This window comes from Zalophus californianus, chromosome 14, assembly GCF_009762305.2.
Source record: "Zalophus californianus isolate mZalCal1 chromosome 14, mZalCal1.pri.v2, whole genome shotgun sequence".
In the NCBI taxonomy this organism is placed as follows: domain Eukaryota; kingdom Metazoa; phylum Chordata; class Mammalia; order Carnivora; family Otariidae; genus Zalophus; species Zalophus californianus.
In genome coordinates, this window is record NC_045608.1 from 83940919 (window position 1) to 84013007 (window position 72089).

The following is a 72089-nucleotide window of genomic DNA, read 5'->3' on the forward strand; positions in this document are numbered from 1 at the left end:
TCTGATCCTTTCGGGTTATTTTTAACCCTGCAATCTCCAGTTTTCTCAGAGATCTCGGAGTCTGAACGAACATGCACCACTGGTCGTTGTGGCGTTCTGTTTCCCACAGTCACAGACCCAATAGGAAATAAATCACACATACAAATTTGTAAAATTTGAGGAGGGCTTACTTGAAAAAGAAGTGACTACGAAGGTGAATGGACCATAGGGAGATAAGGGATAGTGTAGGAACTCAGCTAACAAAACTGGATTACTCTACAGTTGTGATAAGTCAGTATCTGAAGATAATATAAATAACACTAAAGATTTGCTATTACAGTTCTTAAATAGATAAAAATGAGTTTTTCTGAGGAACTTAATACAATTATTTAAAATTTTATATGCAAGAATGAAGAGCCATTGAGGACTAAAACTCCTCTAATGAAAAGAGCTTGAGGTAAGGCGGAAGAGAGGTTTTCTGGAAAGATATCCAGGAATTATGACTCAAGAGTCATAAAGACATGCAGCATATCTCAGGACAGTGACCGCAGGATGGGCATAAATTTAAGTGCCATGAGAATGCTCACAAGGGACAGCAGCTGTAAAGAACAATCTAAATAGGTAGATCAGTTTGGTTTATGAACATCAGCCAGCTTTGCCCACTACCTGGTCAAGTTACACGAGCTAACGAAGAAAGAAGTTCCGGTTGCGGGATGGTAGTTATGTACGTGCTCAAGAACATGAATTTAACCACACTGACACTGACCGTGTCCTGCCACCTGCTGAGCTCCCCGCTTGACAACAGTGGTAACAAATGCTGTTTTCCAAATGGCACTATTCCCAGAGGAATAGCAAAGCACCTGGTCGCATGTTTACTCTAATAAATCCCTTCAGGCAGGAGCAGTGATTTTCTTCTTCACTGAAACAGGCGCTTACACTTTATATTAATTTCTTTCTGCCAGTGCCACCTGTGAACATGTAAAATATATTAGCCACTTTTACGATATTCCACACCACATTGCTTCCGACTAGGTACTGTTTTCACAGCAAAACACGTGAGGAATGAATGACCTTACACCGATGGGATTCGCTGAACTTATAATGTATTCCATTATCCTGAGGTATCCTGATAGAAGACAGGATGGCTTATTCAAAATCCAATTAATGCACTAGCTGTGTAACAACACCTTGTGGGACCGACGTGCTTCCCTATATGTTGCAATATATACTCAGAACAGATGATCAGCATACGGCTAGATTACATATGTCTGGGAGCTCAGCACTCGATGTGAGTGGTTTTTCTTGCAATTTCTCCTTATGTACTTACACAATTTTGGTTTTCCATTCCAGCAACTTTGGTTTTGCTGGCTTAGATGTCTTAGTGCCCAAAAAACCACTGAGGGGTATAATGACCTTCCACCGAGTTGGAAGTTGAGATAGTTACCATGCAACACCGGGCTCATTGTACCAATGAAGGACTAGGCAAGAAAGTCGTACTGAATTTGTTGAATAATCCAGTTTATCAAGAGAAAATAGAGTACTAATATACAGTGAGGGCAAAGGGAAATATATCTAAAATCAGATAATTATTTGAGTGCTTCTGTGTATTCCCATGTCCAGTAGCAGAAGTTAATATTAATCTATAACAACTCAATAGGGATGGGGCACACTAATTGCACAGATATTTCGTGAATAAATAATGATCATATGTCCAGGTAAATAATCAAAGCAAATTGAAAAGCTGTGGAGTTATTGTTAGAAAATGTATTGTAAACCCTAAGGAGTGACTGTGGAAGCAGCTGAAACGTCATCAGTGTTCCTGTTCTTGGGCTGTTGGAAACCATGGCATGGTAAGAAGAGGATCCCATCATCCCCCGGGGCAGGGTATAGATAAGGAGCCATGAAAGAAAGTGACCCTCAACTCCCCTTCCTGCCTCAGGCGATTGCTAGCTCAGACATCCCGTTCCTCCTTTATCCCATGAGTGCCTCCCTGTGTGCCCCCGAGAAGGGGAGGGTGCAGGCCAGCTTTCTGGCTTCAAGATAATTGCCGTCTCTTTGTATTCCTTCCCCACGCTTTGATACATGTGTCCTTGCTTTGAGGATAAAAAAAACAAAATAAAAGCTATGTGCAGAATTCAGCTGCCCAGGTGGTGTCAGAGAGCTTTATTTTGGTGCGAGACAACAAAAGGCTGGGTGAGGACAAATAGAGCATGGTATGGTTTGTGGAGAAGTGAGTTGTAAATACCAAATATCACCATGTGAGTAGCCACAGAAATAAGAAATGAGAAGATTTGCCTATTGGTCATGTTTAGACATATATGATAATATATAGAATCATATCTTCCTTTTTCTATACCATTCTAGCTAATGCAAGATGTGTTAAACATGATATTATTATATAAACATGTTATACATGATATTATTATGTAAACATTTTATAATTATGATTGTATAAATATAATTAAATACTAAATGTTATGTAATAATTTTATACAATTTAGTATTTAATTTCAGGATGTCAAAGGGAAATTGTGATTGAACTATAAAAAATGAATAAGACCCACATAATTACACACTTATGTGATTCTTCCTGCTGTTTGAGGGAAGAATAAGAGCAAGTTTAGTTAAATGAGTATTGCATTCAGTTAGGCTGAGGAAGGTCATTATTGCTGCTGTTCAGATGATGAAATATAGGTTATAGGCAAATTTACAAAATAGTAGACTGTGCTAAGATTGTCAACTCCGTGTTGTAAGTACTCCAAAGTCTAATGTTACCTCTGTACCAGAGGGGAAGCTGGGGACTACTTTTTCTTGAATCAATTATGGAAACAATTCTACATTTACAAATAGGTTTCCATAACAGGGATAAATTAATGGTAGAAAAGTACCTCCCCCCACTGCCCACAAAATAAGTAAAATTCACCAATGATCAGGAGAGTGTCAATTTGGTAACTCTTTGAAGAATGTTTTAGGAGAATCAAAATTATGCAGATTCTATGAGGAAAGTATACACAGTCATCTGGCATCATTTAAAATTTTTCAATTGAAATTGTATCTTTTGTAGATAATGTAGCTGAAAATTAAAAACCGTAAATCAGCTAATCCAAAATCCACTGCTTAGAAAGCTCTTGTCAGATCAAAATTCTAAGCTGAACTCGTTTTCTTTCAAATGAGCTTTTCTCATTAATCTAAGTAAATGTGATGGGATGTTTAAGAGCTGAGAATTGACAGAATATTTCAGGGATGTTAGAAACTATTGTGACATATACTGTTTTTCCTTCTTAGAAATTCAGGACAATTTAGGTCATTTAGCAAAGATTTACCCAAATGAGGTAAAACGCTTGGATTTCTGAGGCTGGTTGAAATTTATTTTGATTAAGAATAATAACTTTGCTTTTAATTAAAAGCTTAAAAATTACAAACCTTGGTAGATTTAAATATTTACTTGTGATGTGAAAATTAGAATGCAAAAATCTGGAGCGGTTCCTTATTTCAAGTTATACATTAATGTTTGTTCTGGTTTATAAAAATAATGTAAGTTTCTCTTGATTATATAAGATCATGATTTTCTTATATTTGAATTGACTGGTCTTAAGAGTTTAATTTGTACAGAGTAATAGTTTAATCTTTTTTATCCCCATTCCTAATATATCTTGCATACTTCCCACAAAATGAAATTAATAGGATGCAAATCTACTTAGAACTTTTCAGTGGCTTGTAAGATTGAGTACAAGCTTTATGCTTGTCAAACACAGCTCTTCAGATATGACTCAACTTCATTCTCTAATCTCTCTTGCTACTACTTCACTATTTTTTTGGATTTCATCCTTGAGTGCTGCTTAACTACTTGATTCCCTTGTAGTTTATTCGCATTTGCTATCTCTATTGGTGATTATTAGAAGCAGAGGATATTGAGAAGAGAGACATACTAAAGTCAAAAGCTGATCTGAAATAGATAGATAGATAGATAGACCGACCTATCTATCAATCTATCAATTTATATTATTGACATATAGATATAGCAATTTGATCTTGAACAAATAAAGGAAACCAAGGCAAAGTATACCTGCACCTGACATCTGCATTTCTCCCTACTTGGGCAAAAGGCTGAATTAATGCAGAGGCCTGTAAACAGAAGTAGAGAGTAGTGTTCTGCCTTCTAAATTTTGGTAGTCCGCAACTTTGGGATATCAGAGAAATAGTTAATGTCATAGATAAAGCTGGGTAGCACAAGGTGTAGACAGCCCAGATTGCCTACCCAGAATTTCTCCTTTTAGCTTTGCAGGGAAAGTACATTAACACAAGTTAACCAAAGATTTCCCAGTCTCAAATATCCAAGAGAGTTTCATCTCCAGATTGTAGTAAATCCTGCAAGCAGGAATCAAGAGTCATTTCTACCTAGAATGCTTTTATTTTCTAAATTCCAAATATATTCAACATCTGCAGATAAGACTGTAGCACTACCAAAACTAGCACAAATCTTATCTCTATTGGGAAGGCTTTCCTAAATTTTTACACCACCACCTCATTGATTCTCCACTTCAAGAAAAAAAACTGCACATTAAAAACTTCGTGTTTTCTCTATAATGTATAACATTTGTTACTGGCCTTCTCTATATAATGTAAGACCAAAGACTCAACTAGATATCTAGACACTCTTAAATTTGGATTTTCATGGCCCTAATAAATACTTTAGTGAAAAGCAGTGTTATTATTTACAGGGTCCCCTTGCTTTTTAAAATGTGAGTACCTTGATGGTAGGAGTTTAGCCATTATTTTGTTCCCAGAGCCCACATTGCTTACACCATCTCAATATAATTTGTTGACCTGAATGGATACTGTGTGTAACAATATATTGAAAATAGTTTAGAATTCTATTGACTCATTTTCTGCTTATTTCCAAGTTGAGTTATAGGTACCAGCATCTGGCCTAGTGTCAGACCCTAAGAAATACTCACTTATAAGAATCATAATTTAAAAACCAAAATCCTCTCATCAAAATGTACTTCAGTGTGTACTTTATGAGGTCCAAATATAAACTGCAGATAGATAGATAGATAGATAGATAGAAAATATATATTTATAAATGGAAGAAAGAAGCAAAATAGAAAAAATATTTTTTACAAGATTTATTCGTTAGAGAGAGAGAGAGAGAGGACAAGCAGGAGATGCAGAGGGCGAGGGAGAGAGAACGTCAAACAGACTCTGCACTGAGAGCATGAGCCCATCGCAGAGCTCAATCTCATGATCCCCAGGATCACAACCTGAGCTGAAAAAAGAGTTGGTCGCTCAACCTACTGTGCCACCCAGGCGCCCTGAAAAATTAAATGTAATTATAGTTTCAAAAAGTAAGATGTAAGCTAGTTCAAAATAAAAATAAAGCAAATGATTTTTATTCAGAATATACATTTTTATTTGAAATGTGCAAAATTTATTTAAAGTAACTATAGAGGCTGAGAAAGATGCGGACAAAATAAATATCAAAAGAAGAAACAAATCACTTATCAATGTGTGGAACTGTATGCTGATACATTATGGAGGAAATTTTAGGAGACAAAGAATTATATATTTATCGTGCTCAAAATTAAATAAATTACCGTTAAGCAATGAGCACTTACATAGTATGGTTTGCATTTTCTCCCTGGCCCTCCTTTCTTCTAGTTCCACAAACTTTTCCTGAATGAATTAATCAAACCCCTAAATTTTAATTATGATCTAAGAAATCATGAGCCTTTTACATTTATTTTCAGCCTACCCCTTTCTCAACATCCACACATGAATTCAACTCCTTAATATTTCTTCCTAGATGAAACCCAGTTACCTTTAACTAATACATATAAAGCTAGTTGTACCACCATGCACTAAGTTACCTATATCAGAGGGGGCTTTTAAAAAATTCTTCACTTATTATGAGTATTTTTATAATTTTTAGTCAACTTTACTTCTTAAATATCTGTCCCCTTCTTTTGATACCAAATCCATTTCATTATTTGGCTTTGAACCCAATCATCTATGGTATACAGTAGTGGCAGATTCCTAGTTGGTTTTATTTTTTTTTTTAAGTAAACACTTTCCTATTTAATATTTTAGTATATATACTTATATATCTCTTCTCATGTCAGATTTTTTAATTATTATGTTATGTTAATCACCACACATTGCATCATTAGTTTTTTTTAAAAAAGATTTTATTTATTTGAGAGAGAGAGAATGAGAGACAGAGCACAAGAGGGAAGATGGTCAGAGGGAGAAGCAGACTCCCCGCTGAGCCCGGAGCCCGATGTGGGACTCGATCCCGGGACTCCAGGATCATGACCTGAGCCTAAGGCAGTCACCTAACCAACTGAGCCACCCAGGCGCCCGCCATCATTAGTTTTTGATGTAATGTTCCATGATTCATTGTTTGCGTATAACACCCAGTGAGTGCTCCATGCAGAACGTGCCCTCTTTAATACCCATCACCAGGCTAACCCATCCCCCCACCCCTCTCCCCTCTAGAACCCTCAGTTTGTTTCTCAGAGTCCATCGTCTCTCATGGTTCGTCTCCCCCTCCAATTCCCCCCCTTCATTCTTCCCCTCCTGCTATCTTCCTCATTTTTTTAAACATATACTTGGTTTTAAATCTCAACTCTTTCTTTACCACTTTCTGCCAAGCAGCAACTCAGAATTTTCTCATTAAAATTATCTTCCTACTTCCCTACTTCAGATGCTTAATATGTAGTGAATGTATGAAACATTCTGAAGCTGTGAGATGCATACATAATTTTTCTTCCTCAAATAACAGTCTTCAAACAAACCACTACAAATTTCTCTTTCATGGCTCATGTATAGAATCTACTTCAGGCATAGTCTATAAAATTTTAATAATATTTAAGCACTAAAAATAATAGCTCAGTCAACTCTAGCTTACTATTTCAATAACTCTCTTAACCTTCCTCCAGCTGAAGTTTAATCTATAACTGGAAAGATTTGCCACTGAGGATTAGAAGACATGGATTCCTCTCCCACTCCTCCCTCATTCTCCATTCAGGTGCTCCTGGCTGGAGTAGAAGGAGGTGGGTATTGCAGGAAAGGCAAAAGCTTTTTAATTTAATTGGAACTCTTGTGGTCATATCTTGGCTGCACGTGGACTTAATTTGGCAAGATTCCAGGAATTGGATCTCATGTGGGGCATATATCTCTATTCTCTGAATAATTTATAGGGTCTTGATAAGAATGTGCATTCTCTGTTATAAGGTATAGAGTTTCATATACAATAAGTCAATACGATCGATCTTACTGATTGTGTTTTGGGATCTTCTTTTTATCATTGCCCACTTGATCTGTCTTGTACTGAGAATGCTGTATTAAAATGTCTTGTTACTGATCAGTTTCTATATATTCCTTCTTGCATTTTTTGTGGCTTTTTATTCCTAAAGGTGGTTGCTCTGTTAATTGGTATATGAACGTTGAGAATTATTTTTTCATTGTGGATTCTGGCTGTCCACTTTAAAATTCTTCATCATGCTTAAAGCTTTGGGGCTTGAATTTTACTTTTACTGGTATCAGGACCTCTGTTCCCTCTTTGTTTCCATGTGCCTGGTAGAATTTGTTTATCCTTTTACTCTTTAATCAGTTTGTTGTAGATTTTGTTTTGTAAGCCGCATAGGAAACTTGGTCTTTTAATAGATAAGTTAAGTCCTTTAACATTTATTCTTATGATTTATATGTTTGTTTTCAACCTTGTCATATTAGTACATGACTATAATATTTAATATGCTATATAACACATATTATACATCTTATGTATTGTATAAGATATATAAAATCCTATATGGTAATTATAGTATTTTATAATTATGTGTATTGTGTGATAATTTTCGTGATTCATTTGTGATATTTTCTATGATTCTTGATAAGATGTGCCTTCTCTTTCATTTATTTATTTTCCACTTACGAAGCGTGTATCTGTATTCTGTGGTTATCTTTATACTTATAGCTTTTTACTGCTTTTAGTTCCCTGTTTACTTATTGAACATTTTGATATATGGCTCAGATGTTATTTAGTGTCGTTTAACTCATCTATTACTTAGCCATACACCAATAAATTGTTTGCTAATTTATGCTTTGCCTATTTTCCTCTCATTTTTAGTTCCATCATTTGTACTATATTTTAACATATAGCGTTTGTATATTAGCCACCCACCCTACCCTACTTACTCTTTAGTCATATGTGACCATTTATATGTCTAGAAGTGGCAACCAGTCTTCTTCTGCTCAATTTGTCCTGGTCATCATTTGGGTGGATGAAGCTCGCTGATGGATAGAGAATTCCCTCAGTATTTACATATCAAATCCTGTTTTTCTGTAAGGCTGATATTTGAAGGAAATATTGACTAGATGTAAAATACTTGGTTCACACTTCCTTTCATTGATTTTGTTTGCATGTTACTCTTGTTGCTTTGCTTGGTATGTTGGTTTTCAAAAGTCTGATGCTAGTCTGATTCCTTTTGTATTCACTTTATTTGATCTTTTCCCTGGATGTTTTGAGAATTTTACCTTATATTTGACACCTTGCAGCTTTAATAGGATGTACCTGGGTTTAAATTATTAATTTGAAATTTTACTTCCTTTCTATTATTAGCACCTAAAACTAAGGATTTTTCTCAGCTGCTGTAACTGCATCACAGAAGTTCAAATACATTGAATTTAATCATGATATTTTCTAATTTTCCTTGTCATTTTTTAGCCCATAGGTTATTGGAATATATATTTTACATTTATTTTCCAAATACTTGGAGATTTTCTAAATGTTTTTCTGTTACTGACACGTAATTAAATCCCCCTGTGATTAGGTAACACATTTTGTATGATTTCAATCTTCTTAACATTCACTGGGATTTGTTTTATGGCCCAGCATATGCTCTCTCTTACAGACTGCTCTATGCATATTGAAAAGAATGTGCATTTAGCTGTGGTTGGATGGAATGTTACATAAGTGCTGTTTCAAGTTGAATGATAGTGTTATTCAAGTCTTGTATAAAATTACTGATTTTCTATATATTATTTATTAGTGAGATCGGCATGCTGAAATGTCTGAGTGTAATTGTAGAATTGTGTAAGTCTCCTTTCAATTTTATCAGTTTTAGCTTCATATATTTTGAAGATCTGTTATAAGATGCATATACATTTATAATTTATGTGTTTGTCTAGCACTTAGGCTCTTTTATCACTATGAAATATACCTTTTGTTTCAAGTCATATTTCTTGTCTTATAGCTTGTTTTGCCTGATATTAATTTAGCCCTTCCAGCTGTAAGATTCCTGTTTGCATGGTGTATTTTGTTCCATTTCTTTTCCTCCAGACTATTTGTGTCTTTACATTTAAAGTGTTTCTAAGGTAAACAGTATATAGTGGGGATTTGCTGTTTTATCCTGACTGAATTATGTGTGGGGAAATGATTAGGGAATAAATTAATATAATCCTGAACTCTGAGGAAAACATGAGAGAAAGAGAGTATTAGAAACCCAATAAGAAAAGGAAGAAGTAAGATGCTGAGCAGCTATAACATACTGAGGAACATAGGAAAGATTGAGGAACAATGGAGAGAGATACCATATGTCCAAAAATGGCAACTAAATTGTAGAGGTCACATTAAATTTGAAATTGCTTCTTGGATGAAATGAGATAATATTCCAATTATGCCCATAAATTTCAATAAAGATTTCCCACACAATTAAATATTGGGGGACTTAGGGAAATGGCTGGCATGAGTGGGCAAAAGATGGGTGAGGAGAGACTGTCAGGACCAAAAATTCAAACCAGCAATTAAGGGCAGTAAAACAGAAGGAATCACTCGGCGGCCTGCTGATTATGAGAAAACTAAATCCTAAACTTACTTCCTATCTATTCTTCCCCAAAAACCCTGGTTATCAGAAATCTCTGCAGCACATCAAGTAGTGGTTCAAACCAGTGTCTCAGGATACTATTGTAAAAGGTGACTCCGGAACACTGGCGTCCATCCAGGAATGTCACAATGGACAGACTCTACTAAGATGTCATGCCTTGTTTTGTGTAATAATTGCATTTCTGATTATAAGTCATATACTGATTATATAATCGCTTTTGGTGGGGTGGGGGGCATTACCTCCAACAGACCTAGAAGTTTATTTTAAAGATGTATTCAAATTTCAGAAGTTTTAAAATGTTACAGGTATGGTTTGAGGGATTAAAAAATGTGGTAGTTTTCCCTTACTGCTACCTCTGGTTTTGGGCTTGCAATATTTTATTAAAGTACATTTGTCACGGAGCACCTGTGTGGCTCAGGTGGTTGGACGTCCAACTCTTGATTTCGCTTTGGGTCATGATGTCAGGATTGTGAGATGGAACCCCCATGTCAGGCTCTGCACTGAGCATGAAGCCTGCTTAAGATTCTTCTTCTTCCTCTGCCCTTCCCTGCTACCTCTCTCTCTCTTTCCTTTATATATATATATATATATATATAGTTTATATATATATAAACATATTTATATGTTCATATAATATATGTATATATTATATATGATATATATATAAACTATATAGTTTATATATATAAATATATATAAACTATATATAAATATGCATATATATGTTTGTGTTTGTATTTTGTGTTGTGAAAATTATTTTGTATATTCAGTACAAATAATTTGATGGTGTTGTTTGAAAATTCTGAATTATTATATGGCATAAGTTTAAACTTATTTCATAATACATATATATATATATGGAACAATATTTTCAAACAGCTGTGGGAATGCTACAATGGAAATAAAGCTGAAACAAGCATAGGATTATTGATTTTTGAAATGAAAACAAAGTTAATGACAGAAAATTGGCACAGTCATCAAAGAAATTAAGTCAAATGTCCCATACCAAAAGCTCTCCTGGTCTTTTAGGACATCAGCCTATAACAGATTGCCTAATTAAATTTAGCTAATGAGAACTCTTATATTGTCTTCCTAAGGCACCAAGTAATTTTCACTTGTTTGTATTTTCATTTGAAGCACAAAGTTTTGCCATAAGTCATGAAACTTTCAGCAACTGATTTCTCAGTTTGTCTGCAGCCAATCTGACAGATGGGACTAACACAAGAATGAGTTCAAGTTTATCAGAATGTTGAAGTCTGGGTATATCATATCGAAATCTCAGTTGTCTAGTAGTTTTGCTGTAAATAATAGCTTAGTGTTAAGAGGTTTAGAAGTTTAACCATGTTTTACAATTTCTTTAAATTTCTTTCATCTATAATTTTCTCAGAAACTAAATAACTGTACTGATCAAAAAAGTCTTTTATTGTAGTAATATTACAAACTTTTTTTTTAATTTCCGTAAATTCTTTATGTTTTAGTTGTCACGGAAATGAAATAATTGATACTTGGAGGTTTGTGGACTCATGGAAAGCAATTTACATGTTCCATATGACTGCTTATATACATATTTACTATGTGCATTTGTAAACATTTCTTTATCGTAAACTGAATTTAAAAGTCAAAAATCTGCTATTTCTATGATATTTTGTATATTTTTTCTTTCTCAGGAATGCAGGTTCCTAAGCACAAAGGGGCACTAAATGGTGAGACAAATTAGTCTCTCTCTCACAGGTCAATAAAAATGGCAGAAAAAGGAGAATTAATTTCATATGCTTTAATATTTGCTAGGCTCTTACTATAAATTTTACTTACATTGTTTCATACTGCTTAGTAAGAATTTTGCATTCTTTTAATTTTTCACTTAATTTTTATGACAACCATGCAAGATATTTCCTAATGTTGCATTTTTACTGATATGATAACAAAATGAAGAATATTATGTTGTTTGTTCAGGTGCTAAGTATCAGAATTCAATAAGCGTATATGGCTCTGTATGTCTATGTTGTGTGTGTGTGTGCGTGTGTGTGTGTGTGTGTGTGTGTGTGTGTGTGTGTACCTGATGGATCTGACACATTAGTAAAGAGGCTGCATGTTCCTATAAAGGAATTTGTCACTTATATTCTTTACAGAGGCCTTATCCATTCTTATAAAAAACTTTTCTTCAAATGCAGGAAAACAATTTTTCATCTATTCAAAGTATTCAATTATTGGTTATTTTTAATCTTAAGAATTCCTTTTGGCCTCTCACCTGTTTCCCTTGCCCAAAACAATTTCCTCAGCTTAATGCAGCTCAGGGGTCTCCTGGGAAACATTATTAAGTGGATGGAGAAGATTTATGGTTCTGGTTTAACATCATGTTATCTTTTTCATTGATCTAGTGTAACAGAGGGTAACTCTTTACAATTTGCATGGCCTTTAAAACCATCCTACTAAAATAAAGTTTATCTCAAACTACGCTTCAGAGTTTTAATTAGCAATTAAGAAGCAGTTGTGTTCACTTTACAAAACTTTTCCCATCCAATATATATATTAGTACCCATTCCATTGATCATGTGGGCTCACTAACAGCCTCTATTGTCAAGAGCAAATACTGATATATTATCATATGCCTACTTTGTTCTTCTTTTAGCATCATCTATACTGGTCCATATATGTTCTGTGATTTCTGTTTCTGATTCTCCCTCCATTTCCATCTTTGGCAATGCTTCGTTTTACTCATTTTACTCTTTTTTCATCAAATGTTTGATTTCTGAGGTTTTTTTTTTTTTTTTTTTTGGTCATTCCTATTTTGTCTAGTTTATCTTTATTGTCCTTTGTTGGTTTCATTGATTTTATTTTCATTTGTGTCAACTTAGTGATTAATGCCCTTTCTCTATTCTTCTACTCATACATTCCCTAAATATTAACTCATTCTATATTTGGTGCTGAATATGCAAAGCTAAAAAAATATATCAATCCTTGAGAGATTCACTGGGGAGGAGACATGGATAAAAATGAGATACAAAGTTACAGAAGGTTCAATCAATGGCTTATTAGCTACACTTATAGGTGTTACAGAATCATGGAAGATGGAGCATCCAACTTTACCTGAACGATTCAGGAAGAGCTTTGTCAAGGTCAGGAAGCTTTTGCAATTGTGAAATGTCTAGCGTATAAACCTAGGAGATAATAGTAAAGCACATTTCGGGCAGAAGGAATTTAACCTCCAAAGTTCATTTGGCTACAGTGAAGGCACAAAGAAGCAAGGAAACCTCTGGAAAGTGGAGGTGAACAGAAGTTCATGCCCAAGCATGGCAGTAGAAAAGCTGGAGGGTGGTTGAGGGACTCAGAACTCCGTCCAGAGCGGCCCTCTGTGGTGTGCCCCACCCCCCAACCATGAAGATAAAAGATGAGGCCTGCCCAGTTTGAATTTGTATCATCACAAAGTGATGGTTAATTTTATGTGTCAACTTGACTGGCCATTGGATGCTGAAATTAACCATTCTCTCTTGGCATGTCTCTGAGAGTGTTTTGGACGGGATTAGCATTTGCATTGGTGAACTCAGTGACAAAGATTGCCTTCCCCAATATGGACCTCATCCAATCAGTTGAAAGCCTGAATAGAACAAAAGGCAGAGGAAGGAAACTTACCCCCTTTTAATTCTTGCCTGATTACTTGAGGTCATACATTGATTTTCTACTCTCCTTGGTGCTCCCGATTTGCAGGACTTAAGACGAGCTCAGTTACACCATTGGCTTTCCTGGGTGTCTAGCTTGCAGATGCCCAATCCTAGGACTTCTCAGCCTCCATAATTATGTGAGCAAATTCCTTATGATAAATCTCTTCCTATATATTCAACCTCTTTGCTCTGTTTACCTGGAGAACACTAATACACAAAATTTGGTCGATTTGTTCTTTAAAATCCTATGTCTTTATTGTTGGTGTATAGGAATGCCACAGATTTCTGTGCATTGATTTTATATCCTGCTACTTTACTGAATTCCTGTATGAGTTCTAGCAGTTTTGGGGTGGAGTCTTTTGGGTTTTCCACATACAGTATCATATCATCTGCAAAGAGTGAGAGTTTGACTTCCTCTTTGCCGATTTGGATGCCTTTGATTTGAGACGATGGACTCTGAAAAACAAACTGAGGGTTCTAGAGGGGAGGGGGGTGGGGGGATGGGTTAGCCTGGTGATGGGTATTAAAGAGGGCACATTCTGCGTGGAGCACTGGGTGTTTATGCACAAACAATGAATCATGGAACACTACATCAAAAACTAATGATGTAATGTATGGTGATTAACATAACAATAAAAATTATTTAAAAAATCCTATGTCTTTGCTCAATTGCTAGAGCATTGTAAGGACGAGAAAAACATTAAAGTAATTGTCTCCCATGCAATACATTTTACAAATACTGTTCAGTACCTAAACAGGGAAACATTTTCTTTAGACAATGGTAATAGAAACACATAATCTGTAACAGACAACTAAGCCATTCAAAAATGTCCCATAAATTTCAATTTAATTATCTCGAATGAAGAGATAGCCTTCTGCATAACTTGAAAAAAAAATCCCTACAATATCACTGCTCATTGGCATTAGATGTTCAAAGAAACCCATACTAAACTAGAAAAACATCTAAGAGTTTAGGGGGGAGAATATTGAAGGTCAATGATTTTAGACCATTTTCCCAACTCATAAAGGACCAATTCCTAAAAGATATTTTAACTAATACATTTTGTTCAATCACCATTTAAATTGTTTTTATACATCATTTAATGTATTCACAAATGGCTTTCAGATATTTAGCCCTTGCACAGACATTTTAACTTTTGCACCAAATAAATAGAGATGTAGCAACATTGTGTAGAACACTTATTGGAAATTTTTATTTTTGTATCCGTTAACCCATCATGACCTCTCAACCCCCATTCTGTTGTGATTGCACAATTAACCCAAAAAAGGAACACAGAAGCACTTTGTTTGATTTACTCTGTTGTTAGAATCCAATATGATCCTTAAATATGGTATCTAGTTTTATGAAATCCAAATTTAAAAAAAAGGTCTGGAAAGGAGCCATTAATTTATTTTTAACCAGATGGGATTTTATCCTAGCAATTTCTAGTAATTTTAGGTTAACAATTTCTTTAGACATGGTAATCCCACATTTTTTTTTATGTTACGTGTGGAATTTGCTGCTATTTTTAGGTAAGAAAATATCATCTACCTACTGTGTGTGATCTCATGGGAGGTCACATGATTTCTAGGGAGGCATTATCATTTTTAATTCCAGGGAGTGCTGCTTTGCTTCCCTGGTGAAAGGCAAAAAACACCTTGGTCTTGTCCTTGAAGTTGTAGGGCAAACTTAACTGCTCAGTAATACTACAGGCTACTCAGTGTAAGAAGTTTGGCCCCTGAGCCTGTGTCCCTTTGTAGATGGCAACATGGAGTCTCTCGTGTCCAGCAGGAGCCTGTGTCGAGCAACGATGCAAGTAGTTAAGGCACTGCAGCCAGGAGACATCTCTGGACCAGCCTCAGCTGACACCCCAGAACTGATAAGGAGAAGAACCAGAGGTCTGCAGAGACCCAAAACTGATCGAATCCGTTTAAAAAGGGAAGGACTAGGCAGCAAATGGTCAGACTCTCCAGACTTGACACCTCTATGTCTGACCACTTAAAAAAGGCAACCGCCACCGAAGGCTCTGCTGATTGATCTCCGAACAGAACCGAGATCCCTCACCGCTTGAACATCAGAAGCAGTAAGTGCTGAGAGCTGACCCTGACCGGACCAGGCCTTATCTCAACCACACGCCCACAGACTGACTCCGCGTTTGGTTCATTAATATCCTGCACACTTCTGTTACCCTGTTTGTTGTGTGGTTTGTCTTCTATCCTGCTTTGTGTGCCGTATAAGAAGCCAACTTTAATCACATGGTGAATTGTCATTGAGTTTGGAATCCTGAACCTGCTTTATAATTGTGATTAACTTTGCTTTATGATTGAATAAAGCTGACATTGTGGAAAGACACAACTCGTGTGTGTGCCTTCATAGCGTGCTCATGATACCCATCCTCTTGAGGTCACAACTTTTATTTCACTTAGACCCTTTCTGAAGCCCTCTCTGTTTCTTTAATTGCCTATTTCAGAAGGGAGTTCACCAGATTTTGTCAGATTTTCTCTCAAATCTGATTCCCTTTGTGGCTTGGCTGGGTTTGGGCCTCAAATGTCCAGAAACAGGAGACACATGCCTCCTTGTGGGATTCAGCCCCTCACTTTTCCACTGCATCTACTGGGGCCCCACTCTCTTCTGTGTCTCTTCTAGATTCCTTATATCCTTTGGAGAAATTTGTTTAATATTATCTTTCTGAGTATGCATATATATTACTAGTCTATTTTACCGAGACAGAAGGGGCAGGATATTGCCGTCCTCTGCACCTGCTCTGTATCGCAGTTCGGAAACCACAGAACACACAGCGACAAGCAGGATAGCAAACTAACATCAACTATTTTCCTATAAATCCTTAAATGTTGATGACTCTGAGAAGAAGGCTGGATTTGCTCTTTTCAGTAAAGATCATTTTTACTTAAACAATAACTGTACATGAAATGGAAAAGTAGTTCACTTGTTAAATTACCACAGATGAATTTTAAATTATTATATTAAGGATACAAGATCATTCTGAAATAGACATTTTAGTATGAATTTCTCTTACACTTGTAATTCAGAGTGACCTGACTTACATAGTCCAGATAACAGAAAAAAATTATGGGGGATTTTTTTTCTTAAGAAATTACTTTCTTGGGGTGCCTGGGTGGTTCAGTCATTAAGCGTCTGCCTTTGGCTCAGGTCATGATCCCGGGGTCCTGGGATCGAGCCCCGCATCTGGCTCCCTGCTCGGCGGGAAGCCTGCTTCTCCCTCTCCCACTCTGCCTGCTTGTGTTCCCTCTCTCGCTGTGTCTCTCTCTGTCAAATAAATAAATAAATAAAAATCTTTAAAAAAAAATAAATTATTTTCTTTACTCTTTGTCAGTAAAAGTTTCAGATCTCATTTTAATACTACTGATTTTCTACTTGAAGGAATATTACCTTAAGCAAAGAAACTAGGTCTCTATTTTTTTAATTATCTTAACTTTATTTATTATCCAAAGATAACATTCCTAGGAATGATTTGCTTATGAAACAAATACTTACGTAGTTTAAAGAAAATATATGTATGTAGTTTATGAATGTAGTATGTAGTTTAAAGAAAATATACTCAGTTAAAAGTGATAATATAGGAGCCAGCGTAGGTATTTTACTTTAATATAGCTTAAAATACGTTCTCAGTACTTCCATTACCTACATATAAACTATTGATCATTAGAATTATGAGAACTTGGGTGATCTTTTTCTTAGTAAGCTGGCCCTAGATACAGGTCCTGTCTTCTTGTTTTGATATAATTATATTTAATGCATAGTCAGCCATTCACCAGCTGTACACACCTAGGGGAGCCACCCAACACTGCTATGCTTTGTTTAATGATCCACAAAATGGAGGAAATAACAGCACTCAATTTACAAGGTTGTTCCAAGGATAAAATATGAGTCATATGCAGAGATCTCAGCATAGTGTCATCACTCAGCACATGCCAAGAAACATCATCATCACCATCATCATCATCATCATCATGAGTATCCATATGCTTCCAACCAGCTAATTTTTCCTCACTCTAAGTACATAGATAGCATTTTTCTGAATCCAAATCAGAGCTCAGTTATTTTTTTCCTTTGTGAAATTAATATATAAAGGAGCCAAGTAACTGATGAAACATAGCTTTATTTATTTATTTTTTTTTGCTGGTTTTCAAAGGCTGGGGATTATAAAATAAACATTTCCAATTACAACAGCTCTTGCCCAAGAGATATAAAAACTGACATCATGTTTCTGCACAACAGGTTCTAATAAACTGAAGCTTATAAAGACCATGGACTTAAGGTAACCTCAGGGTATCAAACTCTTACTGCACTTAATTAAGACACTTTCCTACCTAGTGAACAAAGGGACTCGTTTTAACCAACTGTGTAGACACAGGACTAATTCTGTCTTATCCCAAGTGCTATTTTTCAATGCTTAATTAGCTTAGTATTATGAATTTCCCCTTTCTAGCACTTAGAAACTCCTAAATTCCCCCCACTTGGTAATTACCCAATGAGTTTCTTCTCTTTTTTAAAGAAAAAAGTTTTGATTTTCAAAAATATTATTATTTGAAAGAGTAATTTCAAAAGTACTTTTCAGACAATTCCCCTTTTTTCCTTTTTTCCTTTTGAGGAAAAATTCCTTTACCTAAACATGGTAAAAGAATAGCCCACTGTAAGGGGTGGAGTTTATGGTAATAGAGTGTCAAAGAATGATGGAGACAAGCAGGAGTTTCAGATGTCCTAAAAATCTTACCACCCTGTGCCTGCAAGAATATTCTTATATGGCAATACAAAGTAAAAGGAGTGCTATAATCAATGGAACTTCAATCAGGGTCCAGAATCAGAAGCTTTAATGGGAAAAATATGTCTTCTGAAAAAGTTTAACAAATAGACAGAAATATTTCCTTCTTAAAAAATAATTTAGCTTGGGGGTGACTGTGTGGCTCACTCGGTTAGGCAGTCCACTCAGTTTCAGCTCATGTCATGATCTCACGGTTTGTGGGATCCAGTGGTCCAGCTCCTCGCTCAGCAGGGAGTCTGCGTGAAAGATTCTCTCCTCAGCCCCTCTCGCCCACACACTCTCTCTCTCAATAAATAGATAAATCTTAAAAAACGTAATTTGCCTAACGTTAAAATTATTACTATTTAGACATAACCTCTTAATAGTTAAATAATACTTATATAATCTAACAAATACAAAATGTATGTCTATGACCAATTCTATTTTCCAAAGCATTTAACACTGATTGCACACTTAATAAACTAAGCTTTTTGCAAGTCCAGTTCTTTATATGTAGCAAATACTGGATTTTCTTAAACATTTTAAATCCTCTTAAAGTTAGGCAGAAACACAATGATTATACTTAGCCCCCTCCAGAATGCAACGATAACAATGTTTGTTAAATACAGAATTAGCACCATGATTTTCCTTTTTCTTTAATAGTGTAGTTTAATTTTTTTTCATTCTCATCTCCAATTCCAACACCTCTGACTTTGTAATCTTCAGCATCTATCCAGTTTATTTTGTTATATCGGGAGTCCATGCTTTCAGATACTTTCTGTTCTCAGTTGAGATGACTTTGTTCTCTTATATTATTCATAAATAATCTGTCCAGTTTTTAGGAAAAAATCTCAAACTTATGTCTTTAGTACAACTGAGTGATAAACTGTTAACATAAATCTAAAGGTGCAGTTAGAAGAATAATCCTTTTTCTTTAATAATTAATTTATTTTAAAGAGAGGGGTGGAGAGAGTGGTGGGGAGGAGCAAAGGGAGAGGGAGAGACAGAATCTCAAGCAGACTCCCCACTGAGCCTAGAACCCAAGGCGGCGCTCGACTTAGGGCTTGATCTCAGGACCCCGAGATCATGACCTGAACCGAAATCAAGAGTCTGATGCTTAACCGACTAAGTCACCCAGGCGCCCAGAAGAATTATCCTTCTTAAATAAGTTAAATGAACTAAGTTTCCTGAATGTATAATTGCACTGGTAAATCTTATTTTCTTTCTTTATATTGAATGTCCTATCTGCCTTTCCTTTGTTTTTGTTTTAGTGCATTAGCAGAATCATTATTATCCTGGAACAGGCAGATGGAGGATGAGTCTAGATATAGCGTCCTTACATCACTAAAAGGATGGCATTGCCATGTCCATTGACAGTTCCCCTGCAGTGTGTCCCTCGGTATTTTTTATCTAGTGGGGGACAGAAGAATGAAGACAGAGAGATGATGTGGATCTCTTTTCTCAAGTAATTGGCAGGGCTGGAACAGCACAGTTTTCTGCTACTAAAATTGTCTTTACTCTTGTGGGGCATCCTAATTGAAGTGAGATATATCCAGAGGTGCCATGACCCGAATGGCCTAGTAGAAACTACTGATACTATTAGAAATTATCCAAAGTTAACACAATTCAAAACTAGTACCTTATAAAAAAAAAAAAAGCAATGTGTGAATAAGCAAATAAATAAATACATAAATAAAATGTATGGCTACATATCCAAAGAGTGCTTCTTCACCCACCATCCCTCCCAGATACCTAGAACATATGCCTAAGATGTATACCACCTCATGTTCATATTGCATGGTATTGTGTGTTAGAGTGTGACTATCTCAACCCAGAAATAGAGAATGACCATGATTGTAGCAGTTGGCTGTATACATTTCACGGCGATATTATCTAAATACCAATGAGTTAAAAACACACACACACACACACAGATGGACATTTCCATGGCAACCATTACATAGGGGATCCCCCAGCTTGCCAAGGATGTAGCTCATGGAAGATAAGGAAAGAGAAAGAAAAAGAAAGTAACCCTGGGGTCTCCCAGCTTGTGGTTGCATGGCATGCAGCTGGACCAAGTTGTTTAGTGTGGAAAACAGATAATTTCATAAATCACTAACATCAGAGATCATCCTCGGACCACACTAGAATAAAAATGAAACCATTTCACCATAACAGAATCACATGCATAAGAAAAAAAGAAAAAAGATCCATATCCTATAATTATCAAATACTAAACGTCCCCCCATCATTTCAGATCAAGGCTCATTATAGATCACTGCATAGGTGAATGTAGACGCAAAATAATTGTAGAACTATAGAGAACACAAACCATGTACCATGCAAGAAACAAAAGGATAGAGGGGCGTCTGGGTGGCTCAGTTGGTTGAGCGACTGCCTTCGGCTCAGGTCATGATCCTGGAGTCCTGGGATTGAGTTCCGCATCGGGCTCCCTGCTCGGCGGGGAGTCTGCTTCTCCCTCTGACCCTCATAGAGGGACATCCTAGTCTCAGTTTCTTAAATTTGAGAATGAAAAGATAGCATTAAAAAAAAATTTTAATATATTACCAGAGCCATAATTATATAGAGAGTAAAGAAAATTCTATACTAAAAAAAATAAAAATAAATAAAGCAGAAATAGTACAATAAATAAAAACATGTCTATATATTCATTTGTATTCTATAAACTGGATCATGTACATAACTTTCTTGGATATTTTGGGGTAAGTTAGTTGATCAAATCATTTAAATTAAAGTGGATTTTAAAATATTAGAATAGGAAAATAATGAAAATGTGCACCTAGCACTGTCAGTTTCTGAATTATAGCTAAGACAAAAAGACATTTAAAATATATGAATTATTCATAATAATGTGAAATAACACTTCTTACAGATTACTAGAATGCTAAATTTTTACAGTGTGAAGCATGATTTTTCTCTCTAATGCAATAATCTTTTAAAATCATAGCTATTGTTAAATAAAAATCTTAATATATATGACATTTCTGCAGATTACTGTGTTTATTTTAATACTGAGCTGCTGCCAAAGGAAATATTTCAGCTCAATTTACATTTCCATTGTGGATGCTTTCACCACTCACCCATGGCTTTCAGATGGCAAACATAATTCTCAATGTGAAAAAAGGCTCTCACTTGTGTTTTCCCTAAACGGCAAGAAAACTCATTATGTGTTTTATTTTGAGAAGTGTATCATACTTTTGAGGCACACATTATTTGTACGGCCTCAAGTTTTGAGAGATAAAAAGTGAACACATATATATAATAATTATATATATTAATTATATATAAATATATACTATATATTTTATATAAAAGTAAATACTATTTTACTCAAGAAATATTATTTTGGAAACTTGTTCAAAACCATTGAGTTCTCCTCAGTTCTTGGTTGTAGATGACTGAAATAGATTTTAGTTAACCTAAACCAGATAATAGATTATATTGGGTGACACACAATTAAAGGAAAGGTTGAAGAAACAGGCTTGGGGTGAGGATGGTGACCATGGAGACAAGGGCCCAGAAGGCAGTGAAATCGTATTTCATGGTCAGTCTGGTGAGAGTAATGGTGCTGCAACCACTCAGACCCAGGGTGGTACCTGGTGCTGCGGGACCGCTCATGAATGAATGCTTCCTTGTTTCTGGCCTTTTTGCCACTTGCTCTTGTTTCAAATTCCTCAGTGAAGCCATCTGTATTAATTTCCTAGGGCTGTCATAACAAATTACTCCAAACTGATGGCTAAAACAACAGCTATTCATTTTCTCACGGTTCTAGAAACCAGAAATCCAAAATCAAGGTGCAGGTAGTGCCACAATTCCCTCCATTGCAATAGCCATATTTCTTTCTGTTTTAAATTCAGGTATAATTGACATGTAACATTATATTAGTTTCAGGTATACAACAATAATTCAGTATTTGTGTATACTATGGAATGATCACAACAATATATACAAAAACTGTCACCATACCAGTTACAATTTTTTTTTAAATTTTTAATTTGAGAACTTTTAGGGTTTACTCTCTTATGTCAAGAGCTCATAAGCCACATGCGGCTCCTGGCTACTGCACACAGTCCTACGGACTATGCAGGCCTGTCGTCACACAAAGGTCTCTTAGACAGCCCTGCTCTGAATATTCATTGGCGGCGGGGAGGTTTCACCCTGCTGGGCATCAAACAATAAAAAGCCCTACAAGTGCCTATTACTTGTAGAGTAAATTCAAAATTTATTTTTCAACATCAGCAGGATAGTTGTTTATTTCACAGTTAGATATGACTTCCCTACCAGCTGTGCCTCGGTCAGCTCCACCCTTCATGGGCTCACCTGTGGCCTTCTCCACCCTCATGGCTGGCTATGTGTGAAAAATTAAAGAATTTACACCACAGACAAATAATTAGGCAGTAGCTGTTCAGATGTTTCTCATCTTAATATGCATGCTACAATATAAAACCAGGCCACCTTCTCTAAGGAGAAATCAACTATGAAAATCTCAGTTATAATCAATATGTATGCTGACCTCCAGGCTGCTATGCCTTGTTTGAACTCGCCGCTCCTTTATGCTTCTATCTTTCCCAAAGTCAACGAACATGGTTCCTGCAAGTCAGGCGAGGTGTTGCGCTTCAGATAATCATACCCAGTTACCTTCTTGCAAAATACGTGCTTCCCAAGCTTGTGGCTCTGCACTACTAGCCTAGCAATTGCAGTGCATAAAAATTTCATTGGAAAAATAATGAAATTTATTCTAAATTAGAAGCTGAAATAGCCCTCAGGTAAAAAAAGCTTCCTCCAGACATTACAATAATGATTTTTTTTCTTTTTTACTTTTTTTCTCATTTTTATTAATTATTTTTATTTTTAATTTCCAAGAATACAACAATATAAGTATTGGTTTTTCACAGCAGGCTACACTTCTCCAATTAGGCATGTTCTCAAATGTCAGATGAGACTATTTATACTTAAAATATCCCTTCTGTTTTCTGTGTCAACTATTTTTTTTCATATGCATGGTTAGGGTTTGTAGATTTATTTCCTAAATCTATCCTTTATTGTTCTCTAATATTTGGTAAAATTTTAAATTTACTGGTCAAATTTGAGAATAAATGACTAGATTAATAATATTTGGTAATTAAATATCCTCATCCCATGTAAAAAATTATTTCTACCCCTGGGTCATCATTTAATGCAGAATTCTGATGATTAAACCCTGATCCTGATAATGTGGGGAACATGGATTTGTTGGATGGCTTTCCCTTCTACATGCACCAGTGTTTTTTCTATCCTGTGGAAAACTCCATTACTTCGGATCCAGTGAAGTCTAACTTTTTTTAAAAATTTTCTACACCAGGGAGTGAGTGGTATTTATGATATCTTGAGACAAACTGCAGAAGCCCTTTGTTCTGCATTAAGTAACATGTGAAGACATTCTGTTGCCTTGTTTTCCTAAATGAATCACCAGGTAGATATCTCATAGCACTCTCCTTTGCAACCCTAGTGAATTCCATGGTTGATATTAGAATTAAAAAATATTTGATATTTCAACAATGCTCTCTTCCCATTTAGCATCAATAAATGTATCTTAGGAAATACATATGCTGTGGTAGATAATTTTCTAATGTGAAGTTTCAAAGAAGTAATTCAATACTGCATCAGGGTTCAGTTATTACATGTGAACATAAAAGTAAATTTAAATGGTTGTGAATATTTTCTTTCACAATTATTAAGAGGATTGCCTGGAAATATTTTTTATTTTATTTTTTATTTTTTTTAAGTGGGCTCCATGCCCAACATAGAACTTGAACTCACAACCCTGAGATCAAGAGCCGTGTGCTCTACTGACTGAGCTAGTCAGCTGAAATGCCTGGAAATATTTTTAAGGAAAAACAATACTAACATGTCTACTATTCCCAGACTTGGAAAGCCACCTACCATAATGAGAACTCTGTTTCACCCAACATACATTTCTCCTCAGTTCACTCAAATTGTATAACTTTAAAGTCCAGACATTTCAGAGTGGAGAGGGAATACTCCCAGGTAAGCAGTAGTGGGCTTGTTTTTAAGGGTATCTAATTTCTCTAATTAAAAACTAGAGGATTCAGCCACTCTAATGTACTTCCAGTATGTGCTCAATGATTAAGAGCTGCATGTAGTTTACACATAGGCCAAAACAATGAAAATGGAATTTCTATGAAAGACACACTAACGACATATATTATGATGTAAATTGGTAGATAAATAGGTTTTTGTCCTTTTATGTTGTAGAATAGATTTAGGTGAAACATAAATATACATGCATTTTTGCAAGGTGGGGAAGATGGATCATGAAATGAAAATAAACAAACAAATAAATAAATGTAGTCATGTAATTTAGATGGCTTAATATGACTAAGTGATCAATTTTGCTGTAAATGTGATGGGTATTTTAATATTAAATGAAATGATGCACATCTACATCTTACAAAATATCTAAAAAAAGGAGTAATAGAAAGGTAATGTGTCTTTTCATGATAAATGTGTAACAGTATTTTTTCCTGATAGTAATGTGTAGTGTCCTTGTCTATTAAATCCTTAAGAGAGAGAGAAGAATTTATAAACCATGACTAAAACATTTACTGACAAAATATGCCCTTTCATTGCTCAATTTGGTTAAGAACAAACAAAAATATGAAGGAGATATTTTGTCAGAGCATTTGTTAGGTCATATTTAACATTGTCTAAAAATAATTTCCGCTTAACTTGAAGTGTTGGTTGAATGATTGCTTAAAAAGAATCTTAAAGGAGCAAACATTTTAAATAATGGAAGATTAAATGAGATAACTACTAATCCATTTCCAAATTAAAGTTTTGTGATTGCACATGGTGGATCATATACCAATATACATACACCATCTGATTCATACCAAGCAGAACTCACTGATAAACATTATCTAAGGAGGACATGGAAAATATCTGCTAGAAGAAAAATTGCAAATTTCATTATACTAAAGTGTTTATATATTTTTCCATTAAATGAAACAAGAAAGCAAATAAAAATAACCTCAATTTATAAGTAAGGAATGAGTGTTTGGAAATGAATTCCACAAAAAAAAGTTACAAATTAAATTCATCTCCTTTTTTGCTGCTGTTTTAAAGGAGTATGAGGGAAATATCTTTGTTTTTTCTCAACTGAAAGAGTTTTTTCTAGTTTGACTTAAATAAATTTATTGTGTCACATCAAGTGGCCATCTATGTTCAGATACCTTAGTGGGTACAAATAAAGGAATATTGCTCCTTAATAAGAAACTTTCTCTGAAATACAATGAGACACACTGACAGTAACATTGATATCCCCTAGTGATAGATAAAAGCCAGATCTCATTTTAATAAAAAATGATTAGAAAATATTGGCACAAATGAATTTGCCCTGAAATAAGTCCAACAATGCCCAACAACCTAAAATATTCAAAAATTATTTACTGCGAATAACTATAGGAGAAGTCTGAGATATTTCTCAAAAAGAGATATTTTAAGCCTCTATGGCAACAAACATTATAAAAAAAAAGTTTCAGAGACATGAAATAACACCTCAGTGTTCTCTGTCAGCTTTCAGTCTTGTTTCATTTGAATTAGGTGTAGACTTAGATAAAGTTGGAGTTTTCAATATGCAATGCCATCCACATTATTTATTTAAAATGCCAACAATTAGAATATTTTTGGTGGGTTGTAGATTTGGTGTATCAAGGGAAATATTAATTATCACCAGTAAACATGTAAAACTATCAGATGTTGTTGCCTGTATATTTAATATTTCATGTAAAATTAATAATTTTTTTCTGTGTAAACAAAAACCTCCATAAAGTATGTATATGACAGTATTAATAGAAAGAGATGTGCTCCCTTACTCACTCATTCATTTATTTATTCAGCCCAAATAATGTATTAAACCCTTATATGTATCAGGATCTATGCCTTTTACTGGGGTTCAAAACACTTGAAAAGCACAATCACAACCACAACAAAGGCAGAATTTTGTAGCTGAATACTGATTCTGAGAGAATGGAAAACTTAGAAATCTAAAATATTCTCCTGTTCCCCCATCTACGGGTGGATAAATTATGTTAAAGATTATTTTCTGTGATTTTTGAAATTCAAAGAAATGAAAGAGAAATCTTGAAAGGAACTGCTTCCTATGCACATACACACACAGATACACACACACAAGAGAAGTGTAAACAAATAGTAGGTGAAAGAAAAATCCATGGCTATTGGTAAAAGAAAGCAATCGATTTGGAGAATTACCATGGGGCAAAAATCTAAAGACCAGCCCTGAGGCCACAGTTGAGGAACTGATCTTGAGACACTTCTTACAGATATAACTCCCATAGAGGAAACTCCCAGAATCAAAAGGTAGGCAAGCAACAAAAGTCTAATGTGCAAATTTAAAAATGAATTTAAGGAGAAAGAGATTAAAAAGAACTGAAGAGAGACAGTATGCGAGAAAGAAATGGATAACAATTTTTAGAATCAAAGAAGACATTATTCCACAGATCCAGAAGGCACAAAATTTTTAATTAAAATAGACTAAATGTACAACTAGATACATTTTATTAATAGGGCAAACATTGAAGGCAAAACTTTAAAGTCTAAAAAGCCACCAGAGGAAAAGAAAACAGTTACAAATCAAGACATTTCGAAAGATAGTTTTCTCAACAAGAAACATTAAAGCCAGAAGATGGCAATATAATATCTTAATGTGCTTTGATAGATACCTTCTCTGAATTGCATACCCAGAAAAACTATCTCTCTACCCAAACGTAAAATTATACACAGAAACAAAAACTGTCTTTAACCCCAGTATACCCATACTAATGCAATAAGAAGTACAATGCAGGAAAAACGGGGAAATGATTGCAAAAGGAAAGTCTGGACAGTAAGTAGGAAAATAATTCTAAAGCAAATAATTAAGAGTATAATTTTAAAGAGACTCATGATATAAATTTTTTAATTAAATAAAGAGTCATCCAGATGACTAGAGGCTTGCATTCTAAAGGCTTTTTAAAAAGATCTTTGGTTCTCTGCTTCTTCCAGTTTGACAGAGAGCTGCATCTTCTGGTACAGTGCATTACAGAGACATAATGGTGAAGGTCAGAGTAAATGGATTTGGCCATATTGGGCTCCTGCTCACCAGGGCTGCTTTTAACTCTGGCAAAGTGGATATTGTCCCCATCAAGGACCCCTTCATTGACCTCAACTGCATGGTCTACATGTTTCAATATGATTCCACCCACAACAAATTCAACAGCAGTCAAGAGTGAGAACGAGAAACTTGTCATCAATGGAAAGCCTATCTCCATCTTCCAGGAGCAAGATATTGCCAGCATCAAATGGGGTGATGCTGGTGCTGAGTATCTTGTGGAGTCCAGTGGGGTCTTTAACATCATGAAGAAGGCTGGGGCTCACTTGAAGAGTGGGGCCATGAGGGTCATCATCTCTGCCCCTTCTTCTGATGACCCCATGTTTCTGATGGGTGTGAATCATGAGAAGTATGACAACTCCCTCAAGATTACCAGCAATGCCTCCTGCACCACCAACTGCTTGGGCCCTCTGGCTAAGGTCATCCATGACAACTTTGGCATGGTGGAGGGACTGAGGACCACAGTCCATGCTATCACTACCACCCAGAAGACCGTGGACGTCCCCCTTGGGAAGCTGTGGTGTGATGGCCGAGGGGCTGCCCAGAACATCATCCCTGCTTCTACTGATACTGCCAATGCTGTAGGCAAGATTATCCCTGAGCTGAATGGGAAGCTCACTGGCATGGCCTTCCATGTTCCCACCCCCAGTGTGTCAGTTATGGATCTGAACTGCTGCCTAGAGAAAGCTGCCAAATATGATGATATTAAGAAGGTGATGAAACAGGCATTGGAAGGTCCCCTCGAAGGCATGCTGGGCTACACTGATGACCAGGTTGTCTCCTGCTACTTCAACAGTGACACCCATTCTTCCACCTTCCGTGCTGGGGCTGGCATTGCACTTAATGACCATTGTGTCAAGTTCATATCCTGGTATGACAATGAATTTGGCTAGAGCAACCAGGTGGTTTACCTTATGGTCCACATGACCTCCAAGGAGTAAGAGCCTCTGGACCACCAGCCCTAGTGAGAGCAAGAGGAAGGGAGAGGCCCTCAGTTGCTGGGGAGTCCTCACCCCAACTCATCCCCCAACATGCTGAGAATCTCCTGACCTCTACAGAGTTTTCATCCCAGACGCCATGAAGAAGAGGAGGGGCTTGAGGAGGCCTACCTTGTCATGTACCTTCAATAAAGTATACTGTACCCAGATGAAAAAAAAATAAAAATAAAAAACAAATAAAAAGATCTTTTGACTTAATCTAGAATTGGTGAAAATTACTAAATTGCTTGTATGAAATGATACTTATTTTCTTTTGGAGTCTGGAAACATGACCACACAATAGAAGAGTGTAAAGATTTTGTCAAGTAGAATTTACAAACCCTAATATTATGTGAAAATTGGAATTGCTTGAATATGTAACAGTAAATATTAAATCTGAATAGAATTCCAAGTTATCCTTTTGTAACATGTTTTAGTGTAAGATTATTGAATGATGATGTGTACAAAGAAGTAACCTCTTGTTAAATGTTAGCTATCCTCATTTTCGTCATAGAGTAAAATCAAGATAACATCTCATCAAGCCTATGGAATAATATAGGATTTGATGAATAAATGATAAAATCTCAAGGAAACAGGAAAATCTTTATGGAAGAAGTTATGTATAAGCCAAGATGTGAGGTCAAAAAGTGAGAGAATCTATGAATTCTTGATTCTTCTAGTGATCGATCAGCATATCTGGTGTGACAGTTAATTTCATGTGTCAAGGAGACCTGCTTTGGGGTGCCCAGATTAAACATTATTTCTGAGTGTGTCTATGAGAATGTTTTCTGGATGAGATTAGGATTTGAATCAGTGGACTCAGTAATGTAGAATGCCATCCCCAATATGAGTGGGCCTCAACTAATCTTTTGAAGGCCCAACTATAACAAAAGATTAAGGAAGGAGAAATCACCTCTTTTTCCTTGCCTCACTGATTGATCTGGGTTATTGCCTCTCATTTTCTTCAGTCCTTCAAATGGGATTTATGTCATTGACTCTCCTGGTCATTTATTATGAGGAGACAATTTCTCATAATAAATCTCTCTTGCTCAGAGAAGAGAATCCTGGAGAATCCTGGAGAATCGTGACTAATGTAGTTGATCATAGGTTCTTAATGTAGGTCAGAGTTTTCCAGTGGAACATTAATAATTACAGGCCAAACTAAATATGATGAGTGTTTGGCTATAAGGAGTTAATAGATGTATGTATTTTTCTATACACACACCTTGTTTATTTTTACACATACCTTGTTTTATTTCACATCTTAATCATATAAAAAATAAATAAGTAAAAAGTATATCCTGTAGAACAAAAATAACTCTTTGCCTTTGAGATGATTAATTTCAGTTTATTTACTGACTATAAGGTAAATCCCCATAGGCTTAAAATCTTGGTGAAATTTCTATTTAATATAGATTTTAAAAATCAGGGAAAAAGTTTATAGGCATCATAGTGCTAGTTCTTGGTAGTAATGACTCCTATTACTTTTATGACTGTGTTATCATATCAGTTAATGCATTTTCTGTGCAATGATGCAGTTCCACCCCCTACATCCATCAGCAAAAATGAATCATTTTTCAAGGTCTCTACATGAATACTAAATAAATCAATAGAAAATATGCAGAATCAAAATGTGAGAGATAAATCCATGTTAACCGCCACTTGACTGATACTGCTGTTCAACATTTTTATTTTGACAAGTACATTTTCTTACATTGTAATATAGAAGTACCTATCTTTCCAAAGTTAAACTCATTTTTATTTGAATCAGGACTAATTTATCATTGAAATCATCAAATAAGATATTGAATATTTTTAGAGGGAAACAGGGAATATGGTAGGATTTACATAATATTTCCCCATACATTATGTGTCAGTATTTAAATTATTTATAACTAATATTTTGCATACAGTTCTGTATCTTGTCAGCCCATATGTTGCCAAGCATCAATTTTTTCTTATCAAGATTGCTTTTCTACATTTGGTTTCTTTCTGGCAATATCATTATGATGTTAATTACTGGTGTCAACATATAACTTCCATTTACCCCAGAAACATAGAAACATTATTGAAAAAAAAAAAGGTGTGGGGAAAGATCATTTACCCTAGGAAATCTCAAGGTGATATTATCCCACAGATAATTTTCCAGAATATTTTTTCTTATATTATTTTCTCCCAAACTCCTTTTGATGAAGTATTGACCTTGATATCATAAATATTTAACATATAGCTTGGGAACAAATCTCCCTGAGCACCCTTCTCTCTGAAGCATCCAATACAAGTTTCCTGTGATTATTTTAAATGCTTCAACTAGGATTTCTTGTAATAAATACAATGGAGTAGCCAAGTTTTAGTTTAAACCATAACCTTTGTGACCATAGAAAATCTATTAAAGAGGTTTAGTGAAATAACGTGATGATATTATTAGGTCTTATTTCATCTATCATTTTGGCCTTACATGATAGTTCAATTTCAAAAGCAAAATAGTAATAACAAAATGAATTGACATATTATTTATGGTAATATATAACTGAATCAAAATAGGAGCTATTTGCTCAGGGACGACACTACTAAGAGTTTTTTCGTACATCTACACTCTTAATTCTCACACAAACCTATGAATTGTATGTAATTATCATTCTGATTTTCTAGATGAGAAAATACACAGAGAAATCTGTTATACAAGTTCACACACATGGTACATGTTGCAGGAAGGGTAGATTTACCCCTGCACTGTTGGGCAGAGATATTTTCTTATCCCTCACATTCTCTTGATTCCTATCAACAGACTTCATGAAATTATAGGATATTTTCCTTACTATGATTCCATGGCCGCTTTTTTTAAATTAAAATGTTTAATTTATTGGAAAGAAAAGTAAACTAGCAACCCAGCATTATAAAGATATGTCAATCAAATTTTGGGAATAATGGCAGAAGTGAATGTAAGTAAAAACACTTTGGGAAAGTTTAGTAATTATAAGTAACATTTATAAAGATCTTTATTTTTTTGGTATTTGCATAACTTCTTGACTTGGAATACTTCTGGGCTACTTGCAGTGGGAATTAGTTATCAGTTATTATTCATTTCTCATGAACCCTGATCCCATTTGTAGTCCCTAAGTAGCCATCAGCTCATTATCACCTTCCTGCTGGTATAGAGTTTCCCTCTCATTCATTGTTAGAGTCAAGGTTGGGGAAAACTGGAGATTCATTCTAATTAATTATATTTCAGTCATTTCTATTTTCAATTTTTTGGCAAGGCCCAGGCATTGATACAAACAATTTCATATCAGTATGAACTTTATTGTTTATTAATGAAAATTTTAAGAAAGGCAAGGTTGTCATATGGATTTAAATATGGTTTTCTAAAAAGACTTGTTATTAAAACTGCAAAATATTAACTCAGTTTTTCATTCAATTATTGTTCTATCTGTAAAACATGCTATCTGTATTTGATATTTAATTAAAATCCTCTAGGGGAGCTTGGGTGGCTCAGTCAGTTAAGCCTTCGACTCCTGGTCTTAGCTCAGGTCATGATCTCAAGGTCTTGAGATCGAGCCCTGTGTTGGGCTCCATGCTCAGCGTGGAGTCTCGTTGAAATTCTCTCTCTCCCTCTGCCTCTGCCCCTCTCCCTGATTGCACGTGTGTGCTCTCTCTAATTCTCTTTCTCAAAATAAATAAATAAAATCTTTAAAAAAAATACTCTAAGTGATATGTCTTTTACAAATCTTCTTTGATGCATGTAAGAATAAAGGAAATTTATAATAATCATGAGATAGAATGTTATCTTAGAATAACTATATATAAAATAAATCACAATATTGCAAAAGTTAGTGAATTTCCCAACTCCAAAATGGGTCCCATGCAAAATAGTCCCATCACAATTTTACATGGGCTTTTAAAGAAATTATGTCTGCCTTTTTGAAGTCATGGAAAGATGAGATATTTGTGATTTAAAACAAGTTTAATTATAAATTTGTAATTGTTTCCTTTATTTTTCTTAATGAGTATATTATTTCTTAATTAATGTATTATTATTACTCCTCAAATATGCAGCACACCTTTGAATGGACAGATATAATGTTTTATATTGTATAACATGTTCAGGAGCTTTAACTACAAGATCTATAGGTAATAACAATGTATGCTACTCAAATCTATAATTAGTTTATGGCAGATAGAAATTCAATAGGATTATAATAATCATAACAAATGTGTGCTATCATATAACTTTTTCCTCAAATTTCAAAACATTATAGAATTTTAAAGTATCAGTAAAAATGTTATTTTATTTATTCTTTACATTTGTAAAATAAATAAATTCCATGCAACTAGGAAAAATACTATCTTATTATAACCATAAATGCACCTAGGTGATTTTAAAAAACATGTAGTGAGCTCTAAATGAAATAAAATAGATAGTCCATTGAAGAAACAAATAAAAATCAAAAACACTGATACTGTTAGAGGTAGTCCAGAGTTTAATGTGGAAGTAAGTTTACTCTACATTAGAGAATAAAGAAGTATTTGTAGAAAAAATATTTTCCTTAATGAATTACATTAACACCTTTCTCAAATCAAATGGTCATACATGCTTGAGCCTATTTCTGGACTCGTTATATTAGGTGTAGAAACACATGATCAAATCTGGTCTGCAACCTGTTTTTTATGACCCACAGGTTAACAATCTTTTTTTTTTAAACTTTTAAAGGTGGTATTAAAACAACCAACAAAAATAACAAAGTAATATGCAAAGGAAATTCTTTGTGGCTGCAAAAAACAAAAATAGTTACTCTCGTACTATACAAAAATGTTTGCCACTCTCACATGATATTTTTTAGAAAATTTGCATGTCCTTTATCTCAACAAGACCAAATTCTCATAATTACTGTAGAATTAAGGTAAATACAGAAATTTGTTAATGTAATTTCTCTTTGTTCTACTTTTTCAAAATTATTTTGGTTAGTCTGGTTTATTTTGTATAACATATAAATTATATAATCCGTGCATTTATAAATAAAATGCCTGCCATGAATTCAAATGGGCTTAGTTCAACTTGTAGCTCAATTTTCAGGAAATCTGTGTTTTAACAGTGTTGAGTTTTCTGGACCATTAACATTGTATAACTTTCCATGAATTTAGATAATGTTTGATTTCTCTCAGTACAATTTTGTAGTACTCAGTGTAGAAGTCTTGTACAAGTGTTGTTAAATTTACCCCTAGTTTTTTTTTAATTGGGATAATATATTTATTTAATAGACTTTGTTTTTTAAAAGTGGTTTTAGGTTCACAGCACAATTGGGTGGAAAGAATAGAGAGTTCCCATATACCACTGCCCCCATACATGCATGGCCTCCTGGCCTATCAAGTTACAGTACCCAAATGATAAATTTGCTACAATTGATGAACCTATATTGACCCATCATCATCCCAAGTCCGCAGCTTACATTATAGTTCATTCTTGGTATTGTACATTCTGTAGGTTTTGAAAAACATAGAATGTAAATATAAATGACATGTATCCCTCATTATGATTTCACACAGAATGATTTCACTGACGTAAATATTCTTTGTAACCCACCTATTCATCCCTCCTTTCCCCCTAACCTCTGGCAGCCACTGATCTTTTTGCTGTCTCTATAGTTTGCCTTTCCTGGAATATCATATAGTTGGAATCATACGGTATGTATCTTTCTAGATTGGCTTCTTACACTTATTAATATGCATTTAAGGTTCCTCCATGTCTTATCATGGCTTGATAGCTCCTGTATATATTTTTAGCACGGAATAATATTCCATTGTCTGGATGTACCGCAGTTTATCCAGTTACCTATGGGAGAACATCTTGGCTGCTTCCAATTGTTGGCAGTTATGAATAAAGGCATTATAAGCATCCACCTGCAGGTTTTTGTATGGAAACATTGTCAACATTTAATTTGGATAATATGGTTAGGTATATGTTTAGATTTGTAAGAAACTGGTAAGCTGCCTTCCAAAGTGGTTGTACTATTTCATATTTCCATCAGTGATGAAGGAGCATTCTTGTCACTCAACATCCCAGCTGGCATTTGCTGCTCCAATGGTTTGAATTTTGGCCATTCTAACAAGTGCATAGTTGTTTCTCATTGTTGATTTAATTTATAAAATCCCTAACGACATTTGCTGTTGAGCATTTTTTCATATGCTTTTTTTTTTCATCTTTATATATTCTTCGGTGAGGTTCTTCAGAACGTATGCCCATTTTTTAATCTGTTTTTTTCATTTTCTTATTGTTGAGTTTTGAGAGTTCTTTGTATATTTTGGATAGCTGTCCTTTAACAGCCAATGTCTTTTGCAGATTCTTTTTCCCATTCTGTGGCTATCTTCTCATTCTTTTGGTTCCTTTGCAGAGCAGAAATTTTTTATTTTAATGAAGTCCAATTTACTAATTATTTTTCATGGATCATGCCTTTGTTGTATCAAAAAAGTCGTCACTGAACCCAAGGTCATGGAGAATTTATCCAATCCTCTCCTCTAGGAGTTTTAGAGTGTTGAATTTTACACATAATCTGTGATTTATTTTAAATTAATTTTTGTGGAGTGTGTAAGATCTATGTCATTGGTGACTAATATCATTAATTACATTAGTGACAAGGGACTGCTGAGGCCAAAGGTGACAGTGAGTTAAGGAAATACTTAGGAAGTGAATGATTGAAGCTGCAGTGAAGTCACCCCTTCAGGAAGACTTAATCTATAGGGGAGAGGTAAATTGGACAATAGTAGGGAGAACAATGAGATCAGGAGAAAGGAGTTTCATGTGCATTTGTCTGTGTTTATAAAATATAATATTTTAACTGTGTTTAATATAAATAAGAAGACTTCAATAAAAAGAAAAGCTGATTTTTTAAAGGTGTTTTATTTCCATAAAGCAAATTATCGTGGATTGGGAAGAGAGGGTGGATCTAAAACAAGGTACTAGGAGAACTACCTTTACTGTTTTTTTTTTCTTTCCCATGTTTTAGTTTTCATTTTTTTAATTCTTTTTTATTATTAACATATAATGTATTATTTGTTTCAGGGTACAGGACTGTGATTTATCAGTCTTACACAATACATAGTGCTCACCATATTCTTGAAGGAATTCTTGTCCATTAGCATCTGATAGCAAAGGCATCCATTAAGATCACTTTTAGTGTCATTGGCATAACTTTGAGGGAAATTCTTCCTGATTTTTTTTCTATTTTTGGTTGGTGAAGTAGAAATTGAGTTCACCTATTCAAAATTATGGATGAGTAGCAGTGGCAATGATTTAAAAGAGAGAGAGAGAGAGAGAGAGGATGGGAAATCAGCAATTAGGAAAGGAAAGGAAAGAATTTCTAAGCACTAATGAGGACTCAGTTAAATGTGAATTAAGAAATTGATAAAGGGACCAAATCTGAGAAGTAGCATTTTTCCTTTGCAGTAAGCTTCATCAGTCCTTGAGTTGCTATGGAAAAGCAAACTGGATGGACTGATACAGGGTTAAGGTGTTCCTAGCATGAGGCAATTGAGCGTGATCACCCAGTTCAATAAAAAAAATAGAAGTTCACACAGCATGCAGTTGATGTGGTAAGGAAAAATAAAGACTAGAGACACTGGGGGGTCTGTCTGAGCCTCGAGAACATCCATCGGAACAACCCCTGAGTGAACCAGGCAAGAATGGGTTGGTATAAACCAAGTGACCAGAAATAAACAAATATATGAATTTTAACCAAGAAATGAAATAAAAAGCAATATATGGCAAAAGATCAACTAAGAATATGTTATTATAGACAGGAATAAGATCAAAAGATAAGGAAATAAGTAACTTAAATATTAGTTGAAAAAAGTTCTCAAAAACAGATGCTCACATTACTTTATGGAATAGCTTTCTATAGTGCATTAACATTTGATGTATTTCTGAAGTGAAGCACGCCCATTTGTAATTCTTTATTCATCAATATTCCCAGTGAGAAGTTCAGAAAAAAATGCTGACATAAAAATGATAATAAACTTAATTTGCAATTATACCGTTCATTTACATTGTCAAAAAACAAATCTTTCTCTGGGCAAAATGTATTCTATCTTAATATTTTGCATAACTTTAAAAGCTCATTTTGGTTTATTTTCACAGTAATGATCTAAGTCTATTTTATTCTTCACCCTAATTAATATGCCTAATAGTCCATTAAAAAGTTATTCAAGGGTGGATGGAGTTACTTTCTAACTTGGTGACAAGTGGCCATCCTAGCATATCCTACTGTTTTGCACTAACTTTATTCCTATGCCATACTCTCATTCCTGGAATCTCAAAAGTGCCTTGTATCTTTTGCTTTTCTAGTACAATAATTTAAATCAATTTTGGGACGCGATTAAAACTTTTACTCTCATGTTAAAGACTTAAGTTTATAATATCAACATCATAAAGACAAGTGTCTTCTAGGCACTGTGATATATCCATGAAAGCTCCTCCTAAAGGCAGTGACATGTTTTATATGGATTCGTGGTATAATTAATAAACTTCTTATAGATATAAACAATTAAAATGGCATGCTTAGTGTGCACTTTTAATCAATTACAAAGGAAAGAAGTCTATGCCGCTAGTTTTAATCAAAGTTTCCCTACTCATTACTTCTTCTGCACACATGAAACTAGCCATTTTTTATTATTTTATTTAAATTCAATTAATTAACATATAGGGTATCATTAGTTTCAGATGTAGAGTTCAGCTGTTCATCAGTTACATATAACACCCAGTGCTCATTACATTACGTGCCCTCCTTAATGCCCATCACCCAGTTACCCCATCTCCCCACCCTCAATTTGTTCCCTATAGTTTGAAATGCTCCTGACTCCCAGAACATTCTAGGATGCTTCCCACTTCCTTGTCTTTGTTTACATGATCACTGTTCCTTGGCACTTGGACCACTCTCAACCTTTATGGTTAATCAGTTCTAAAAGCAACACTTTATCAATATGTCTTGTTTATTCTTAATAGAATTGATTATACACTTCTTAATGCCTTATCTGTGTATGAATCTATAATGATACCTGTAACACTTTATCATATCAATTTATTTTCAGCTCTGCTTAACTTTTTGTAACTAAAAGCTCCTTGACGTCAAGGACTGTCTCCTCTATGTGTTTGTGTTCCTATCATATGTCTCAGGGCATATTACCTGGTAGGAAGTTAATAAGTATTAAATTCATGAAGGAAAGAAGGAAAGAAGGAAGGGAGGGAGGAAGGATTCATATATTTATTAACAGATTTCCTGAAGATATCATCAGAGTTTGACAACTGTTTTATTGTATCTAAGTTTAGGGTAAATTTCCAAGTGATGATACAGAATTGTTGCCTTTCAATACTGAACGCTAAAGACATTACACACAGTACAAGATACCCACATCTTCATAGTGTGATTTTAGTGGCAGAAGATCAAGAAGCAGACAGTCTGGTGAGTATCACAAAGAACTAGCAGGATTGAGTATCAGTTTTCAATCTGAAAAGCAGTTTTTGAAGTGATCTCAAGACATAACTTCTGAATATGTTAGGTTGATCCGACTTTTGAGTTTTTATCCCTTAATAAAGTGGTGCATGTATTTTAGAACAGAAGGGAAAAAATACAGACCAGATCCCAAACTGTCCAGGACTGAAATGTTTCATTAACTTAAAACCTCATATATTATTTTATTTGCTTCATTCGTGTCAGTTTGTATAATTTGCTTCTTGTTGTTTAGTCCAGGTTCTGTGTAGCTCTGGGTCATCACTCTCCTCATATTAGAGGAGAGCAAGAATAGGAAAAACCATATGATACTCCTAATGCTCTCACTACCAGTTAACATCTGTCAGTCTCACCGTCGTACCATTAGTCAAAGGAAGTCACATGGAAAATCCGAATACATGAGTGCATGAGTCATAACGTAATCCTCTAGTAGGACCAGAATTTTTAAAGAGGGTTAATAGAGGCAGGTAATATTTTGAACAATATTTCACTTCCCCGAAGAATTAGTCGTGAGTGAGAAAATAATAATACAGAGAGTTGGAAGATAATTGTCTTTGGAAAGTTGAAACAAGACCTTTAATTGGAAGTACAGAAAAGGCAGAGTGTCTGTGCACAAGTGTCTGCAGATGGATATATTTGATGGTGAAAAGGTGAATTAAGTCCCTCCTAATCACCTTGATTTTTTAAGTGAAGCATAAGGGAAGGTCATCAGGTGAAAATCTGTAAGCAGCAAGGGAAGTTTAGGAAAGAATAAGAGTATCTTCTGAGAGAAGAAAAAGAAATCCATAAAAATAGAGTAAGATTATTTGACAGTTTGGGTATTCCTGTGCAATCAGTAATGAAATACATATATGTAAGACGATATAGCACAGTCATATATGTGAGAAGAAATTAAGTTAAGCTTGGAACTCTTTGGAATTATCTGATTAGAAACAGGGATGTTTTCAACATGGAGGAGATTTGTAGGTTTCATGAAAATTTTCTTTCCAATCTATGGTATATTCTACAAAACGCTTGCCAGAAGATCTTAAAAAATAAAACATACTTGAAATATCTTTTATATATGTGTTACTATGGAGCAAGAATATGTGAATTGTATATAAAATCTGTAAGTGACCGGTACATTATTTCCATATTAACTTCTGACAAGAGCAATGAAAACTGCCTCTGGAATAGCTTACATGTGAAATTCAGCCTAAATTTATTACTGAGTTTGGATAATAGTAACAAGAGATCATACGCATGCATGAGATAGTTCTCAGGGCTCTTTTTAACTTGTTTAGAGCTCACAACAACACTATAAAATAGGTATGATGATTGTTATTCCATTTTTGACATGAAGAAACAGATCATAGAGGTTAAATGCTTAAGGTCACAAATCCAGGACTCAAATTTTAGTGATATGGCTCCAGAGTCCATTCTTTTATATTATTTTCATTTAGTTTGTGGAAAATCATCCTGATGATTATAGTTTTATTTTGGGGATGAATTGTCCTACCATTTTTACCTCTGATTTCAAAATAACTATCAATTACTAAGATACCTTGATACTTCTCATTTTGAAAATAACACATTATTTATAATCCTTGCTTAATAGTTACATAATATTAAATTTCTAAAAGATCTCTGCAAATCTTCAGAGAAATGCCAAAACTAATAAAAATTCTAAAAATACAAAATAAATTATGTTTATATATGAAACATTATCTTTCCAGCATTTTCCCCTAAAACTGTAATAATAAATGTAGAATTGCTCAGGAAAGAAAACTTTTCAGACAGAATGGCATGGTAGAGTGTATTTGTTTATTAAATTTGTGAATGAATTTTTGATGGTGTTTAATATTATTAGAAGACATACTTATGATTACTAATTAAACTCACTGAACTTTCTGCATTGTACATTGACATAGCCCACCTTAAAGCATGAGAAGGGCAGAATAAGAATAAGGATAATTTCATAAAGGGTATGTAAGAATGGCTTAGCCAAAGTATAGGTTCACTAATTCTAACAAGGCTTCTGTCCTTTCATTTTAATTGGTTGGCAAGGTCTACAGAACTGGAGTAGGAATCTATTTCTGGATGCTCATTATAAGAAAATGTAGTCAAGTATCACCATATCCTCAAAATCTAGACTGAAAATGACACCTCTGGAAGGACCGTAGACATGATTTGTTAAAGTGTGTAAAGATGATCATTAAAATAGAAGACAGAAAACCCTGAGAAGAGTCAGAGAAATACCTGCATCAAATAATTTTACTTTAACAAAGAATATAATTCGCTAGTACCTACAGCAACATTTTTTTTCTACTAGTCAAGAAAACTTGTAGCTAAAAAACAGGGCTGAAATTGATTAGATGGCTAGATGTGCGTAAATAATTGTGTAAAATTGAATAAAGTAGAGTAATAATGAATAGGGCTGAATAGCTGTAGGGTACAAAGTTTAGAACTTTCTAGAATTTCATGTATACACAGTTCTTTTTTTTTTCTCATGTATACACAGTTATTTCTACTGACTCCAAAAAAACAGCCTTGTTTATTGATCAGCAAACAGAGTTTATTTATTTTAACTATACATAAAACATAACTTCTAAAGGTCAAAAGCAATAATAGCTTATTTCCCTTCATATACAACCAAAATATTACATCTAGACATTAATGTCCTAGAGTTTAGCTAGCTGCTTTTCAGAATATGAGCTTTTAATTTTAATGCAGCATTTCTCTGCCTTTTCAAAGTCTTAATGGACCAGATTTGAGTGTTAAGAAAGATGGATCAAATAATTTCGAATAGCTCCAGGAAAAGAAAATCAAAGCCATTGGATTTAATTTTGCTGCATGCATTAGTATTTAAGTTTAAATGAAAGCATCGATTATCAGTCTTAGTTAATATAGATTGAGTAATATTCCAGAGTTATCTGTTTAAAGCACTAAAGTTAAAATATAAATGAACTTTTCCCCTTAACTTCATGAGTATATGGCAGGCCTTTTAGCTAATGTTACATTAATGCTATATGTGTAATTGTAATATACAGAAATAGGCAATTAAGTCTCTGAATTATGGCTTCAGAATTGTAAGACATGTCTCTACAATCTATATGAAGTTCACTCTGCATTAGTCATGAAAATACAAAAACTTAACCTAGAATTCACACCATCTGGGTTCTTTCACAAAGAGGAGAATTTGTCAGGGAACACGAAAGTTCTATAAAATGCTTAAATTTATACAAAGTATGCATGGACGTTAAACTCTAGACTTGCAACAGTGTCCTCTTGCATATGGTAATTACTCAACTCGCTGACTGTGAGTCACATGTGTTTCTTAGATCTACATGTTGCCCATGAGACAAATACAGGTAAACTGGTGCATGTCTGCTCTCTCTGTAGATATAAATCATGAGTTCTAAAGAACTCAGCATTTCAAACATATGTTCCACAACTGTGACTTTTGTTGTTTGGCAAGAGGTTAAGAGGATTCTTTTTGACGGAGGATTAAATTTGTTCACATGAGATTGATAATACTCCAAATATGCTCAAGAGGGTTCTAGAACTTTCTAAATGAGAATCTGACGCATCCTCACTACTTATGAGGAAAGGGCAGGAGCCCCATGTGGGCTCTGGAGCTCCCACCTCCACTCGAACAAGAGCAGCTTCTGTTTCTATGTCTTCTGCAGAAGATTTATCTCAACCATTTTCCAAGCTTTTTTAAACCTCTTGATTAGATAGATTTGCAGCAAACTATTTGTTAATCTAATTATATAAAGCAAACATTTAATTGATTTTCTTTTCCATAGTACTTTCTGTGAAAACTCAGCCAACTCAAATGTCATAATGTTACACCTATCCTTAATATTACAGTCCAAGATAAAAAGTTATGTAGTTGTAGGACAAAATAAGCGCCTCACAACCAGACCTAAGTTTAGAGACATCGTGTTACTCATTTATGCAAATAATGCCCTCTGGTTTGTGCAGTGTGCACAAACCATCCACAGCAGCTCTTCCTATACCTCAAAATTTAGGGCACTTACTTCTATGAGCAATAGAATAAAAATAATTTCCTTGATTACTTTGATTTTTGAACTGTCTCTCTAGTGCATAAGAAAACAAGGTAAATCAGTGATATGAGTATTTCATAGGGAATAAGGTTTGACTGTTACAAATATACCACAGTCTCAATTCCTGGATAAATGAGCTAACATTTTAGCAACATTTTGCTTGAATTTTTAATGAGCCTGTGTAGTGTACAGGATCAGAAATACTATATGCAGTCAGCATTTATTGACCAGACGTAATAATGACTCTGTCCTACATATATGATAAAGGGAATACCATTATATATTCTCAAATAAAACACTTCCAGCTTTGCCTATAATCTAGACATGCATGATGTATATAACCCATGCACATGATTTATACTCTACCAAAATTTATAAAAATTAAGGAGGGCATTTTAAAATAATATTGTAATAACATTGTCATATTCTGGCCAAATTTCATTTGTTTCTTAAAAAAAAGTTAAGACATTTAAAAATTTGACAGTTTTATTTAGTAACTTTTTAAAGAGGCTTTTAATTACATATAAATTGACATATTTCTCTGACTCCCTGCCCTGATTTTTGTGTCTTCTTTCAGAAAAACAGTAATTCATTCAGTCACAGAATCAAATGTAAACTAAAAGTTTATATGCCCAACTTAAAATAGATAGCTTCCCTCCTTACTTTTTTTTCCCTTTATGTGAAAATCATAGAGCTGAAAACAATACATAGACGGAAGATATGTCATAATGACTATTTTAGTTAAAGGTACTTGAGCCACAAAGAAATAAATAATTTTTGTTATCTGAAATGAAAATGCATAATTTTGAATACAATTATACATTCATGTTTCTTGAGAAGCACATCTTTCCCCACAGTGATCAAGATAAATGCCTCAGGCATTGTAAAAGAAAAAGTGCTAAATGAATACTATCTCCCCAATCTTAAGTTTTAAATATAAAGTAGATATAACATCTAATCAAGTAAATTACAACCCCTTCTTTTTGAGATTTGCAGTCATTCTTTATACTCCATTATGTTCTTTGTAAGAGGACAAGCATATGCTTGTACCTTTAGAAGCCTTAAATACATATTAAAGCAAAAGTAGCCAATTGAAAAGGTTGCCTACTGTATGATTCCAACTGCATGCCATTTTGGAAAAGGCAAAAGTATGGAGACAGTAAAAAGATCACTGGTTGACCGACATTTTAGGGGGTGAGAGGGATAAGCAGGTAGACCACAGAGGATTTTTCAAGCAGTGAAAGTACTCTGTATGATACCATAATGATACATACATGTCATACAATTTGTTCAAACCAAAAGAATGCACAGCACCAAGAGTGCATTATAATGTAAACTATGGCCTTTGGGTGATGATGATGTGTCCGTGGAGGTTCATCAATTGTGACAAATGTCCGACTCCACTGGGGATGTTGATAATGCAGGAGGCTATGTAAATGTGGGGGCTGGGGTATGCAAGAAATCTCTGTACCTTTGCCTCACTTTCACTATGAAAAAAATATGTATATATCCAAAATCTGCTGCTTGGTTATCACCTCAACCACTATCAACCTAGTTCAAGTCACTTTCATTGATTTTATAAATTATGAGAATAGTCTTCTTTTCCAATAATCTTTGCTTCTACCTTGTTCCTCAATTTATTTTAAAAAGTCAGTCAGATTTTTATCTGTTTCAGATAAATTTCTTTTTTTTTTTTTTTTAAAGATTTTATTTATTTATTTGAGACAGAGAGAATGATAGAGAGAGAGCACATGAGAGGGGGGAGGGTCAGAGGGAGAAGCAGACTCCCCGCGGAGCGGGGAGCCCGATGCGGGACTCGATCCAGGGACTCCAGGATCATGACCTGAGCCGAAGGCAGTCGCTTAACCAACTGAGCCACCCAGGCGCCCTCAGATAAATTTCTATTATCTATTTCAGAATATGTCAAACCTGTGCTAGGATCCCATTGCATTCAGAGTAAAACCAAAGTATTTCCAAGATCTTAAAAGACCATTCTCTTCCTGGAAGGGTGGATATACCCCCACCAAAGCCTTTAATTTCAAAGTCAGACACAAGATTTGTTCCCCCTGTCTGGAATACATTTCCCAAAGATAGAGTTCTGTGTTCTGACTCCCCTTAGTTTTTGCTCAAAAATCACCTTTTGACTAAAACTTTCATATAATTCATTAAAAAAAAAAAAACCTAAAAGTACAACTGTACTACATATGACTCACTATTCTTTTTCACTGTTTTCTATTTATCCATAGCATATTTCAGTATATAATAAAATGTATTTTATTTATCTATTTGTTTATCTTTTATTTTGTCAGAATAGAATGTCCATTAGGGTAGAAATTATTGAGTGTTTTGTTCAGTTATAATATACCAACAATACGTAGTGTTTCTTGCACAAAATATGTGATAAATATTTAAAAGAAAAAAAGGATTAGATGACCTTTAAAAAGATTTGAAATAATTGAATTAGATTATTTACAAAAATATGAACTTTATATGTGAGAAGTTTTGTAGGTCTTCTCTTCAGTGTTGTACAAGGCTGACCTTCAGTCCTCAAGAGACACATTTCTTGGACAACTCACTACCAGAGAAATATTACAGTCAAAATATATGGCCATACTATTCCTCCTTTGAGATTCCTATATCCCAGTATATTGAGACCTAGGTTGGAGATTTATCAGAGAGGAACATAAAACTAATGTGACTACTATGATTTTATTATTGTTGTTTTTTGCCAGAACCAATATATTTTATGAAGAGTTACCAGGTAAAGAACAACTTGGAGCATGAAAAACCTCCCGAAACAAAACCAAAGAGCCTGAAACCAAACACATATTGATTTGAGGTTGATTTAACATTGCCTTATAACCTTTAAGTAAATATTATTTATACCAACTTGTTTAATAGAGCATTGTTTTATGTATATAAGAACATACATATGCTAACTTCTCAAAGAATGTGAAAGGGCATTAATTAAGTAAAGATTGAGGTTGTAATATTACCTGTGCATTTCATTATTTTGGTCAAATCTGGGTAACTTTATAAATGCCTTAGTCTATGAAAGCCCATACAATATTGTTTTCGCTTCAAAAGTGCTAGCCACCAAAAATTATTTAGAAGAGGCTCTTCATCAGGAACTCTGAACAGTGTCTCTGGCACAGAGTTGGTGCTCAGTAAATGTATGTTGAATGAATATGAAAGTCAATGGATCAACAAGTCATTAGAGATAGAAGAATAATAACTTTCCACAAAAGAAAAAAAATAACCACAAGCTTTGCTTCCTGCGCTGTTCCTTATCCTCGTTCACAAGGAAAAACATTGAATGAGAGTAATGACTTCTAGTGACTATTCATTATGAACATCCCATTTACAGAGCCGTAGTGACAACTCCCATCTTGTGATCATGTTATGTGGAGGTAAAATTGTCCCCTGAATTAATGACAAATGCATCAGGGCCTTTATCCAGTATAATGTTTGAAATGATTAAACTCATGGAGTGTTTGCTTAATCTATTTTCCTTTTGCATACATTATGCTTTTTGCCTGAGGCAAACCTATCTTATAATTTTCAGTTGAACAGAACCATAACTCATGACCCAATCAATTATTAAGGAACCCTGCCTTGCATCTGATTCATCATTCATCTTACCACAATGGCCAACATCCTGCTCCTTGCCATGATAAATAGTTCCACTCAAAGGTAGGAATAGAGTCCTATGTGTTTGTATGTGTGTATTTTTTTTTTACAAAATTATATTTAAAGCTAAATTTTCACTAAGAATTTATAGTAATAATATTCTTGCTCTAAAATGTTTTATCATCTTGTTATATTGCTGGGAATGGCCAGCAATCCCTGTACCGATGGATGAAAGATTACTCCAAACTTTGCCTTGAAAGAGAGAAGACAAGGGGGTCAACGCTCAGAGATGAAGACTCTTTGCTTTTCTTTGCTCCTGCTTTTCTTGGTCCTTCAGGATATCCTTATCACTGTTTCTCAAGCACATGATGTGTGACAAGGGGTCTTACTGAAACTGAGAAGATTTATGGGAAAGATACAATATGCTAATCCGGCTGTTCTATTAAACATAGCCTAAGAGACAATGCATAACATCTCGTAGATCACAGGGCGGCTGTTTGGGATAAGAGAGCCTTAAGGAAGGTAACTCCCCAAGGCATTCCAGTGGCAGAGTGGTCACATGGCCCCGGCATTTCAAAGGCCCACACCCTTCTCAGAAACCCTCCCTCGCCCCCAGTGGCCTCTGTGTTACATCTTAGCAAGCCAGGTATTATGGTTGATTTCATGCTCTACATTAACCCCAACATTATATCATTTGTAATTTGCTTCTTAACCCTTGACAATCTTCCAGAAGTAACCATTATATTCTACTTGAGGTCAGATTGAAAAATGAACTATATAAAGGATAGGATATCAAAATACTGTTTCTCATCCCTTCATTATCTTACTCCTTGTATGCTAATATTCTACCAGCCTCTAAAAGTCTAAGGACATAATATTGTTTAAGGAGCGGAATAAAGTTGGGAAGGCATTGCAATGTTTGAAAAATGTCATGTCAGTATTAAGAAATAAGCTACATGTGTGACCTGCCACATGAGAGTCAGTCACGTAAACATATGGATGCACATTTTTAAAGCATGAAAATGATACTAAATATCTGAATTCCTGGGTGCAAGATCTGAGATTACAGTTCATCATGGTAACCAGTCAAAGAATAAATATGATTTTCCATCTGCTGATATTAACTGTTAGTTATCATTTTAATGATAGAAATGGAATGTTTGACAGCATCAGAAAATATAATCTGCCTCCTCAGCTGTATTTCAAAATGGGCATGAAAACAGAATATACAACTCAACAAAACTCAAAATAATGTGCATTTTAGAATTTTTTTTAATTTGAAACTGCTGACATGGCAGCTTTAAAAATTTTGAAGAAAATCAAAGAAAAGCATCTACAACCCTGATTATTCTTCAGTATTTCATTTCATTTTTGGTTCTTTCTCTCTGGTCAATGTTGATCACAAACCTAATGTGCCATTTTATTTCTTATGCACGTGTGTAACTGTTTTACTTTGAAAAATTAAAATTGTTCTTTTGAACTGTTACACATTTTATTTTAGGTGCCCTGTTATGTCTCTGAAGGGCTGTCAAGAATAGATTCCTATGTTTCTTCTTTGTTGAAAAGAGGATTTGTAAGAAATTTAAAAACTACAATTTGAATTAATTGTTCAATTTTCTCCCCTTCATTCCTAATCGTACAGTTGAGCCAGATGTCTTTTTGTGGGTCAAAGGAGCAAAAAGAAGACAGAAGCTATAATTGTATGTTCATGCCTGAGGGTTTTCTGAACCCAATTACTTAATCAAAGGCAACTTGCACCTGCTGATACACAACCACCAGAGATGACAAGATGCTGCGGGGTTGTTGGGCTATGCCTGGAAAACTTCAGAGACTTGCCCTTCTAGCTTTCCCTCCTACCTTTTGAAGTCTGATTCCACCGTTTCACAAATAAATACTTTAGTAAGACCTTCCAAATAAAATAAGAAATGGAAATAAACGACCCAATGAAAATGAAATGCACCCAGGTGCCCTATGAATCTCTGGATTTCCCATCAAAGCAAATGATTGAGCCTAGGATCTAGCATGTTTTCAAGATCCTAGGATCATTTTTCACTGTTCTCAGAACCATGATATGACCATGAAGTATTTACAAGGTGCTGTTCATTTGGCTCCTATAGCCTGATAACCCACAAGCTTCATGGGAAATAACAGCTGAAGGGTCAGATTTTGAGAAAGTAGGGAATTCTTCAAGCAATATTCAAAGCCCCAAAGAATCATCTCTGCTCGTACAGCCATCAACTTTTATAAATTCTCTCAATACACCACAAAATATGGTCTAATATAGTTTGTATAACAAATGCATATTGTAGAATTTGTTAGTAGAATTTACTTAAACTAGAAAAATTTGCACTCCAGTGGCTTCATATGGTCCAGTCTTTGCAGTAACAAATAGAGAGATAATTATTTCAAATGATATATTCCCTATGTTTTACTGACCATATATTGAGAAAATGTTGACATAAAAATGGAGAGCACTGAGTAAATATAACAACTGAATCAAGGAAGTAATCAGCCTTGTGTGTCTTGATACAGCAAAATCTAATTAAGAAATCATGTACTGTAGACATAAATCAGTGGACTGTAAAGCTAATATAAGAACCAAGCTTGGGGCTTCTGCATTTACTAATTCATGGGGGTTAAACATTGCCCTAGTGAGAAATATCTTGGTGTATGAGTGCATAGTGCATGTGTGGATGTGTGTGTGTGTGTGTGTGTGTGTGTGTGTAGGAATTGTACTGAAGGTAATTCTTGAAGTCAGCACTATTCATTCCATAGTATCCACTAAATTAATTTCAACAAAATTTTTGTTGTATGAAAAAATCCTGATTTCAAGGATTACTATAAATTCTCGTTAACAAATACGCAAACAGAAAGACTGAAGCAACTTTGTAATAAAATCACTATGCACAAATTGAATAAAAAATAAAATCTTTTTAATATTGGTCCCCAAATGTCCCATTTACTATTTAGATGTGACCTTGCATTCACTAACAGGTATCTGACTGTACAAATATTAAGCTGATATTTCTAGAATTCTTTGGAGAGAGTCTGCTCACCCAAAAAAGAAAAAAAAAAAAATGATTTGGCCACAGGTTACTCATTCGTCATGGAGAGTTGTGGCAGTAAAACCACATTGATTCCATTTGTTCCTAACATGACATGCAGTTCTTATCATTGAGGCCTAAAAAAGAAAATGTATTGGTTCATACAGATAAATAATAAGTAAACATTATGAACATTGTTAGTTCATTAAGGAAATAAACCCAGCAAGCACAGGTCAAGTCTTCAGTCAGTCTCTGTAGTAGTGCATGGTATAGCCATTTATTGATTCATTTAAACACTCCAAACCCAATGGCATAGAATAGCAACTATTTATTTTCCCTCACACATGTGTGTCTGGTTTTGGAGACTGGGCAAGGCTGGGTGATCTGCTTCAAGTTGCAGAACTAGTTGGGCTGATTCTCACTACATGTTGGTTGAAAGATTCTCCACATGTTTCCATTCTGGAGTCCATGCTAAGGGGACAGAAGCTATGTGGAGAAAGCTTTTCTTGTGGGGATAAAAGAAGTGCAGGAAGGCAAATAGAAACATCCAATCCCTCTTAAGGCTGAGCCTAGTAGACCAGCCACTACCTGGGAGAATATTTTTGCCTTCTGATGACAGAAGAACAAGAGAGCAAGCAGAAACAAGTATTGCTAGAGTTGAAATGATCACAAATACTTCCCCTCTCTTGGAAATGTGTAAGCTGTATCTCCACCCCATGAATCTAAGTGGCTTATACAGTGACTTACATGCAATGACTTTCAGTGGCCTGTCAAACATTCATTACCAACCATGAGGTGCACAAAGGCTTGAAAAGTGTTTGGAAATGAGCTTACTCAGCCACTGCTCTATTGAACCATAAGACAAACATATTAATAAGACCAGACTAGGCTTCTAGACACAGAGATCATCTGGAACGGATAATAAGCTGTTAATAGTAAGTTAAGCCAATGAGCCTGCCTAAGACCAGACAGCAGCTTTCAACACTCACTCACACACCTCGGAGGCATGAGGAAGCCCAGCAGAGAACAGCAAAGCTAAACAAACCAGAGTGACCACAGAATCTTTCACCTAAATAAAAATTGTTAAAACATTGCTCTTATAAGTTTTAAGTTTAGGGATGGCTTACAAAAAAAAAAAAATTACCTGATAAAAAAATTGTTATCTATAATGGGTACTGTCTTTATAAATCCTAAAACATGTGGCATTGGTCTGGGAATTGGGTGATAATCAGAAAAGTAAAAATCACCAAACATGCAGGTGGAAAAAGCTGGAGTAATGGTGCAGAAATTATTATTGAAGAGTGGGGGAAAAATGACAACTTATTTATGTAGTTGTTAAATAATTGGCAGAACTGTAACCTGCAGTTACTTGGCCTAATAAACGTGAATTTTTCCAAAGAGATCCCCAGACAGAATATTGAAAGTGTCATTTGAATGTTCCGAGATGCATATGATAAAGAACTTCAGGAGAAAGGTGAGCCATGGAAGAAATTGTTAAAATTGCGAGGATAATCTTAAAAGGTTACAGAGGAGCCATAAATTATTGGGATGAAAAACAAACTCTTACTTACACCTAGTCTCCAAGCTAGTATAAGATTCTCGAAGTAAAAGGACTCCTGACAGCACAGTTAATATCAAAGACATGGTTACAAAGCTCTGTAGTAATGCTTTTAAAAGGTTTAATATGATGCCTAATACACCCATTCAGCTAGAATAACAGGTCTTACATAAAGCTGAAACACAAAGTAGAGAAGGTCCATCTCAGAAAGAACTGTAGATTTTTATTTCTAATAAATGTACTATAAGCTTAAAGATAATATTCTCACAAAAGGTTTTAAGGGAAATGTGGTGACTTTCACAGGAAAGGAATTGAAATTGCTCAAATTTCATAATGCCCTTGGTTGGGGTTGCCAACCTTCTACAGGCAGGAAGTTTGTTGCGAAAGCTATTAAGCTATAAACATTGGCAATTTCTTCAGGAAGAAAATGGGATATCTCAGGAGGCAGGGGAAAGATCCCATAAGGTGGAGTCAAGAGATATGGAGAATGAGTTAGGGACCTATCCCCACAGATTAGAACAAGGTGAAGCAATATGCACTACTGCTTGAGTAGACTGACCTGGCACCCTATGGAATTTCAGATTTTTATGGACCCAGTGACTGCTCTGTGCATCTCATTCCTCATTTTCAAAATAGGAGGATTTATCACAGTTAGCCACAATTTGGCTCATCATGATACTTACAAGTGTGAAAAGAAAATCATTTTTTCCTTAGTTCATTGGTCTCTAGATTAAGAGGCACCACACCTGAGAAGCTGCACAGAAGGGTTTTGTTTCCACTTGGACCCAATAGAGACGATAAGTGAAATGCAAAATATGACTTAGGACTTTGATGCCATAACTGGATGATAATCTGGGGAATCCTTGGATAGAAGTGATTATATTTTGCACATGGTAAGAGATGGGAATATTATAAATACGGTAAAGATGGGGGTGCCTGGGTGGCTCAGTTGGTTAAGGACTGAGTCAGACTCTTGGTTCCAGCTCAGGTCCCAATCTCCCAGTCATGGGATCGAGCCCCACATCAGGCTTTGCACTCAGCACAGAGTCTGCTTCAGATTCTCTCTCCCTCTCCTTCCTAATCACTCTTACTCTCTCTCTCAAATAAAAAAATAAATAAAATCTTAAAAAATAAATAAATATGGTCAAGACTATGCCAGATTACAAAATTAACTCTAAATACTTCCCCTTCCATCAAAAGCAAGTCTAGTTTTTGACCTATATATCTAGGTTGACTATGTGTCTTTACTTGTCTAGTAGGACATCTTGACTAGTAGGGCCATATTCATAAAAGTTATACACAAATATTTGTTCCTAGAACTGATTATAATAAGTCTTACCCTACTGTGTAGCTAAATGTTTTACTTTCTATGGAGTTCCTTGTAGAATATTTGCATAGTCTCCAAATTAACATGGTGTGCCAAAAATAGAAAAGGATGATTTTCAAATTTTCACTTCTTTTTAAAGACTTTATTTATTTATTTGAGAGAGAGAATGAGAGAGAGAGAGTACATGAGAGGGGGGAAGGTCAGAGGGAGAAGCAGACTCCCCGCTGAGCAGGGAGTCTGATGCGGGACTCGATCCTGGGACTCCAGAATCATGACCTGAGCCGAAGGCAGTCGCTTAACCAACTGAGCCACCCAGGCGCCCAAATTTTCACTTTTTTTATTCACCCTGAAATCTTTAGTCTGGGTAAAAACTAAAGAATAGTTATATTGATGCATAGGGCAGCATTTCAATTATAATAGAGATAGTCATTTTTGTTAGCCTGTTAAGTCAGACTTCAAACCAAAAATGTACTTGTGTCTTCGTGAATGCAACTAAATTTAAATATAAAGGCTAGTTATATAATATTCCACATCACTATAAAACATTAATGATAATATTAAAGTATACAATTTAATAAACTTTAGTTTTAATCATTTAAGACAAATATAAACATCTTTCTCTTTTGATCACAGTCATATTATTTTGCAGTTGAATAGTGTTAGAAATCAAGCCAAGTTTTACTTTTCTTCACAATAAAATATATACAGATATATATTTAAATAAATATGGACTTATATAGATATAGATAGATAAGCCATATTTCATGTATGAAAGATAAAATACATATGTAATATATAATTTTTCTTCACAGTAAGACATATATTTATACATATCTGTTTTTGAATAATAATTCCCAAATATATTTGTGCTCCAAAATAATTTTAAAAGAAAATATGCATGAGCCTCTGCATGATAAAATAGATATTTAATTTTAAATTATTTAAATTAAATATACAATTATTTTAAGTTATTTAAATTGAATATAGTATAATATGCATTCGAATAATAATGTGTACTGCTCTGCTAGTGATAAGAAAGTTATAGACTTTTATTAAGTCCATAAGCACCTGCCATGCATATGGCATTTCATTATAAATGTTATATACACAAAAGAACTAGAAAATAATTCTTTTTTTTTAAAGATTTTATTTATTTGAGAGAGAGAGAATGAGAGATAGAGAGCATGAGAGGGAAGAGGGTCAGAGAGAGAAGCAGACTCCCTGCTGAGCAGGGAACCCGATGTGGGACTCGATCCCGGGACTCCAGGATCATGACCTGAGCCGAAGGCAGTCGCTTAACCAACTGAGCCACCCAGGCGCCCTAGAAAATAATTCTATTGATTAAAAGAACATTCATTTATTTAGAACATTTAAGCACTTCAATGATTAACAAAGAATTATTTTCAATACACATAAAACAACTTAGTTTTTGGCTCCTTGGTCCAAGAATACAGTTTGAATATTGAACCTATAAACCATTCAAAGTTATCCTAGAGACAAACTAAACATTAAATTAGTTTCAAAAGCAACTCAGAATAAGCCCTTCATAAACATAACAGGTGTTGAAGAAAAGTTTGTTGATTCATATTTGTTGAAAAAGTTCAACTTGGATTTACGTCCCTGTGATGGCTCTTCTGATATCCTTCGAAAACAGTGGTAGATTGGATGATTGTCCCCATTCTCCCTCACTTTTAACAGAATTACACACATATGCTCTTCAACATTTGACTTTGTATCTCCTCCCATCATATATGGAATGTTCTTCCTCCTTCTATTAATGTTGGACTGCCAGATTACACTTGGCAAGAGAATGAGGGCAGAAACGTCAATATGCCATTTCTCAGTGTAGGTCTTCAGAAGCATCATATGTTTTGCTAACTTTCTAATATCCTGTAGGTGTTGCGGGGGGCGCCTCTGGTCCCAGATTCAGAAGACATATGGAGTAAACCTAAACCCCACTCAAGCTTGGAGAATGAAGCTGAGCCACTTCATTTCCCCCATAGGAAACTGTCAACCAATCAATCAATCCTCATTAATGAAAGGCAATAAGACTTGTTGCTAACTATATAGCAATTGCAGAAATAACTGATAGTCTACTTAGACATATAAATCCTATTGAGTTATGAATAGAAATATGGTTAGAGTTTTTTTAAAAAGAATGACAAGACTTGTTGCTAACTATATAGCAATTGCAGAAATAACTGATAGTCTACTTAGACATATAAATCCTATTGAGTTATGAATAGAAATATGGTTAGAGTTTTTTTAAAAAGAATGACAAAGCCTATCTTTTCCTCCCTCCCTCTCTCCCTCCCTCCCTCCCTCCCTTCCTTCCTTCCTTTTTTCCTTCCTTCCTTCTTTCTGACCTTCCTTTATTCCTTTCTTATTTTACTAAACCTTAAAAGAAAAGTACTTAATAGAATATGTAATATGGCTACAATGTATTTTTGTGAAATTCAAAAGTTTTATATTTCCAAATTAAGCATCTCTAATGATTAAAAAAATAAAAAAGTGGCTGGTTTGGCTATTAAAATTTTAAGTTTATACTTATAATATACCCTTTGTGTGAATCTCGGATATTAAATTCTTTTTTTGTTCCTCCCTAAAATCACTAGATACTTCCACCTTTCCTTTCCCAAACAGATGGAACTGACACAGTTCATATGGCATGAAACTTAACACCAGGCTAAGTGCAGCCTAGTGGCATTCTAACCCTGAATCTTGCAATATTCATTACCTCCAACAAGATAAGCCAGGGAAGAAATTATTCCTAGGTTTTGTACATAAATATTTCTTAACGGACTCTACACATACCGTGTCGACAGACTCACTGGTAATAACATAGTTGAAAAGTGATTGGAGAAGTGAAGGATAGAAACAAAATATAGACATATCTGAATTCTAGAGGTATTAAATCCTTCCTGTGTTAATTTTATTTTCTTCTCCTCTTCCTTCTGATTCTTTGTGCTTGAAGTCATGACAACAAGAAATGGGAAGTAAAAATTGAGGCAAATACAGTTAATTTTTTTTCATTCCCTTTGCTGTATCTTTTATTTCTTTGACTTATTCATTCTGTAACTGGAAGCTTCTATTTCCCACTCCCCTTTATTCATTCTGTTTATCCTCCCAGCCCCCTTACCTCTGGAAACCAGCAGTTTGTTCTCTATACGTATAAGTTTGATTCTGCTTTTGTTTGTTTATTGATTTATTTTGTTTTATTTTTAGATTCTACAAATGAGTGAAATCATATAGTATTTGTCTTTCTCAGTCTGACTTATTTCACTTAGCATAACACCTTCAAGGTCCATCAAACATTGTCACAAATGTCAGACTCTTGTCCTTATTTTATCACTAGATAATGTTCCAGAAAAGATATAGATAGATAGATAGATAGACGATAGATGATAGATAGATAGATAGATAGATCTTTCTTATCCATTCATCTATCAATGGATACTTAGGTTGCTTCTGTATCTTGGCTATTGTAAATAATGCTGCAATAATCACAGAGATGCATATATATTTTCAAATATATATTTCCAAATTAGTGTTTTCATTTTCTTTGAGTGAATACCCAGTAGTAGAATTATTAGATCATGTGATAATTCTATTTTTAATTTTTTGAGGATCCTCCATAATGTTTTCCACTATGGATGTGCCAATTTACATTAGCAACAGGGCACAAGGGTTCCTATTTCAAAATGCTGATTTAAAAGTTCACAGGAAACAATAAAGAGAAATGGCTTTGTAGATAGTCTTAAGTTACCACCATAAAAATCAGCTCCTGATGAAAATGCATGTTTTAACAGTGGATGCCAGGAATCAAGGCACACAGGGAATGGGTAACATCGAGAGGGAAAATATCAAGACGTAGGAATTTTTTTAAATGGTGGAAATTCTGTGACTATGGGTTTAAGTTTTCATACATCTCAAAAACAACTCCATTGACCCAAATTCAGAAGATCCAAATATGTATTTCATTGGATTTGATCTTCCAGTTTGCATGCTAATACCAAACATTTTGTCTGTGGTTATTGGATATTTGCCAAAAAATGCTGGAATATTTATTGTCAATCTTCAAATATGTACTCCCAAAACACTTTTAGCTTTGTTTTAATTGGTAATTACTCCTTATTATACTCCATATAAAATATAAATTTTCTCTTCATGGCAAAATTAATGTAGATTGACCAGGGTTAAGAAAATATAAAGAATAAAACATTTATGGCATAATGAATACACTATTTCCAATTTAAATAAATAAATATATTTTATGGTTTGGTGGATCCATTTTAGTTTCTTTCATTGAATATGCATTTGCAGTTTTCTTTCATCTGTGTTCTTATATTGTATTTTAATCCACTTTCATTTCGAAATAAAATGTTCAAATCCCTTATATTATGACATTGAGTAGCTGGTAGACTGGTATTTTAACTAGCTGAAGACAGGGTAGTGACAAGTGCTAGAGAGAGTCAAAATAGGATATTGTCAACTGAAACAGCAGAGGAGACCAAAGACAAAGGTTCATGCAAACAGAGAAACCACGCAAGAATGCTGTTTTCCAAGGGAAGGTGGACAATTCACAAGGATAGCCACATGGTCAATAGATCAAAAAATAACATAGATACCAAGAAATCCTCTGCCAGGCAAATGAGGCCAAGATTATGCAAAGCAGAAGCAAAGGAAGCGAATTCGTTTTTTTAAAAATCACTAATTTTTGTTTAATTTGTTTTCATGAAATGACCAAGGCTTGCTTGATTGGGCTGACTTAAGGAACTGACAGATGTTTGCATAGTTGTCTCAAATACAAACTGTCTTATTCATCCTTGTGTTCCCCACTATATCTGACCAAAATCCTTTCTAAATAAAAGTGCATAACAACAGGGCACCTGGGTGGCTCAGTCAAACATCTGCCTTCGGCTCAGGCTGTGATCCTGGGGTCCTGGGATCTAGGCCCACATTAGACTCTCTGCTCAGCAAGGAGTCTGCTTCTCCCTCTCCCTCTGTTCTCTCTCTGTGTCTCTGTCTCTCAAATGAGTAAATAAAGTATTTTTTAAAAAATATTTTTTAAAAAACTAATTTAAAAAAGTGCACAATAACTATTGTTGAATGGGTAGATGTATGGATAGTAAGACAGTTCTTGCCAGATACCTGTAAGTGACCTTCTCCTTGTCCCAGAAAAACTTAAAATGCTCTTTCTGCTTTGGAAAGTTTTCACAGAACAGCCAAGAATTCTAGTTCCTACAGCCAGCTTTCCGACTCTTGCAGTGTGCAGTTTTTCAGAGCTGAAATTTCACTGCAGACTGTTTTTATCAGCATCATATCACCTTGGTTCTGATCATTGGGGCTTATTACTGTCACTTTTTTTAAATTTTTTTATTGTTATGTTAATCATCATATATTACATCATTTGTTTTTGATGTAGTGTTCCATGATTCATTGTTTGTGCATAACACCCAGTGCTCCATGCAGAATGTGCCCTCTTTAATACCCATCACCAGGCTAACCCATTATTACTGTCACTTTTTAAAAAGATTTTGTTTATTTATTTGGGAGAGAGAGAGAGAGCAAGCACAAGCAGGGAGAGGAGCAGAGGGAGAGGGAGAAGCAGACTCCCCACTGAGCAGGGACCCCCGATTGGGGCAGGGGAGGGCTTGATCCCAGGATCACAACCCGAGTAGAGAGCCTGATGCCGGGCTCCATCCCAATACCCCAAGATCACAACCTGAGCAGAAGGCAGATGCTTAACCGACTGAGCCACACAGGTGCCCCTATTAGTTTCACTTTTTAATTTTCCCTTGGACATTATGGTTTTCATTTCCCTGCCTCTGAAACAAAGAACATGAGAACCTGAAAATGGTCACATTAATCTTTTAATCAATTACAAGACAAAAATGTCACTTTAACTCTACCATGATAATGTTTTTTTCTATATTTGTTCTCTTCTATTCTTTCACTTGCAGGCAATAGATTGTTAAATTATTCAGAGCAAATGTCTATATTTCTGCAAATGAACATAAGAGCAATTAGTTAAAAATGGATTAAGTGACAAGAAATATAATATCCATCATGTTACTTTTTAACTGAATTTTTAAGAGGTATTAAAAGTATTTCCATCTTAAGAAAACTATATAGAATACAAAGTACTTGATAATAAATAATCTTTAACTTCTGTGATACCAAGTTTCCTTTAGTTTAATGTAAGTTACTGTTTAAAATGGAATGAAATAAACTCATCAACCATTTGTCTGAAGTGCTGTAACAAGCAGTATTTCAACTGTATTTAAATTACCATCACATGTATTTATAAAGCATATTATTGTGTATATCATCTCCGTTGACGTGTTCACCCATACTTCATTACTTTTTCATATATTATTTTTTGGATTTTTATGAGGATATAGCCATTGTTTGGAAAAAAGGAGAAATGTATGTTCTTTTCTCTCTTAAAAATCATATTAGAATTTGAAATCAATCTTTTTTATTACAGTTTAATTAGCCTTTTTAAGAAAATGTTCAGTCGAATTTCACAAAGACTTTATACCACATTGGTTTCTTCTACTTTATATGCAATGCTCAGTGTGCTAAGACGTATAATGTGAACGATGAGACATATGCATATAAATATATAATATTTATACATTTTAAATCTTTCTTTAAAACAAGAGGGATGATCATTTTCGAATTATATTAGTCTCATTTATCTCCATGATGTCATTAATGTTGTAAAATGTTGCAGCAACATTACTAACTCCTGAAGGCCTGCATAAGCCTTTATCTCCTCAGCCGCGTTATTAGATTGTCAACATAATTCAGACATCTCATAGAGAATGAGCCAACCTGCTGGCTCCTGTGCTTTGTAAATTTATTTATTGATGAAATAGCTCTGAACATATTGAGGCCTTTACTATTTCTGTGAATATGGCACTTGCAGAATTGTCTCTATTGCTGCTTCAAAAATGCACTTAAGATTTACACTTTTGTTGTTTCTGTCTTATACACTTCATTCAGTATATTTCAGTTGCTAGTCACAAATGAGCAGATGAGAAAAGAAAATGTAACTTGTAAAATTAGGTGAAAAATGAGTGTTATAATGATCAGCATTACAAACTGACACATTTCATTTACTTTTCCAATTAAGAGATTAAATAAAGCCTCCAAATGTACAGATAACATATTTAAGAAATTTGTCAAAATATCTATGGTGTGAAATGGATGCTTTTTAATCGGATATTGGTGGGTTTTCTTTGTTGTTGTTATTGAGTTATATGAGTTCCTTACCTATTTTTAATATTAACCACTTACTTGTTATATGGTTTGCAGATTGTTTCTCCCAATCCATAGGTTGCCTCTTTGTTCTGTCGATTGCTTCTTTTTGTGCAGAAGCTTTTTGTCTGGTGTAGTCCCACTTGTTAATATTTGTTCTGGTTGCTTGTACTTTTGGTTTCATAACCAAAAAAAAAAAAAAAAATCATTTCCAAGGCTAATGTCAAGGATTTTGTCTTTATATTTTCTTGTAGGAATCTTACATTTTCACAACTTACTTTAACTTTTAATCTATTTTGTGTGGATTTTTGTGAGTAGTGTAAGATAGGGGTCTAATTTCATGATTTTATTTGTGAATATCAAGATGTCCCAACATCATTTAGTGAGTGACTTCTCCCATTGAGTATTCTTGGCTCTATGTGTGCATAAGTTTACTTCCAGACTCTTGATTCTATTCCGTTGTTTTATGTGTTTGTTTTTATGCCAATATTGTACTGTTTTGAACATGAGTTATGTAGTGTAGCTTGAAATCAGGAAATGTGATGCCTCCAAGCTTGCTTTTCTTTCTCAAGACTGCTTTGGCTATTTGGGGTCTTTTGTGGTTTCATATAAATTTTAGGATTTTTTTTTCTGTATCTATGAAAAAAATGTCATTGAAATTATTGCCAGATTATTTCAACTCCTCAATATTTCTAATTTGAGGTATCATCTTCCTTTTCAATATTCAGCATTTTCTCTAAAATTGAAGTTAGTTCTAAAAAAATGTAGATTCAGGGGGTACCAGGGTGGCTCAGTCAGTGAAGCATCTGACTCTTGATTTCAGCTCAGGTCATGATGTCCGGGTGGTGGGATTGAGCCCCGCCCTGTGTGGGGTTCTGTGCTCCATGCTGAGAGGGTGGAGCCTTCTAGATAGTCTCTCTCTTCCTCTCCCTCTGCCCCTCCCCCTACTCACACCCGTGTGCACATGCGCGCGCGCTCTCTCTCTCTCAAATAAATAAAATGTTTTTAAAAATGTAGATTCAGGTTTTTGGCTAAAATGCTCCTTAATGGTTGTTTACTTTGTAATACCTCACATTTCATAATACTTAATCATTTGAGATGTCCTACCATACTCCTTGCTAGGATTCAATGATTTAGGTACTGATACTAGTTGTTTTCTTCCTCTTCAGAGTAGCGAGTAACACATATAGTATTTCTTTGGCATTATGCAAATATCTTCTTCTCCAGAAACCATTCCCTTAACAGTCTTGAAAGCAGTTACTGATATTTGAAACAAACTATATATATATATATATATATACACACACATACATATATATAAAATTATGGATTTCAAATTATTTCATTCCCTTATTGACTGATACCTTTTGGTTATACTGACATAAAGATTTTTCTGTGAAGGTTGGATCAATGTTTAATTTTATCTATTTAATTACCTTATTTTCAAGGAAGAAACAAGTTTAATAGCTACCTCTAATGATGACATATGAATTTTACTTAGCTTTTGCTTATTGGAAGTTAATATTAAGAACTAATTGATTTGTTAATAATTCAATAAATATTTATCCAATAAAATAATTATTATTTAGCAACTTTAATAGGGGAATTCCCTCCAAGTAGATTTCTATATCCTATGTATTTAGCCCCTACAAATTAAGTTGCCTTTTTTCCAGCACAATATAATATCCCAGGTTCATCTTGTGTCCTCCTTCCTTCATTCCTGGAATCAGCCATTCTCCAAGGAGCCCTGATTCTATTTACTGTAGAATGGTATTAGAAACCACCACCTGGTGTTCAGGTTATTCATTATTGTTGAGGTAAAATTGCTTCCAAGACATTTAGAAGACAGAGCTAAAAAAAGTATATACATGCATACATGTCTTTAAACATGTTTGTATTTAAATAGCATATAATAAACATTAAAATATATGTGTTTATTTTATATATACATTTATGTATTATATATAATATGCATTATAAATATACATTTATGTATTAAAAGTTTATATAGGCAATATATAATATACCCATGAATTCATATTGAAAGTTCCAACTTAATTTTAATATTATAGTGTTTGTATTTGTTAAATTTTATAATTTTACATATTTTCTCCTAAACCAAAAACCTTGATTTGTAGCATCATTAACATAATTACTTGTTTTATCTTGAAATGTATAATAATAGCCTCAAAACAAAATAACAATTTACTAATAAAAATAGCATTATACTGTGAAATATAAAATTTCCTTGTAATTTTTATTCAAATGCGTCCGATATAATGTATAAAGTACAGTCAATACCTTTTCTTAAGTTAATTGATGTAAACTATTTTCTCCTGTGTTAATACTATGAAACTGACATAAGATTGGTTTGATTTATTTTCATTTGTATTTATATGTAGGGCTTTTCTTCTTTAAATCTAGGATTTTTTGTAGTAATTTTTTTCTTTTTTTTGGTATCAGGAGTGTAATTACTTGATTCGAAGGCAAAAGTTTTATGGAAATTTGTCTTACCTTCACCTTTGAACTTGTGACCATATCATTCCTTATCTACTAAAGGTAACTAACGGTGTTAACACATTGTTCTGAACTCTGCTTATAAGAATAAAAAAATGGAACGCTCTGTCTTTTTAGAACTTCTTTTTAATAAGAATTTTAGTTATTTTCCAGCATTCTTTGAGGTCTAATCATTAATATTTGTTTGTTCTGTCATTGGATCGTGAATCCCTGGATGCAGAAATTGTGTTATCAGCATTTCATAATTAATTTTTTTTTACTGATTAATTGATTTAGTATTCACTTGTTAGTTTGTTTTACTTTTGGCCTCTAATAAGTGCTTACTGATTCCTTGTTGAGAAAGATTGTAAATACAGCTTATGTCTCAAGAGCCCACACCATTCTTCAAGGATTCTGAAATGGCTTGTCCTGTTTTCCAAGTCTCCAGAGAGTGAAATTTCATTTCCTCACACCAGACTTGGTGTCCTTCCTGCTCCAGCCGCTGTTTTATGTTAACCCTAGCTTGTTCTTTTGGGGGATGAGTCTTTCATCTTGAAGGGTTTTGTTAGGAAGGGACAAAGGACACTTCCTGGTGTCCCTGGCCCTTTTAGAGAACCCTAAGTTTCTTGACTCATTCCAGCTTCCCTATTTACCTTGAGCTGTTGATAAATTCCAAAAGCACAATTTATTTTTCTTCCTTTCCTTAGGAGCCATCCATATTTTTAGATTCACTGCACATCAGAAAAGAGTTCTTTTTTAACATATTTTATAATTGGTTTGTAGTAACCTTAATATCTGTAATTTAGAGATTATTACAATGCTTCCAGTGATCATTTTATATGTATTACTTCGTTCCCTTAATCTTCCTAAGCTCTACAAAGATATTAATATATTTGTTCTTTTTATAAATCAGGAAACTATATCTTAAGTGTTAGAGATTTTCTCAAGAGTTTCCAGTTAATAATAATATAAAGGGGCCACTAGGGCGCCTGGGTGGCTCAGTTGGTTAAGCGACTGCCTTCGGCTCAGGTCATGATCCCAGGGTCCTGGGATAGAGTCCCACATCAGGCTCCCGGCTCAGCGGGGAGCCTGCCTCTCCCTCTGACCTTCTCCCCTCTCATGCTGTTTCTCTCTCTCTCAAATAAATAAATAAAATCTTTAAAAATAAAAAGGGGGCCACTATTCTGAAGTAAGTCTGTAACTACAGTACCTGAGTTCTGATCACTAGACCACTGCAACTCCTTTCCTAACAGTTTAAAATATTTAAACATTAAATTCACCTAGATATTTCCTAGGATTGCTGGTGTCATTCTGCCATTTCAGTTTTGAGCTTACTGTTACCAATAGACTAAAAGAATGACGAAAGGACCTTAGATGTATAACTTTTTCTTGACTTATAAAATAAGCATTTCTGTACTGAGCCATACTGGAGTCTGAGACATAAGGCAAAAACAGTAATATTGATCCTGTATGTATTTAACATTTCATATTTTGTTCCTCAAGGAGTTTTGTATTAATTGTGATTTTAAATTTATTGCATTATTAATTGTATTGATTAATGAGGGCTTTTTGGTGCGCACCTTAATTCTGTGCCCAAAGCAAGGATCTTATTCACCTCCTCCTAGCCCCCACCCTGTAAAAAAAGAAAGGTGTTTGTTATTAGAGACCCATGTAAAAATCAGCCAATCAATATGTACCATGTCAAACTCGGAGAGGCATCTTGGGAGATGATAAAAAGCAGAGTCATGATCTTGGCCTTTAGAAACTTTCAGTGAAATTATGTCCATAAACTATTAGTATGCAAATGCACAATATGGAAGAGCATATGGCCGTGCAAAATAAAGATAATTTGCTTTCTAGTTCTGACAATAGCAGGATCCAAATGTGTCAGAAGGGTCAGAAAGTGTGTTACCCTGTAGATGAAACTTGATCTGGAATTTCAAGAATTTATGAGAATCAGAGAAGACCAGGAGGACCCTGCATTTTAGGGCAATATCATTAGACAGTAATAGAGATCAAGGATTTGTGGGGTTTGGAAGGAGGAATTTGTACTGATTATAAAGGTAGTATAGATTGATCAGAAAGTTCATGGGGAGAATTAGTATAGAGAATTTGTAAGATTTGATTGTGAAGAGTATGTAAGAATACTAAATCCAGGACAGATTTAAAAACAAAATGGGAGGGAATCAAATTTCACTGGAAGTTCTAGGTGATATTATTTTGGTAAACAGGAAGAGTTGTAAGGATAGAAAACCCATCCTGCGTATTGAAGTCTGAAATGAAAGTGACATGCAATGGAACATTTTAACTTCCAACACATAATAATAACTTTATTCATCAAAAATAATAATTGCACAGCTAACAATTATTGACTATATACTATGTGGCAGGCATTGGTCCTATAGCTGCCAAATGCTTGATACACATGGAGAGATTTATTAAAGAACTCAGAAGAAAAGTTCTCAATTATTTACCAATATAAATGGTGTTACTTATATTTTAGACATTTTATCATATGAAGAAAGTGTTTTATATAAAATGATTTTTCATCATTTATTGAATAGTCTATATGTTTTTTCCTACTTCTTCCTGTTAATATGAAAGATCACCTTACTGATATTTAAATGCTAACTCACTTTTTGACTCCAAGCATAAGCATTAGATGGTTATGATGGATTATCCTTTTATATTTGGTAGCTTTGATTTCTTGATTTTTAAATTTTATTTTACATTTGTAATTCCCCCTGCCTTGGTATCTTTACCAGGTTTTAGTACAATAGTTACTGAATCCGTAAAATGACTTGGAAGCTTTTCTTCTTTTCTGAAAGGATTTATTTTTTTTTTTAAGATTTATTTATTCATGAGAGACAGACAGAGAGAGAGAAGCAGAGGGAGAAGCAGGCTCCCAAGGAGCAGGGAGCCCGATGCGGGACTCGATCCCAGGACCCTGGGATCATGACCTGAGCCGAAGGCAGACGCTTAACCATCTGAGCCACCCAGGCGCCCCTGAAAGGATTTATTTAGTTATGATTGAGGTTACATCTTTAATGATTGAGGTTATATCGTCTTTAAATATTTGGAAGAATACACAAGCAAATTTACCTGAATCTGGAGTCATATTATGTCTTACGTCTTTTTTGATCATTTTGGATTTTTTTGAAAAGGTTTAATTTCATATTTGATTTCTTTATAATATCTAGGTATATATTTTCCTATGTTTAGATGTTTAAAAGGGCTCACAGTTATTGGCATAAAGTTGTAGGTAATATTCTTTTATTATCCTTTCAATATCAATAAGATCTGATATGGCTGTCCCATTTCATGCCTTACATTGCTATTTTGTGTTTCCTCTTCATTTTAGTCTTATTCGGGGCTCAAGATGTATTAATATTTTAAAAGAACTAAATGTGTGACTTTTAAAACTTTCACTGTTGTCTTTATTTATGTTCTCTTTCATGTATTTAGGCGCACACATACACATTCATTTGTATATATGTGTAAATTAGGCCAAGATTTGTTCAGATCTTCTATATTTTTTCTGATGTTCTTTTGTTTATTCTATCAGTTATTGAATGAAGTCTTCCACAATGAGTATATTTAGTCTGACTTTATAATTTTTTTAAACTAGCCTAACAAGTTTAGTCTTTTCAATGGAATGATTAATCCTTTCCATTTAATATAAGCACTGATATATTCAAATTTACAACCACTGTTTCCCATTTAATAGAACCATATTATTACTTTTTTCCTTTATCTTTTTAATTAATTGAAGACTTTTTATTAATCCAATTTATTGGAATTATTTCATTACTAATATATTATTTTACTATTTATCTTTGGTTTCCACAGAAGGACTAGAGAAATAATAATAAGTCAGTGCGTCGTGTTCAGGCTTGGGATTCTAAGTCTAAGGTGAAATGTGGCAAGTATGATCATGGGTTAAATTCCTTCAATGTGGTAATATTTGATATATATTATATAATTTTGTATTTATAGTTTGAGGCAAAGATAGGAGAGGCTTAAGAATTGTAAGTTTGAATTATGTACCAGTCTTATTCAGGCTTGATCCTAGGATGTTGAGTTGGAGTTGAGTACTTATTTGCGTATCAAGTGTCCGCAAATGTGGGAAAGACACGATCGCATGCACTGGAAATTAGGTGGTCCCCAGTGTTGTTTGGCCTGATTAACTATACACGCTCTACCAAAATTGCTATGTTAGCCCAAATGCAGCATAAGAGCAAGAGAGGACCTTAATTTCAATAAATTATTTTAAACGGTACATCTAAGACAAAGAGGAGATGAACCCCATAATGTCAGCCTATACTGGAAATGGGCCATATATTTAGAAAAGTGCAAATAGGCAAGATTGCTCTTATAAATATCTTCTCAAGTGGAATCCTTTTCACTTGTTCATAGTTGGAGAGAAAAAAAGACAAATGCAATACTATTCATTTTGAGGTATTTGCCATGAACACCAAGTCAGTATGTGGCATTTAATTAAGTGATAGAAATGAGAAATCCTGGGACGCCTGGGTGGCTCAGTCGGTTAAGCATCTGCCTTCGGCTCAGGTCCATGATCCCAGGGTCCTGGGGATCAAGTCTCACTTCAGGCTTCTTGCTCGGTGGCGAACCTGTTTCTCCCCCTGATTGTGCTCTCTCTCTCTCTCTCTGACAGATAAATACATAAAATCTTTAAAAGAAAAAAAAGAAATGAGAACTACTATGATCTTGTATTAAGAAAGATCATGTGCAGCTGGACAGGATGCATGTATATGAATATACCCTAATACATAATTAAAATATTTTGGGATAAGTCTCTTTTTTTTTCAGTTACTGTTAAGATGCTGTGAAGAGGAAATGACAAATATTCCTTATTTAAACCCTTTTATTTATTTATATTTTCTGCCTTGCCAGCATAACTTGAAACTTTGTTAAACTCTTAATGACTTTTTCTTTTTAATCAGACTATGTCACAGAAAAGTTCTGCTTTCTGACATTCCTTGTTGTCTGGTCATTTCTGAATTGGTATTATCTTTGATTTAGTCTCATTAACACTACTGAAATATTAAGGTCAGAATTTTATTTATAAATGATACTTGAAAAGTCAGTGCAATTGGCAGCATTGTGAAGTGAATCACAGAGGGAACTCTACTTGTAATAAGTCAGCATTAGTGGGAGTACATTCTGTGAGTTTGGACAAATATATAATGACATGTATCCATCATTATGGTATTACACAGAATATTTTCACTGTCCTAAGAATTCACTATGCTCACCTATTCATTTCTCCCTCCTGCTTAACCCCTAACAATCATAGATCTTTTTACTATCTCATAGTTCTGCTTTTTCCAGAATGTAATACAGTTGGAATCCTACAGTATGTAGACTTTTTAGATTGACTTCTTTCACTTAGTGATATGCATTTGAGTTTCCTCTCTTCTTCATTTCTTGATAGCTCATTTCTTTTTAGTGCTAAATAACCATGCTGTTTTTGATATGTAATGTAATTCCATTGTAGTCAGAGATTCTACTTTTTAAGAAATGTATCATTTTAAATATATTTAGTCTTAATATTAATATATGGGCTATATTATCAACCATCTCAATAAATATTCCCCATGCTCTTGAAAAGGGTGTGCATTCTGCTGATGATGTTAAGAGAATTCTGTCTATACCACTTCGGTCAAGTTGTTTGATAGCATGGCTCAAGTCTCCTATTTTCTCACTGATTTTCTGTCTAACTGCTCTATGAATTATTGAAAGGGAGAGAAGTCTTAAAATTTCTGACTATAGTATGTGTTTCTATGTTTTTCCTTGAAATTCTGTCATTCCTCATTTCATATAAATTGTTCTGTTTTTAGGCACCTAAATGCTTATGTTCTTATGTACTTGATGAATGAAATTGTTTACCATCCAGAAATATCAATATTACTTTATCCATAGTAATATTCTCTGTTGAGAGGCCTATTTTGTCTGAAATTAATAGCCACTCTAGTTTTCTCCTGATTGGTATTAGTATGTTATCCATTCTTAGTCAATTCTTTATCTCTTAATCTTTCTGTGTCTTTATATATGAAATAAATTTCTAATGGGCAACATATTGTTAAGTCTCGTGTGTGTGTGTGTGTGTGTGTGTGTGTGTGTGTGTGTGTGTGTGTTTTCTCAATCAAGGATCTTTACTGTGCCAGTCAATATGTTGTAAACCAAATTTAATCACACTGTGTACTCAGTGATCTCTGCATTGAGTTAAATAAGCCTATATACACCCAGCTACCTATATATATAACACAAAAAGGCAAAATAAATGATCTAAACAGAATATTGGGTTCTCAGAAAATGCAATGATATAAGCCAATCTAAATTATAACTCTATTCTGATCTTTAAAGTGATTATAGAGGTTGTTAGTCAAACCTGATATTTAAAATATTCAAATTTTATTAAATTAATTAAGGTACAATAATATACCCTACAAAGTATGGCACAAGTTAATATTTTGCCATTTATTATTTCTTAGTCCAACAGATAAGGGCCAGAGGAACCAAACACCAAACAAAGTGAAAACCACATTTACCAGAGGAAATAGCTGAACCTGCAAATAAACATCAGTTTCTCATGCTGAGACATTCTCAGGTTCAATTGGAGAAAAATGAAAAGCTACAGGGAACAAGATATGAAAAGCAATTGGAAAACCAGGTGAACTGGATAAGCAAAAATAACATGCTACTATATTTCAAACATGCATCAATGAAAAACAGGAGTTATAGATAAAAATGTTTCCAAATGTCAAAAAAACCCCACTAAAATGATTAGTTTAAAAAATCTCTCAGAAATATCCCATAATGTCTTTGGAAAAAATAATTTAATTATGACTTGGTTTCAAACATTAACCAATAGAAGTTGTGATTCCACTTTAATCATTATTTTTTATTTTATGTTCTGTAGCTTAAGTCAATTTCTCAAACAGTAGACCCTTACTGTCTGATTTAGTTCACATTTGTTAAAACTAGCTATCTTTGTGATATGATGGCTATGACTAATAAGCCTGGATGTTTTAAGCAATTACCACTCTCAGCCCAGTTTTCTTAACAAAATTCTGCTGCTTAACAAAAAAGAGATACACCATGGCAATTGCCAGAGTCAAGGTGGCCTTGCCCTTCAAATCCAGGACACTGATGGAAGCTCTATTACGGAATCCCCAAAGCAGGCTTGATTTGTCCTCAAATTCTATCATAATCTAAAGCTAAAATATCCAATCATCTCAGGCATGAAGAATTTTTATTCATTTCAAATAATTTTATGGATATCCACAAAATGTATGATAGTTGAACTTTTGGTACCAAAAGCAAAATAAATAAACTAATAAATAAAATAATAAGTAGATAACATAATGACAAGGTTTCCATAAATTCAGCATTGCTTTTACATAAATTTGTTTGTAGTGTATGTATACACACACGCACATATAATGTGAGACAGCATGTATTAAGTACATAGACAATGCTTATTTATGCAGGGATTGCAAATACTTATTGCAAAAACTCCAAGAGTATCCTCTACTGTCCACTAAAAATTAATGAGTTCAAGCACTACAGCACTAGGGCAACAAGAGTTTCAGGTGTAGAAACCATGATAAAGCAGAATAAGTAAAAGAACTGAGTATATCTAGAGTAGAAAATACAATGCTTACCAATATATTTGATTTCACTTTAAATGAGTAAAGAATTTTCATATCAAAATATATATTTATACTTAATAAACAAATAGGCATTTATTTCATATTATTTTAGGAGGCAGTTATAAGCTTTAAGATATTTTTATTCTCGGGCATCTGGGTGGCTCAGTCGTTAAGCGGATGCCTTCGGCTCAGGGCAGGATCCCAGGGTCCTGGGATCGAGCCCCATGTCATGCTCCCTGCTCGGCGGGAAGCCTGCTTCTCCCTCTCCCACTCTCTCTGCTTGTGTTCCCTCTGTAGCTGTCTCTCTCTCTGTCAAATAAATAAATAGTATCTTAAAAAAAATAAGTCTTTAAAAAAAAGGGAAGGACAAACTCAGTTATTCAAGTAAGTGTTTTTTTTTTTCTTAAGCTGGTTGGTATAAATCCAGATGTTCATTATCACACACACACGCACACACATGCATAGAAGAAAGTGTAAGTTATGGAAAAGAGAAAATACCCTTAAATTTCAATAAGTATTATGGAAACTTTTGCCCAAAATATGTAATGTAAATAAAGTATCCTTTTCAGAAGCTTTATAAAAACGAGGAATTTGTGTCTAATTTTTATCAAATACATTTTTTGGATTGATTGAGACGTGGGTATTTCATTTGAGAGTAGTCTCTAATGTTTGGTGGCCTATCTACACACAAATGACATGTTTCCACGTCTAATTTCTTTTCTTTATTTTTCAAATGAAGTTGGTAAAAAGAATACTACCCTTGTAAAGTTATTTTGAGGATTGTATAGGAATTTGATATAAAACATTTTAAGACAGAGCTTAGCACAGAGTAGCATTTAATAAAATTTTATTATGATCATATCTTTATTTATTAGTTCAATTGATGTAATGTAGAAATAGTTTTTCCCAGATTTTAAAATCTTGAAGTCCCTGGAGTGAATGCTGCTTGATATGAAAATAATTGTTTTGCATGGTTAGTGGAATCCATGATACCGTTCCTTAATACAGGATTTCTTGAACTATAGTCATAAATGAGAATATTCAATATCTTTTTTTAAAGATTTTATTTATTTATTTGATAGAGAGAGACACAACAAGAGAGGGAACACAAGCATGGGGAGTGAGAGAGGGAGAAGCAGGCTTCCCGCTGAGCATGAAGCCCGATGTAGGACTCAATCCTGGGAATCCGGAATCATGACCTGAGTCTAAGGCAGACGCTCAACAACTGAGCCACCCAGGCGCCCTGTTTTATTTTCATTAAATAATACATAGTCAGTGCCCTGTACAGCACGAGTTTCTGTTCTAGGAGGTTATACGCCATAAATAAGTCAGCAAGAAAGATCTGTCTCTGCTATCACAGAGCTTCTAATTGGTGATGAGAAACACACAATACAAAGTAATAAATATGATTATCTCAGGTATTAAAAATTAAAACAGGTTAAATGTAAATTAGAACTGGGATGGTGATTTGTAGTTGTTCAAGAAAGGGGTTTTCAAAGAGGTTAACATTGGAGCTGAGACCAGAAGAGAACCAGTGCCACGAAGTTTTGAGAGAAGACTATTCTAGGCCAGTGCATACCTAGTGCAAATGCCCTGAGGCACGCACATGTGTTGTTGCTACTGTTGTAGATGTTGAGGAATCAGAAAGAATGCCAGGCTCGAGTGTAACAAGAAGTTGGAGAGCTAGGCAGTCCTCAGCTCATGGCAGACAAATGAAAGGAATTTGCATGGTTTTGTTATTTCATTAAAAAAAAATCATTCTAGGTACAATATGAAAAAGGATAAAAGCTGTAAGGGAGAGCCAAGTAGAAGGTGGAAGAGGAGATTGGTGACTGCTGAAGTAGTAAAGAATAATGACAACCCTCTTGACTACTGTGATAGCATGGGGCTAGAGAGAAGGGGACAGGTTCCAGTGTGCTTTGTTATTAGAGGTGACAGGATACACAAATGGAATGCATGTGAGAGATGATGAAGACAAGATTCCTGCGTTTGTTTGTTTTAATTTTAGCTAAAAGGGTGGATGGATTATTTCTTAGATGGGAATCTGGGGAGAAGAGAAGTATTAGGTGCAGTGGTTTGGTGGTAAACCAACATGCTGTCTCTGAAAAGCACCCAATTAGTCCTAGTCTCTCAATTTTTGTTAGCACACACTGTCATATCCAACAACTACTGGTCTAACAGATGGTTCAGATATTTGTGAAAATTTAAAAATTGCCTCTTGCAAGACAGTATTTAGCTGACCCCAGCACACATCTGGAAACTGTAAGTAGATTTAGTAGATAGTATAAGTGAAAATTCTGTCTTTTTCACTACAACTTGGAAAAGAAATAAGAATGTGAATTTCAGGGACAATGTATGAGTGGAAAATGTATATTTCAGAATCACTGGCATATAGATGAGGTTTGAAATCTGGGACGTGATTAAATTATTTGGGGAATGCAAAGAAGTGGGAGAAAGGGTGCAGAGGTCCTCCACATCCCCCCAGTTGGAGGCTGTACAGAGCAGTAGGAAATCGGAGAGACCCCCGGGTGACTAGAGAGATAAGACAGTGAACCACCCGAGTCAGACGAATGCAGGTGTGCAAAAGGCAAGTGAGGGGGAGTCATGTTTTAATATAAGATCTACACTAGATTTCTAAAGTGAAGTGGGTAGCTTTCAGGGTTTTTTCTTTTCTTTTCTTTCTTTTTTGTATTGAGATATAATGTATGTATACCAATGTGTAGGTGTAAGGCATACAACCTGTTGTTTTGATACACTTGTATGTTACAAAACGTTTACCAGCATGGTGTTAGCTAACACCTTATCATGCCACATAATTATCATTTCTCTTTCGTGGTGAGAACAGTTAAGATCTAGTCTCTTGGTGACTTTGACATATAGAATACAGCATGATAATCTATAATCACTGGCCACGCAGTGCATCACCAGGACTTCTAACAGTTGCAGTGCGTTCCCTTAAACATCTTCCCAGTTCCCCCAGGTCCCTGTCCCCGGTAACCACCATTCTCCTCTGTTTTTATGAGTTTGACTTTTCAAAATTCTGTGTATAACTGAAACCATAGAGTATTTG

At 34.6% G+C, this 72089-nt stretch overlaps 1 pseudogene; it reads left to right on the forward strand.

Annotated features, from left to right (window-relative positions):
* The first annotated feature begins 27576 nt into the window (after window positions 1-27576).
* On the forward strand, window positions 27577-28437 carry LOC113912394 (annotated as a pseudogene).
* Window positions 28438-72089: the final 43652 nt, after the last annotated feature.